Below are 71,408 nucleotides of genomic sequence, written 5' to 3' on the forward strand. Positions count from 1 at the left end.
CCAGTACCGTACTGTTTCAATTACCATGGGTTTGTAGTACGTTTTGAACTCCTGAGTGTGAGGCTTTGGCTTTGTTCTCTTTCAAGATTATTTTGGCTATGCAGGGTCCTTTGTGGTTCCATGTCAATTTTAGAATTGTTTTTCTATTTCTTCAAAAAATGCCATTGGGATTTTGATAGAGATTGCATTGAATTTGTAGATGGCTTTGGTTATACTGAACATCTTGATACTAAGTCTTCTAATCTATGGACATGAGATGCCTTTATATTTATTTGTATCTTATTTAGCTTCCTGCATCAGTGTTTTGTAGTTTTTAGTGTACAAGCATTTAGCATCCTTGTTTAATTTATTCTTAGTATTTTGTTCTTTTTGATGATACTGTCAATGGGATTGTTTTCTTTCTTTTTTTAGTAATGCAAATAATAACAGCACTTAACTATGTGCCAAGGCATTGTTCTAAGAACTTTACATACATTAATCAATTCACTTAATTTTTTTCAAGTGTAATGAACACTGTTATATTAATTTCAGGTGTACAATATAATGATTCAACAATTCTATACATTTCTCAGTGCTCATTACTCTTTTATTTATTTATTTATTTATTTATTTATTTGACAGACACAGATCACAAGTAGGCAGAGAAGCAGGCAGAGAGAGGGGGGAAAGCAGGCTTCCTGCGGAGCAGAGAGCCGGATGTGGGGCTCAATCCCAAGACCCTGAGATCATGACCCGAGCCAAAGGCAGAGGCTTAACCCCCTGAGCCACCCAGGTGCATCAGTGCTCATTACTCTTAATCCACTTTATCTATTTCACTCATCCCCCCACCAGTCTCTTCTCTAAAAACAACCATTTTGTTCTCTGTATTTGAAAGTCTGGTTTTTTTGTTTCTTTTTCTCTTTGTTTACTCACTTGTCTTGTTTCTTAACTTCCACATATGAGTGAAATCATATGTGATTTGTCTTTCTCCAGCTGACTTATTTTACTTAGCATTATATTGAATAGGATTGTTTTCTTAATTTCCTTTTTGCATTACTCATTGTTAGTCAGAAACACAACTGATTTTTGTGTGTTGATTTCATATCCTGCAAACTTGATGAATTTTTTTATTAGTTCCAACTGGGCTTTTTAATTTTTTTTAAGAATCATTAAGGTTTTCTAGATATAAGGTATAAGGTATGAGATAATTTTACCTCTTTTTTCTGATTTAGAAAACTTTTCTTTCTTTCTTGTCTAAATGCTATAGCTAAGACTTCCAGTAAATATGTTGAATAAAAGTGGCAAAAGTGGGCATCATTATTTTGTTCCTGATCTTAGAGGAAAGACTTAGATCTTTCAGTTTTTCACTGTTGAGTATGTTAGCTCTGGGCTTTTCATATATGGCCTGTCCTATATTGAGGTAATTTCCTTCTATTCCTATTTTTTGAGTGTTTTTATCATAAAAGGATGTTGAATTTTGTTAATTGCTTTTCTGCATCCGTTGAAATCATCACGTGATTTGATCCCTCATTCTGTTACCGTGGCGTATCACACTGATTGATTTTTGTATGTTGAACCATCTTTGTGTCACAGGGATTTAACACCACTTGGCTAAAGTGTATGATTCTATGTGCTGTTGAATTGGGTTTGTTAGTATTTGTTGAGGATTTTGCACCTGTGTTCATTAGGAATATTGGCCTGTGGTCTTTTCTTGCAGTGTCTTTGGCTTTGGTATCAGGGTAATGCCAGCCTCATGAAATAACTTCCAAAGTGTTTCCCATTCTTCAGTTTTTTGGAAGAGTTTGAGAAAGATTAGCATTAATATTTTAATTTTTGGTAGAATTCTCCAATGGGCCATCTGGTCCTGGGCTTTTGTTTATTGGGAAGATTTGATTACTTATTTGATCTCCTTACTCGTTATAGGTATGTTCAGATTTTCAGTTTCTGGTTTGTTGTATGTTTCTAGGAATTTAGTTCTTCTGGGTTTTTCAATTTGTCAGTATGTAACTGTTTATTGTAGTCTTTTAGAATCCTTTTTTACTTTTGTGGCTGCAGTAGTACTCATTTTTCATTTCTGATTTTATTTGAATCTTTTTTTTTTTTTAGTCTAGCTGAAGGTTTGCCAATTTTATCTTTTCAAAAACCAACTTTTAGTTTTAATGATTTTTCCCCATTTTTGTTTCATGTATTTCTGCTTTAATCTTTATTTTAAAAAATATTTATTTATTTATTAGTTTGTTCATTCATTCATTCAGAGCCAGTGGAGAGGGGTAGAGGGAGAGTAAGAGAGAATCCCAAGCAGGTTCCATGCCCAGTGTGGAGTCTGACTTGGAGCTCAATCCCACAACCCTGAGATCATGAGCCAAACTGAAATCAAGAGTCAGACACTCATAAGACTAAGCCATGCAAGCGCCGAACTAATCTTTATTATTTCCTTTATTTTTCTGATTCTGGGCTGAGTTTGTTCTTCTTTTTCTAGATCCTTGAGGTGTAGAGATAGATTGAGATTTTTCTTCTTTTTTAAATATAGGCATTGGCTGCTATAAACTTCCCTCTTAGTACTGCTTTACCTGCATACCATAAGTTCCGATTATGTTGTGTTTTCATTTTGTTTGGCTCAAGATATTTTCTAATTTCTCTTTTGATTTCTTCTTTGACCCATTGGTTATACAAGAGAGTGTTGTTCAATTTCCACATATTTGTGAATTTTCCAGTTTTTCCTTCTGCTGTTGATTTCCAGTTTCATTCCATTGTGGTCAGAAGAGATACTTGGTATGATTTCAATCTTCTTAAATTTGTTAAGAACTTGTTTTATGACTTTACATGACCTGTGCTGGAAAATGTTCCCCATGTGCTTGAGAAGAATGTATATTCTGCTGCTGTTGGATGGACTGTTCTGGGTATGTCTGTCTATGTGTCTGATGGTTCCATTTGGTTTATATTTTTGTTCAAGCACTTCTGTTTCCTTGTTGATTTTCTGTCTGGATATTCTATCCATTATTGAAATAGGATATTAAAATCTCCTAATATTACTGCATTGATGTCTATTACTCCCTTCAGTTCTGACATTTGCTTCATATATTTGGGGGCTCTGATATTGGATGTATGTATATATATATATATATATATATATTTATAATTATTATATTTCCTGGTGAATTGACCCTTCATCATTATATGTCTTTTTTTTTTACAGTTTTTGGCTTAAAGTCTGTTTTGTATGACATAAGTATGGACACTCCTGCTCTCTTTCAGTTACCATTTGCACAGAATATCTTTTTCCATTCTTTCACTTTCAGCCTATGTCCAACATCTAAAGTGAGTATCTTGTAAACAGCGTATATTTGCATCTTTAAAAAATGTGTATCTATTCAGCCACTCTAGGGAGTTTAATCAATTTACATTTAAAGTAATTATTTATAGGGAAGAACATGCTATAGCCATTTTGGTAATTGTTTTATGTATGTCTTATAGCTTTTTTTGCCCCTCTTCCTTTCTTGCTGCCTTATTTTACATTTTGTTGACTGGTTTTAGTGACAAAACTTGATTTCTTTCGTATTTTCATTTGTGAACCTGGATGTCCATTTCCTTCCTCAGACTTGGGGGAGTGTTTGGCATTATTTCTTCAAATATACTTTCTGTCACTGGAAATCTCATACTGCATATATTGATTCACTTAATGATTTCCCACGTGTCCCTTAGGCTTTCTTAACTTTCTTCTTTTTCTTCTTTTTTTTAATGTGTATCTCTGCCTGGGTAATTTCAGATGAGCTGTCTTTGAATTTGCTGGTTCATTCTTCTCTAAATTAAGTTTGTCATTGAACTCCTGCAGTGAATTTCTCAATTCAGTTATATTCTTTAGCTCCAAAATTTGTTTGGTTCTTTTAAAATATTTTCTCTCTCTGCTGCTGTTAGTCTTATTTTATTCATGTATCATTTTCCTGAGCTCATTAAGCATCTCAGGAAGGCTTTTTTTTTTTTTTTTTTTTTTTTTTTCAGGAAGGCTTTTTAAGATCTGGATTCTCAGACCCTACTGGCAGAGAGTCTAATTCAGTAGTCTGTAGTGGAGCCTAGAAATCTGTCTTTCTGAAAGTTTCCCTAGGTGATTCAGATGTACATCTAGAGTTGGAAAACACTTGCAGTGAAAAGACTACCTTCAATCCCTCCCACCTCCCACTTCTCTCCAAGGTGCCACCATCTGTCTGCCAGTGTTCTGCCTCTGCATTATCTAAGGGATCTTGAAACCCTTCTTCCTCCAGGCAGCTTTTCTGTATTGAGTCCTGTCTGACCATGAATTTCTTAGCATTCTCCCTAGCCCTTGCCAGCCCAAAATGGGCCTATACTTCCCATTTATGTATTAATTTGGCATTTCATCCCTTCAGTTTGCCATATGAGTCTTAAGCCATCATTGTCTAAAAAAACCTCTGGACTAAGTCTACCCTAATCTTTTTATTATTTAATGATGAAAAAGTGGTGAATATAGTAGAGATAGAAGTCTGCAAACCCAGGTTCATGTCTCTGTTCTTACAGGGTATGACCTGGGATAGGTTGCTTTTCCCTTCTCAGCCTTAGTTTCCTCATTTGTGAAATGAGCAGTGACTAGATGTTCTCCATGATCCTTCCTTTTAGACTCTGACTCTCTCCTTCCTTCTCTCCTGCACTCCATAGCCAAGGAAGTGGAATTCTGAAGTTATTCCTGAAACTCTGCTCTAAATCAAAGGAGCCAGAGGGCCTGCAAGCTCCCCCTCTACTTCCCTTTCCAGAAGCAACCATGGCCTTGAGTGATGTCGATGTGCAGAAGCAGATTAAGCACATGATGGCTTTCATTGAGCAGGAAGCCAATGAGAAGGCTGAAGAAATAGATGCCAAGTCTGAGGAAGAGTTCAACATCGAGAAAGGACGCCTTGTGCAAACGCAACGGCTGAAGATTATGGAGTATTACGAGAAGAAGGAGAAGCAGATAGAACAGCAGAAGAAGATCCAGATGTCCACCATGAGGAATCAGGCAAGGCTGAAAGTCCTGAGAGCCCGAGATGACCTCATCTCGGAGTTGCTGAATGATGCAAAGCTGAGACTGAGCAGGATTGTGGCAGACCCAGAAATCTACCAGGGGCTGCTGGATAAGCTAGTGCTTCAGGGTCTGCTCCGGCTGCTTGAGCCTGTGGTAATTGTCCGCTGCAGGCCACAGGACATCCTCCTGGTGGAGGCTGCGGTGCAAAAAGCCATCCCCGAGTACATGATAGTCTCTCAAAAATGTGTGGAAGTCCAAATTGATCAAGAGGTGCACCTGGCTATGAATGCAGCTGGAGGTGTGGAGGTCTACAGTGGCAATCAGAGAATAAAGGTGTCCAATACCCTAGAAAGTCGACTGGATCTCTTAGCCCAACAAAAGATGCCTGAAATACGAGAGGCCTTGTTTGGAGCCAATGCCAACAGAAAGTTTTTCATATAAGCCTCTGCCAAGTGAAACTCAGGTTGAACTGCTAAGCCATTGAAAGCATATGTTATTAGGGCAAAGGAAACTATCAGGTTTCCTCTTCTTTGTTGCTTTGATAGGATTCTGTCTTCTTTCATGAAATACCCTTGGAATAGCTAAAGGCATATTTTGGAATAAAACCTGAAAATGCTTAGAAATCTAATTCTGGTTTATCCATACATACTGAATCTTCTGGTCAGTTCAATAGTCTCAGTTGAAGGGAGTAAAGACATTTGCTCTTTAGCTTGTCCTTTGGTTGAGATGTGAATGATGTTAATGGTTTGTGGGTCTGAGTGCTCTAAAATTCTTTAATATTATCTGAAGTGTGTTTTATTTCTTTTGCTTCTGCTTTCTGTACTTATTTAGTGAAGTTTAGCGATCGTTTTTTGGACAAGGCCAACTTCATGGGCGTGACTGGAATAGTCACAGAGGATTCTATGCATGAAAAAGCCCAGTCCTTCTGTAGCCAGTGACTTGAAATTCTTAGTTTTATCTTTGAAACTGTATTTTTTTTTAAAGATTTTATTTATTTGACAGATATCACAAGTAGGCAGAGAGGCAGACAGAGAGAGAGAGAGGGAAGCAGGCTCCCTACTGAGCAGAGAGCCCGATGTGGGACTCGATCCCAGGACCCTGAGATCATGACCTGAGCCGAAGGCAGCGGCTTAACCCACTGAGCCACCCAGGCGCCCTGAAACTGTGTTTTGTAAGTGACTTTGGAGCATGGGCTAGGGGCTTGGAGCCTTGGCTCATGCGTGGTACCAACTACCAAAGCCTACCCTTCTTCCTGGGATGGGTTCCTGGCCACTCACTTCCCAGCTTGCTGGTGCCTGAGACCCACTTTCCCCCTCTCATCTGGTCCACATTGCTGCTTCTGCCTTTGGTGAGGGCTGGGTGTCCCTGCAGGGAGTCTCAGGGATGTGCGCAGGCTCTGCCGAGTCACAGTGCTGAACATAATGGTGGCCATCTCTGCCCCAGGATGGCAGCTCTGCGGCACATTCAGCAAGTGACTTGGTGAGGTTGGGTCTCTTGCCCGCTCCATACTGAGCACATCCTGGTGTGGAGGTTTACCTGGGACTCACCTGTCTGCTATGGGTGGGGTCCACTGGAATGGGAGCGGCTTGGCTTGACCCTTAACCCCAGCGGGGGCATAGCACATAGATCTGGGGGCTGGTGGGAAGGAGGACTCAGCAGTTGTCAAGCTTGCTAGGCCTGAGACTCAGGTTGGGAACTTTAGGACCTTATGAGGGTCTGTACTTGCCCTGGAAACTATCCCAGTCCATCAGACAGCTCAGTGCTTAGGGGGACTTAGGCTCATTTCTTTGGCCAGTTTGAAACATCTTCCAGGAGAAGCCAAGAAATACAGATTGTATAATTTTGGTGATTCTCCATATAGGTATTGCACTATATAAAGAAAAATGATAAAATTCATGTTAATGGTTGAAAATTCTAATTTTTATTTACTTAGCCATTAAAGAGCAAATAAATACCATAAGTCAAAAGAGAGACCCCAAAAGAAAGGAAAAAACTTTATCTTTTAGGACTCTCACTGTACTTCTTGAACAAAGGATTCTCACATTTTCCTTTTGCATTGGGTCTGTAAATTAGGTTGCTAGTTCTGTATGTTTATGTTGATTTACAGTCTAATCTATGCCCAAGTGTGATTTATGTATTAAAACAAAGGTTTTTTTGAAGAAAAGAAACCCCAAGCCACTCTGTCAAGGACAAAGTCTGGCTTACATGGTCAGGAACAGAATGCTGTGAAGTCCAAACATGAAATAGGGGACAGGTTATTAGAAATCGGGGTGTCTCACAAAGCCTGGGAATAGGAAACTCTTACGGTCTCAGGAGAGGGCTAGACCTGGGAATCAGAAAGCCATCTGAAATCCTCTATCAGGCTGTTTCATCTTTCTTTTAAGAGTGACTTTCTCTACTGCACAGTTTCAACAGTAGGATATACATGCCTCAGAAAGTTTACATTCTAAAGTTTACACGGTATAGTTCCAGAAACAAACTTCTCTTACAATTCTACTTTCCTGAGAAGGAATCCATGTAGCCCAGCTCGGATTAGATGTCCCCCCCTTTGGTCCAGCTAACATCTTGGGGGCACTTCTCAGAGAAAAGGGGGTCTTTGTCAGCTAGACTGTCTCTGCAGAGGGTGTCTACTGGGTAGGTCTTTTTGACTTGTGAGTTCAGTCATGTACTGAACATTTTCTGAATGCCAGCAATGAGCTATTTGCTAGCTGCTGGGCTACAAAGGATACAATGGGGTCCTGTCCTTTAGTTATTGACACATCAAGAGATAAGGGTCATGGTAATGATACAAGGTCTCACGCTCACCTAGAGCTATGTAAGAGGTAATATGAGAATGCGGTGTAGGGAGAGAAGGTCACAGAAGGCTTCTGGGGTGCTGGCAGTTGAGCCAAAGAAAGCACTTCAAGCAAAGGAAGGAGGGAAGCATATGTAAAGGTCCTGAGGTGTGAAAAAGCAGGTGGTGTTAGAGGAACTACAGATAGTTCAGTGTGATGGAATATGAGGGATGCAGGGGGATGGGACAACGGATGAGGTTGGAAAGATGGACAGAACCTGACTATGAGATGCAGTGGGCCTTGCTCCTGAATTAGGCTAATTCTGCTGGGTGGGTGATGAGGGTTCATTGAAGGACTTTAAACAGGAGGGGAACCATGAGAGCTGGACTTTTAAAAGATTATGCTAGTGTCACTGTGTGTGGAAAACACATTGAGGGGTGGAGAGGCTGGAGGCAGGAGCCCTGTTGGGAATCCCAGTGAGAGATGATAAATAATCGATGCAGCCCTTTTGTGAAATAGGTCAAATTCCTTGATGCACAGGCTGGAAGAGACGATAAGGAGTGACTTCTGTCTTATCCCCCTCCCCCTCCCTGTCCCCCAGGAAATCCTTTCCCTCATCCAGGCGTGAGGCTTTCTGTCAGTGTTGCCTCATCTTACAGTTTTTCCTTATAAGAGTGTTCTTCCTGGGCACCTGGGTGGCTCAGTGGGTTAAGCCTCTGCCTTCGGCTCAGGTCGTGATCTCAGGGTCCTGGGATCGAGCCCCACATCGGGCTCTCTGCTCGGTGGGGAGCCTGCTTCCCCCTCTCTCTCTGCCTGCCTCTCTGCCTACTTGTGATCTCTCTGTGTTAAATAAATAAAATATTAAAAAAAAAAAAAAAAGAGTGTTCTTCCCCTCAGAGCCTTCCCCCTTCGCTTCCCCTCTCTCTCATTCCAGGCCCAGGAAACCATTCCCTTCGCAGCTGCCTGAGCCCTCAGCCTCCTCCCTTCCTGGGAACCCAGACCCCACTTTCTGCTGTAGTCCAGGAGTATCTGAACCCCCTTGGCTTGCCCCAGTTCTGGCCTTCTGAGCTGCCTTCAGGTCATCATTGGGGCCCCTGACATAATTCACCTCCAAAACAACTGACAGGGAGATTTCATGACAGTTTGACAGGAAGTTGAGGAGAGCTCTACAGAGTGCCTGTGGGGCCCAATTACCCTCGGCCCCATTTATTTTATTTATTTATTTATTTTTTTGAGATCTTATTTATTTGAGAGAGGGAGCAGAAAATTGGAGGGAGAGGAGAAGGAGTGGGAGAAGCAGGCCTCCCCCGCAGCAGGGAGCCAGACAACGGGAGGCTCTGACGCCAGGGTCCTAGGATCATGACCTGAGCCAAAGGCAGATACTTGGCCCACTGAGCCACCCAGGCGCCCCTCCCTAAGTTCCATTTAAACATCTCTCTGTTTCTCCAAACTTTTTCTTTCACCCAGGGCTGCTGGATACTTTCTCTTTTTCCTCAGACTTCTACCCCTTAGCCTCTCAACACCTGGGCTCCAGTCTCCTCCATCATAATGTTCCCTCAGCAAAACAAAAGCTGGTGGCTAAGGAAGCCAGCCCTCCCACAGCCCCTGGCTGCAAGGCAGAGACAGACTGTGACCACTTCTCATGCCCCACCTTGATTTACTGTCAGCTGCTTTTTCTACTCGGCCTGTTTTTAGACAATGCTCCTTGTGGGCAGGGACAGTGTTTCGATTCTTCCTTCTTACATTTCCTGCTGCCCTGTTATTTTAGTGCTGACCTGGGGCGTGACCACCTAGTATGTTCTGAGCAGACATCTACGGTTGCGACGGTCTTTCCCGGCCTGCCTCTGGTTTCTAGACGGAGGCCTCCAGAGTCTCTCTTCTCTTTGACCCATAGATGCCATAGCAAGACCCAAGTATGTGAGATGGGCGCCAAGGGAAGGGTACCAGGACTGGAATCCAGGGATGGTGTTTGACAAGAAAATCCTGCAAGGTGGGAGGAGCCTGAGGTCAAGCAGGACTGTCCTCCCTGCCTCACTAGGAATCTGTGGGTTTACTGCTTCACTTCCCTCGCTGGGAAACGAATGGAAAGGGCTTTGCTTTGAACCTGGGTGCAAACGTAGGGGCTGTGGAGGGGCTGGGTCCTCCTTAGTGGCCTCAGCCATGGGAGATGCAAACCTTATCCTTCAGCACCAGCCCTGACCTGTGGGGCAGGCTGCTTGTCACCTTCCCGACAGCTGCACTCTTGCAGGGGTCTTTGCTTTAGAAGTGCTTGCCCGGGGCACTTCCGGTCAGTTGACTGGTACAAACGGGTGCTTGGCTGGCTTGGTCAGCGGAGCCTGCGACTCTCAATCTCGGGGTTGTGAGTTCGAGCCCTACATTGAATACTGAGATTATTTTTAAAATGAAATAAAATCTTAAAAAAAAAAAAAAAAACAAAAACCCAACCCGCAAACCCAAAGTACACACATTCTTTATTAGCATTAACTGTCCTACCCTCACGTAGGCATGTACCTCCCATAAGCTCCTTGGGCCCCTGAGAGCCAAAAGGAGCAAAGTGTTACAACCGCAGGCAGGCGCAACCCTTCCCTACCACTCTCCTCCTCAACACTTCCTCCCGAGGTGCCAGGGAAGCTGTTTGCAGCCGAGGTGCTATGGGGGGAGGCTGCTTCTGCACAATCGCTCCTTCCCCGCTGGGGGAGGGCTGGGGGAAGGGCAATCTGAACGCCCGCCAGAGCCAGACCATGCCCCTCACTGAAGCCTCTGCCCCAGGAACCCAGGAATCCTGTCGCCAGGGGTCACTTGGTGAAGGGAGAGCCTACATTTCATTCCAATCCTGAGTTGCCTGAAGAGGCAGAAATGGAGGGCATGTCTGAGCATTTGCTGGAAACTCAGAGGAGGCAGGGAAAGTAGACCAGCAGATTACAAAATGTTGCAGGGCTTCCTCTTGGTTTCTAGGGTCCCAGGACCCCGGAAGTGGGTCAGCAGATCTATTCTGGGCCAACCACAACTCCCCACACCTCTGGGGAGCAAGTGCAGCCCTTTGCTGAGCTCCCTTGGGAAATGCTCAAGATTTTGCCCCCTTCCTCTGTGCTCCTCTGTGTCCTTCCCTGTACCCTCCCTGTCTATTACCTCATCTCTGAAATCATGCCTGCTACTGATAGCACTGGGAAAGGATTGAGTCCCACCTCCTGCCCCAACCTCCCTAAACTCGATTCCGAAGCATGATGGACCCTCGATGTCAGAGCACCGCACATGCTCCTAGACAATCCCACAGCTCACCCAATGACCTTTTCTGCAGGACAGCATCCTGTCAGGGAAAAGGGCTGCGGGCTACTTACTGCACTTCTCCCTACAGACACAGCAAGAGGGATCCTAGCTGACCGACCCTTGGCCCAGCTCACCACACCCTCCCACATAGCCTGGAATGATGGAACTGAGCCCATTCTTCTGTCACTGGGAGATAAGCCCATAGACGGTGATGTTTGATTCATGGATTTATGTCCTGGTGCTTACAGAAGGTTTAGAACGGGAAGGGATCAGGAAAGCCAGATGCACATTTGCATCTGAAGCTCAGGGAAGCAAGGAGCAGGCCAGGGTCATAATCAGCTAACAAGACTCCTGGGACTGCAAAGAAAACACCTGAAAAGATAGGGTCGTTGTTACTCATTTTATGAAAAACTTGCTGTATGGCCGCTCCAGAAATTTGACTTCCACTAGGACAAAAATGTTAGCAAATGAAGGGCCAGAGCTGCATGTTTGGAGAATGCCTCCTTTCTCCTCCCTGGGGTGTTCTGACCCTAGGGCTCAGTCACAGTGAAGGCCCACAGAGAAGAGGTACCAGTGGGTTACTGCACAAAGCATGTAACTTGAGGGGGCCCAGGGAAAGAATGGGGGTCTGAGGGTTATGCTGGGGATCAGAGTGGGGATGGGGGGAAGGTGGGTCCATCGCAAAGCACCTAGCCCAGAACTGGCACAGAGCAGTTGTTAATGAACTTGTATGGAAGAAAGGAGCGGGGAGAGAGGGAGGAGAGAGGAGAGGAAAAAGTAGAAGCGAGATGCACTGGCACTCAACTAGAAAAGGGGGAACCACAGGGAATATTTGAAGATTCTTGTCTTTCCTCTTTCAGAATTTGAGTCCTGAGTTTTCTTTCAGTCAAATTCAAATCAGCAGACCTCTTATTCATTCATTTATTCATTCATTCATTCCACAGATATTTACTGGATGGTTACCAAATGTCAGGCGCTCTGCCAGGCACTGCAGCCCTTACAGTTACTGCCCCAGCTTTCACAAAGGAGCATTCTAGAACATTCTAATGTGGCTGGTAGAGCCGCAAGTGGGAGGGGTCAGGATTTGGGAAGGGACACCAAATGAGCAGACAACTGGTGATTTCCGGGTGATCTAAGTGCCATAAAGAAGTCAAGAGTTTTGGACAGTGAAGCCTTCTGTGACCTCTGCTCAGGTAGGGCCCTGGGCACCTAAAGCATGAGAAGAAGCCAGCCCTGCTTACATCAGAGAGGAACGGTGAGCAGAAGGAAAGGAAATGCTGTGCAGAGGGAGCCACAAGTATAAGGCACCAGGCAGAAAAAGCTCTCCTGCTTTGAGGAGTAGAGAGGAGGCCAGTGGGACTTTACTGAGTGAAGGAGAGAGAGAAGGGTCAATGTCATATCATACTGGGTCTCATGGGTGGCATTTGAGGAATTTGGATTTATTCTAAGTACAATGGGAGGTCATTCAGAGCTTGCAACACAAAAGGCACAGGACCTCATTTTTTTTTAAACAAGTTTATTTAAACATCAAGAGTCTTGACTTGAAACTATCTAGGATTTATTTCTTTTAGAATAATTTGTCCCGGGGCGCCTGGGTGGCTCAGTGGGTTAAAGCCTCTGCCTTCAGCTCAGGTCAGGATCCCGGGGTTCTGGGATCGAGCCCTGCATTGCATAGGGCTCTCTGCTCAGCGGGGAACCTGCTTCCCCCTCTCTCTCTCTGCCTGCCCCGGGATCGAGCCCTGCATTGCATAGGGCTCTCTGCTCAGCGGGGAACCTGCTTCCCCCTCTCTCTCTCTGCCTGCCTCTCTGCCTACTTGTGATCTCTGCCTGTCAAATAAATAAATGAAATCTTTAAAAATAATAATAATAATTTGTCCCTACTTAAAGACAGGTTGCCCCACAGCTAACAGTGACATGCAAAAAATCATTTAAAATTATAATTTATAAAATTATAAAATTGTCCTTGGTTGTACAATGATAAATGAAAAACATTAAATTCTCCAGTCGAAGAAAGTTATGTAAGAATTTCCATGTTGTTCTTTCTTTGTCCAATAATGAGAACAAACTAACTTAACCAGGATATAAAGGTAAGAGCTGAGGGAGCATGCCACTAATGGAAAAGGGGGCTATTTTCATAGAATCGGTACTTTTCCTCATTTCATCTCCATTTGCTGTAGATCAAAACATACCACTGGCCATTTAGTTAAAAAAAAAAAAACGCAATATGCTCGTGTCCATACACACTTGATGTACAGTAAAGGAATGGGGAGGGGGAATAGAAGGCTAGAGAAAGCTGTACTGTAGGAGTCAGGATGTGATGGACCCAGATCTTAGCTTTTCACTGTGAACATCTTCTTGGCCTGGAGACTCAGAGTTCTGGAGTAAAGCAGCAGGTTCCCTTTTTAGCCGCTAAACACCTCCCGTCTGTTGCTGGGACACAGCCAATGTATCTTCAGCCTCCGTATCCAATCCAACCGCTCAGGCTTGTCTGTTTCATTAATTGGCTGCCCGTCAATTCAGAATCTGATCGGCCTCATTGACAAACCCTGTCGTTCACTATAGGCTTTCATTAGTTGACTAAGTGCTCTATGCCTCAGTCTTCCAGTGTGCCGCGAAACCTTCTTGCTGGCCACCTTCCAGCTAATGCGGTTCTCAGTCTTAATGCTTCCTGGGGCCTTTCCTAGGCCGTGGGGAGCGTGGAGTCTCCTCGGCTGCCACTTCCCAAAAGGGGTACTGGGTTTGCAGTGAAAGAGCCCACAGGCAGCACCAGGAGCGGCAGAAGTGGGACACGAGCTCATTTTACTGTGTAAAATGTATGTGCTTTTCCATTAGGTCCCCAGGACAGCATTTGCCCGTCACCTTCTTTGTTCCAAAGAAACTGCGCAGACCCCACAGAAATAGGGAAGCAAGTACCCGGTCATCAGTCAGCTCAGACAGCTGGACAGGTCTCTTTCTAGGCAAGACTTTTTATTTTTATTTTTTCCTGAAAAGCCCCTGTAGCATTCTGGGCCAATGACATCCCCTTTCCTTACAGAAAGTACCGTTAAGGTCATCTTTGTCTCCAGTAGCCAGAACTTAAATGGACTATTGGCACAAGTAGGCCTATCCGAACTCCTGCCTCCCTTTCTCCTTATCAGGGATACTTTCCTGCCACGGGACCACGAACCCTGGGCTTAGCCCTACTTCTTAGCACTTTGTGCTGTTTCCATACTTACCCAATCTTAAGATTGTCTCTTTGCTCTTTACAGCATGTCCTTCTTTCTAGACCACTCAAACCCTGCCTTCCTGACTCCTCCTGCCTTCTGGAAACTTTGCCCACTGGGCTCTGGAATCCTTGGACTTGAACACACCCTTGGACTCCTAACCCTTTGGTTTGTTTCATGTATTTGGAGATAGGGTTTGTTTTCCTGGAAAGGGAATTGGGTCTCAGTTTGGGGTCTTAATAATAGTGGTTTCTGTTCTCTATGCAGCACTGTGCAGTTCTTCCATAAGGGAATCTGTGTTGTTTATAGGCCAGAGCCCTGGGGTAGGAGATTGAAAGCCTGGGTTCTGTTACCAGGGCTGCCATTCATTGGCTAGGTTATTAGCAAAGTAACTCACCTTTTCTATGCCTTAATTTTCCAATCAGTAAAGTGGGAGAGAAAATGCTTCTTTTCATAGGGGTGTTTTGGCAATGAATTGAAATAAAACAGAAAGGCAAAAGAGATGCCCATGTGTCCATGCTAATTCTGATGACTGATCCTTAACTCAGTGAAAAATTTTTATTATACAAGAAATAGGAAAACATTGTAGTGCTTAAAAATTTTTATAAATCACATATAATTTTACCATCCTGATAGTTATCTTCTTTTTTTCATATTTCACAGTGATATTCAAATAACTTTGCATGATATGCCTACCATTTTACTCCTCATATGGAACTGCTTAGTCTTTATAAACTTCATTTTCAATGCCTATAAATCATTGCACCTAATATGTTTTATAATTTATTTTAACCATTCAGACAGTAATTGACATTTGAGTTATTCTCAAGTTTTTATTCTGATAAACTGTGCTGCAGTTAGCACATGGCTTTTTAGTGGAATCAATCTGTATAAAGCATTTTATTTATTTGTTACATTAATACACATACATTGTTGAAAAATTTAAAGACCCAGAGTAGTATAAAGCAAATTTAAATCACAGGTAATTGTTCCACTGAGAGATGCCATTGTGAAACTGTAGAGTCTGTCCTTCCATTATTTTTCTGCGCATATATTGTGGTGGGGGGTATGCATACACATTACTGGCCTATTGGTACACGCACAGAGCTGTGTCCTGATTCCTTTCCACTGTGGCAGGTAGTTAAGACCATGGGAGTTAAGAGGCTGGAGGCTGGGTTCAGAGTCCCTGAGTTTAAATCCTGTTTCTGCCGCTTACTAGGTTAAGCCCTATGGATAAACTAGATGCCTCAATTTTCATGCTTTATTTGCTAGTCAACCTTAGGCAAGTTCCTCCTTCAGGCCACAGCTTTTAGAAGAAGGATAAAAATAGAATTTGTCTCCTATGGGTGTAAGAATCAACCTATATAAACTTTTTGGCAGAACATCTGGCACATAGTAAGTACTCAACAAATATTCCCTATGGTTATTTTTTTCCCATTTATTTTCCATGCCATGACAAAATCTTGAAAATCACCATTTTAAACACCTGATTATTGTTCTTTTATACCCTAATCTATTCATGTTCATCATATATATTGTTTAGTTTCTGTAACAAGGCTGTGGTTTTTGCGCACCTAAACCTTTGCCCCAGTTTAGATTATTTCCATAGGCAAGCATCCTAGAACTGGAATGGATGGGTTGAGAGTATGACAATTTTTAAACGACTCTGTAATAGCTATGCCAAATTGCTTTGGCAGAAGAAATTTTAAAGAACGGGGCTTAAGCATGGTTTTCAATCTCGGATTCTTTTTTCCGCACTCCTTCCTTCCTTTCTTCCCCAACCCCTAAATCGTAGCATTTGAAGCCATACCCTTCAGGGTCTTAGACTTTTGACACGGTCCCTTGGTGTGAAAGGGGCCGGCGTGCTCGAGAGGGAGGAGGGAGAGAAAACTGGTTTGAAAGTCACACTCCCGGACTGTCTTAGTGAGTGTACCAAAGTGACAGATGCGGTGGCGGTCACGTGACCTGAGCATGACCTCATAGCTCCCAGCTCCCGGTTCCCCGCCCCCGCCCGGAGCGACCAGCGGTGGCAGGAGGCGGAGGGCGTCGTCATCGCCCCTACGTGGCGGGTTACCTAAAGGAACCCTGGGAATTTGGGAATGCTCCTTGGTTCCCTGGGCGCCGAGAATGGGGACGCTAGGAAGCCCAAACTTCATCGCAGGTTTAGCTAGCATTTGCGGAATGCTATAGGGTGCCGGGTTCTGGCTGCAGGCCAGGCTCGGCACCAGGCGCTGCACACATTCATCTGGCTTACTTACTATCCCCATCTTACTGGAGACCCAATTGAGGTAACTCATGGCCGGTGCTGGGAGTGAGGACCGACCTGTAGGAAACCGGGAGGGCGGGGGGTCGGGGTGCGGGGAGAAAGTTGAGTGTGTGCATGCGCGCAAAGGCTGCCCAGCCAGAGTGGGCGTGAGGGCCGGGGTGGCGCGGGCGCCCGGGTCTCGGGGAGGAAACCAGCGGCGGAGGCAGCAGGGGCAAACCAGGGCTCACGGGGACCTGACAGGGTATCTGGAGTGGAGAGTATTGATTGGATGAAGGGAGATCTCCTTGGCCCATTTCCCACCAACCCAGGGCGGGAAGAGCCGCGCAACGTGGACAATGCCCTCAAGTCTCCCAAGATGTAGGAACATATTCAAAGTTTGGTTGGTTTCGCATTTATTCTAAGTAGGTTCCTTTCACGCAAGAGCCAGACTTGGGGGCCTTTGTGTTTGGGGGGGGGTGTCTAAAATTTTTCTTGCAGACTCCTAAAAGAATGATGGAAATCTAGGTACCCCTCTTGCACATTTGTAGGAGCAAACATTCCATTTTTTTTCATAGTATAGTGACATAGGGTGTGCTCTCTAGTGTGTGTAAATATTGACATTGAAAAATAAAACTGTTTCAGAACTCTGAAAAATATTTCCAAATGAAGTACTATAGCAATTGATACCCACTGCCATCTTTTTTTTTTTTTAACGTGAAGTTTGTAACAGTAGGAACAAGGTCATCTTTCTTTTTTCCCCTCTAGTTTATATTTTCATCCTACTTTTCCTACAGAAATTTATCCTCATCTATTTTTATGACTGAGTGAGTTTTATATATCACCTTATCATTACTTCCCTCCAAAAGCTATGTCTATAAAATGAATTACTTTTTTAAAATTTCCTGTGACCACAGATTCTGTTAGAGAGTATTTTGTCTGGATTTGTGCCGTGACGACTAGTATACAATTAATCAAAACAAATGCTATTAGGAATTGTAATAGATACTAAGGAAGCAAAAAATAAAGCTTAATTAGAAATACATTTCTTAATGAGATGAAGATATTTTCCTGCCCCAGTTGGTTCCTATATCAATGGATGAATGTTACTGCTAGATGAGGTCAGGCCAGCATTAATTTGTTCGTGTGTATGTGTGTGTGTGTTTTAATAGATGCAAGAGCTGAGCTCAGAAGCCTTTTCACATAAGTACAAAGGAATATAAGGAGTTTGTCAGTCGATTTTATAAATTCCTTTTGAGTTACGTGCCTAGGATCCTATGGGTGGGTCATTAAAAATCTATCTGCTGACAATAGAAGAGACCCTTCAACTTGAATGAAAGCAGAGAATTGGAAGCTGGTGAATTTGCCCAGTCAGTAGTCGTTCCTTTCCTCTACACAGATACAAGGATTTAGATTGTAGGTTCGTTGCACCATACATTTTTCCCCCTCAAGTCAATGTACCATGGTAAGATTTGGGATGGGTGAGGGGTGTGCCTTTCCCTTGAGAGGTGGTAGATTGTAAAATGGGAAGTAGGAGGGGAACCAACCACATCCCTGGACCGAGACCTCGGACCTCCATGAGCTCAGGCAGGACACTTACAGGGGAGAGCCCAGGTGGAAGTTGAGGGCTCGTCCTGTGAGGCTCTTAAAATGACCCGCACCCAAATCATGCCCCGTGATGATCCTCCAGTATCCCCAAGATCTCCTGCACCCTGGTTTGTACTAGCCCAAGGCTGAATGGATGATGGGCCAAGGAAGGGAAACAATGGGGCAAGGGAGAACCGAGAGGTTCTGAAAGTCTCTTTGCAGGAAGGGGCAGGGCTCTGGTGGAGGGTCCTCCCTGAGAGGTGGCAGCCTGTCCGCATGGTCTTTCTGTGGAGGGGTAGCAGCAGCAGTGACCGGAACCCATGCACATTGGCTGCAGTCCATCTCCAGGTCCAGGCTCTTCTCTCAGAGCTTGCCTTCTTCTTTTGGTTCAGCCTACTTTGAGCTCTTGAAAGAACTTCCTTCTCATTCTTCTGTGCAGGGCCTCTGCAGGCCAGCGGCGGGTGGGGGGGCGGTTCCCAACAGACCAGTCAGAGTGGAGAGGAACGCCATGGGGCCAACCAGGATGGCCGGAGAAAGCTAGAGCCACTGACAGAGTGTGGCTACTTGGCTGGCTTGCCTCTCCTTCCCGTTCCAGGGTGTGCTCGTTTGTGGGGCCTTGGCTGACCTCTGTGGCACCTGTGTATCGGAGGAGGAAGGCCCCCTCTGGACAGATATGGTACCATGAGCCCATGAGGTGGGGGACACACGAGATACCTTTGTACTAAGGAAAAGGTTCCCCTTCTTCTGGACTGACACAGCCCAGGGCCTGGGGGTGTGGCTTGGCCACGGGAAGGTGGGCTGTATTCCAGCTCCCACTTTCTCCTCAGCTGGGCACTTGGGCACACATACTGCATGACCACGTGGGGCGCACCCTTGCCTTTGAACACAGTTTGCTCTCCCTGGAGCGTTGTCCTTCGAGCTAGATTAGCCAAATCCTATCCATCCTCTGTGGCCTGGTTCAGATGCCACCTTCTCCAAGAACCAGGCTCCTCCGGCCCACCATCATCTCTTCCACTTCTCTCATCTCTCTGGCTTCCTGTCATGCCTTCAGTCTGTAGATGTTAATCACACTGGATGTGATGGGACCGGGTTAACACTAGAGCAGTGGTTCTCAACTGGGGGCAATTTTGACCCCCAGCGGACATTTGGCCATGTCTGGAGACATTTATTATTATCACAACTAAAACAGGGAGCCTGTTACTGGCATCTAGTGGGTAGAGGCCAGTGATGCTGTGAAATATCCTACATCGTCCAGGACAACCCCCTACCCCCCACTCCCTATCTGGCTCAAAATGTCCACAGTGCCAAGAGCAACTCTGGACGAGATAATCCAACCCCTCGTGGTGCTAGAGCAGGGCTGTTTTCCCTCAAGAAGTGGAGAGATGACTCTCTTTCCTGCTGAGGTTGTGCACGTGAGAACTCCACCTCTCGTCGTGTCTCCCCAACTCCCTGGTTTAGGTCCATCTCCACATCTTTCTCCACAGACAGGCTGAGGGCAGACGCCATGATACTTCCTCCATTAACGCTTGCCAGTCCCAGGTTCCAACTCATTTAATCCTCTTTTCTTTCGCCAAATGGGAAAGCCCTGGTGTGACTCAGAACACTTGGCTCCAAGTGACAGATACCCAATTCAAATCGACGTTAACAGCAACTGAAAAGCTTTAGGGATGTCTCTTATTTCCGGTAGATCCTGGGGCTGGAATCATGCCAAAAAGGACTCACTTCTCTTTCCATCTCCTTCCCACCTGTCTCTCCCTGTCAGTGTCTTATCTCTTCTTGGCTTTGCTTTTCTATTTGTAGGCTTTTCTCTCAAGCAAACTTTCCCCTAGCGGAAAAAGATGGCTACCAGCCACAATGGATATACAGTCCACTCGATCAGAGCTTATCTTTCAGGAGCTCTAGCACAAGTCCCAGGTTTGAGACTCATTGGTCAGGCTTGCGTCACCACGTGTCCACACAGAAACTAATCATTCGGGCCAGGAGACGGAATGCTCTGAGTGGCTGGTCTGGGTCTTGGGCCCACCCTTGATTGGAAATCAGTCCCTTTGAACTTCATGGACCAAGATAAGGGAACACAGAGCTCCCCCAAAAGAAAATCAAGGGGAAATGAATGCTGAACACACACAGTGCGTATCACTGGAACCAGCCTGTGACCTGGCCCGTCTGGGGTCTGCCCCACTAGTTTATGGTACGTCTGCAGATTATGTCTGAACCCTACTGGTGGACATGCTGACTCCTCCATGTGATAAATTCATGCCTTAGGAGAGTCTAGAAATTAGTAACCAGAATGTTAGCCTTCCTAATGAGGGTTTGTAATGGAACATAAGCACATCCTTATCCAAGAAATGTTCTGCTGATGGTGGGATGATAGGCTTTAGGGCAGGACAGTGGACAACATATTTTCAATTCAAGAGGCCTTTTGGAAGCCCAGAAGCAGAGTAAGTAGGTACCCATCCAGCCTCCCCATGTTTGGGATCTAAATATCCTCGAGGTAATTTCATAGTAATTTATCTGTGCCAGGGATGAGCAGAATCAGGTGGGGGAGGTATCAGAGGGGAGCCGTAGATGAGGAATCACAGTCAAGGTGCCTGGGTAGAGAGGAGAGAGCTGGTTGTAGGCAGCAGCCCAATGTAGCTCTTCTCAGAGCTACTTTTTCTCCCCCTCACTTTTCCTCCCCTTTCCTGATTCCTCAGTTGCCATGACAATTAATGATGCTCCCTCCCGCTCTTCCCCTCTCCTGCTGGCTCTGGTCCCCAGGCCCAACCTCTCTGTCTGACCAACTTCCCAGAGCTGTTGCCTGCCTCCCTCCACCTCACCCAGCCTGGGCACCCAGCCTCACCCTCCACCCCTAACCCACTCTCCTGCCTCATTTCCCTGCTTCCAGGCCCCTGCATTACCCCTGCTTTAATCCTGATCCAGGCTTGAGCCACATTCTCATCTTCCTTCAAGAAGTTGTATGGAAATTAGATTTTTGCCACTCTAACTGGATTTGAAATGCATTAAGAGATCTGTCTCTTGAAACACCTCAAGGCAAGACAGTTGTGGAGGGCAGAAGGATCCCTCACTGCGGCTTCCGTGCTTAAACAGTGCTGGAGTGAATCCCATTCTATTTTTGTACTAGGAGAGCTTTCTGTTTAAAGAAATCCCCTAGCCAGTCTCTGAGTGAAACAGAGACTATCATAAAGGAAATCACATCTCAAGTTCAGAGACTGTGAGCCAATGGGTCCACAGGATGGCTAAAACAATTTAAAAACTAAAAAAAAAAAAAAAAAGAAAGAAAGGAAGGAAGGAAGAAAGAAAGAAAGAAAGAAAGAAAGAAAGAAAGAAAGAAAGAAAGAAAGAAACCAACTCCATTCACTATCAGCAAGTATCACATAAAAAGCCTGGATTTCCTGGCTGGCCTTGAATGGACATGGGGCCAGCATCCTGACTTAGTGAAAATGGGAGGGAGAGAGGGGAGTAGAGGCTGCCTCCTTCCCACTGGCCCATCATTTCCCGTTAGCCACACCTGGGCAGCTTCCCTGTTTTACCTGCTTCACATGGGCCCTCCTGATATCCCAGTTTTTGACTCCGGCCCTAGCTGATCTGTTTGGAGCATCAGGATTGTCCCACGCTGTGTGGTTCACTTAGGGGAATTATCTGAAAGCAGGTGAGCTTTCCTTACTTTGCCACGCTTCCAGGGTCTTCCAGTCAAAGTTCATCATTTTTTAGGAACCCACACAGTCATGTTCTGAAGTGGGCTGGGTGGGAGAGTGGGTAGGGTGATTTGGGTTTGTGAGGATACAGAAATCACCAAAAGTGAACGTCAGTGAGAGTGAACTCTTAGGATTCTCTCTGGGTCTGACCACCTCCCTCTGCTTTCATACACCTGCCATTGTATCCTGGTCTGCACAGAGCCCAGCATGGCTGATTGTAGAGAGGAGACCCCCCAGGCCAGCTGCAGACTCCCTCACCTGACTTGAGGGACCCAGTAGATGTTGGGTCGGGTCCAGAGGAAGTTCTCCAGGGCTTTGAGCATGCATCTCCCTCTCACCTCTCTCAGGAAAATGGTGGGATGCGTGGACCAGGTGGGCTAGTGAGAGAAGACTTAAATCCCTGTCCCCCCTCAGGGACATTTTCCTCCACAGCCTTTGGTGGGAGGAAATGAGAGACTGGGTAGAATTCAGAGGTAGCTTTTTAAGCCCATACCTTTGAGGCTGCTACCCCTCTGTAGACACAGTTGAAGAGACCCAGTGGGTCCACACCTTACCGTTTGAAATACAATCACAGCACTCTTCATGTGTGTTATCCAGGCGGCTCTGAATTTTCACCCACAAATCCAAGCCCATGAGACATAGATTTGGGTTTTTCTTTGAAATAAACTTTTGGCTCCTTCTCCTTGCCTCACGTGGTCTCTGCCACCTTCAGGCTGAGTTAGCTCAGGCAACTCCTAAACATCTCTGAGTGGGTTTTCCCAGATGCAAAGTGGAGATCGTCAAAGGGCTCCCTGGGGAGGGGCTAAAATGTGATGACACTCACGAAGTGCCCCGGACAGGGCAGAATCCCCAGGGGGTACTGAGTGAGCCAGCACCCCTCTCCCGGAAGCCTTCGCAGAATGCTTTAGCTCAAGGAGCCTCTCTCAGGTTGCCCACTGCATCCTTTCCTTTATTGGCTTGTTCATTTATTTGTTAAGCACTGGTACGTCTCCAGCAGCCACACGAACAGCCAGCGCCCGCATCTTGGGCAGGGTACCGTGGAGAGAAGAGCGGCTTCATGCCCAGCCCTTCCTGGGCTGGAGAAGAGCTTCTGAAACACCCCCTCCCAGCAAACCAGCCCCCGGCCTGCCCCCTGGCAAATCCAGGGTTGCCTTGCTCAGCACTTTCTGGAGGGCTTCCTGGTGGCTGTCTTCCAAGGCCGGCTCTGCCCCAGGACCCTACAAAGGCTCCTTTGATGAGAAGTTTGAGGGAAAGTGACTGTCATTTGATACAAGAGAGGCTCAGAGGGGTAAAAAGTGTAACTTTATTCTCTTACTTTGGGATTTTTCTAGCCCAGAGAAAAATGATCAGCTGAATGGGGCTGGGGGTGGAGGCTGGAGGGGGTAAGCCCTAGAGTCAGAGTTGGAAAGCCTGAGGTTTCTCTTATCCCTGTGATTGGCATCTGTGAGCCTGGAGCAGAGCCTGAGGGCCTGGAGCTGCCTGCTGCTCAGACTCCGCTTCTAGAGCTGGCAGGTGGGCACCGGCACCCTTGGCCCAGAGAAGGCCTGTCCTCCCCACAGATCACCAGACGCAGGCTCCTCCACCCCTCGGTCTGCTCCAGGGGTCCCCACACCTTTTCAAAGGGCACAGAGCCCACTGCCCTCTCTCTGGCTGCTAGGGTAGCTGGGGACATGTTCTCTCTTAGGCTGGGATTGAGAGGCAGGCATCACAAAATCCCAAACCCCAAGGGTCTCCTCCATCTCCCTCCAGCCCCGGCTGGGGCACTGGCTGTGCTCAGGGGGACCCCGGCCATCGTGGGGGTGGAGGGCACATTTGGTTTGAGTTCTGCTGTCACAGCCTTGAAATTCTTAATAGGTTTTGAACACAGGACCTGGCATTGTCCTTTTGCCCTGGGCTCCACAAATTGGGAGCCTGTCCCCTCCACTTCCCGTGGCTCTTCAGGTCAGGTGTGTTTACTAGGGCCTCTCACTTGAATGGCTCTGCATTTTCTTACCTGTCACTACAGCCCCATGAGGGGGCTCACCCCACCCAACTCAGGGCTGAGGAGAAGGCTTCTGTGAGCATCTGTCCTGTGACTGCGCAGGCCCCTTGAGGCCACCCCTTTGTTCTCCTTGAGGAACAAAAATGCTACCTGCTGCCAGGATCCGTAACCCCTCCTGCTTCAGTGTGGGAAGTGCACAAGTCCAAAGCCGATCCTGCTTTTTTGCTCTGAAGAGCTCCCAAACCCTTTGAGGGTGCTTAATAAATACTGACTAGTGAACCTCAGCTGCAGCTCCTTTGGCTAATTAAATCCAAATAAGTCACAGACTTTAAATTATGCAACGAGGCTTGGCCAAAACAGCTTAAAATGCGGGAGCCCTAGCTTTTCTGCTGTGCCCTATGGAAAAATCCCATCTTTTAATCATGCTTAACCTTCCTGAAGGAACAGTGGCAACCTTTAAATAATGAATGAATGCATATTAGCAAGATTCTCTCAAGCTACACACACAGGAGCTAGATCAAAAAAGGGACAGAGGCAGAGACAAGCCTGGGGGCATTCTGGAAGTTTCTGGTAAATCCCTGTGTGCCGGGAGAAATCATTTGGTTCCTCAGAAGCCCAGAGCATGGGCTCCTGAAGGCACAGAGGGAGGAGGGGCAGCCTGGCCACCTGGGCTATGCTAGATGTTGGGGGAGGCTCCTAGAACCTTCCAGGGGCTCCAGACTCAGTTGTCCTCTCTCTCCTGCCCATCTGGCCTCCACACGCCCGGCTGGAAGATCCTCCAGGCCAAGAGCAGTAACTTCACCACAGACGACAGGTTGAATTGAAACCCATCCCCCAGAGTAGTGCTTCTCATAAGAGTCATTGGGAATATTGTCACATGTGGCTGTAACAGTGGGTGGGAGCTGGCAGGGCCCGGGATGCGCCATTTCTAAGATGCCCCAGGCAATGCTGAAGGGGCTGGATCACTAGTAGCAAGGATTTAGGTTTTGTAATGCATGCAGCTGCCCTTTGCAATCAGCTCAGGGATTTTTGAAGCTACTGAACCACAGATCAGATCAATTAAATTAGAATTTCTGAAGTCAGTCCCTAGGCTTTTGTCCCTCCTTCACCCCGCAACTGAGTTAGAGTTTAGATAATTTACAGGTCATCCAAATGAAGCCTGGAAACCTTAACTTGTTGGCAGCCACCTGCTAAGGTGGAATTAGAAACCGACAAGGCTGGGAAGTGACCTTTGGAACCAAGCCTGTCCCCTCTTCCCACCTGCAGATCCCAGCAGTCTCTAGGACTCCAGTAGTATCCTCGGGCTTGGGGTTACAACCTGCACGATTCCATCTGGGGAACAAGAAAGAAAGATCCTTCCATCCTTTCCTCCCAGAGCCTGCCTGACACTTCACTGCTAGTGTTGCTTGTTGGGCCTAAAAATCTGAATGGATCTGTGTAACGGGTTATACCCTCAATCTTTAGCAGCTTGGTGCGTGAGCTGACCAGAGAGATGGTGATGGGGTGGGGGGGCACTGGGCTCCCTTCTTTGGACTCTGGGACTCAGGATGGGGAGGGACTCTAGGAGCAAACTTGCCCCTTGCAGCTTTGCTGAGGGCACTGGGCACAGAGGGGCGTACCCTTCTAGTCCCCAGGTCCCAGGCTGGGCTGCTGCCCAGATGTGTAAGATCCTGGGGCCTCAGGCCGAGGTCAGGATGAAGGCAGAGCTGTTCCAGCCACGTGTCCAGAGAAAACCATGGCCTTCCTGCTGTGGTAAATGAAGCCTAAGGGCAGTAGTGCCGTAGGGGGCGAGGCCTGGATTGGCTACACCCGTGCCCCACCCCATGTCTTACCCCCACCAAGACTGGTGCAGGGCTGGGGGAATGCAAGCTAGGTCTAAGTCTACCCATGGTAGACATAGTTATTTGCTTATTCAATATCCATACCTCCCTCTCCCCACACTGTCAGAATCCTAATTTTGTTCAAGGCTGCAACAGCGCCCAGGTGAAAAACTTACCACCTCAGATGCCCTGCAGCTAGGAGCCCAATTTGACCAATGAGATGTTTCTAGAACGCTTTTATTTTGTTTTTTTTTTAAGATTTTTTTTAGATTTATTTATTTGACAGACAGATCACAAGTAGGCAGAGAGGCAGGCAGAGAGAGAGAGAGGGGGGGAGCAGGCTCCCCGCTGAGTAGAGAGCCCGATGCGGGGCTCGATCCCAGCACCCTGGGATCAGGACCTGAGCCGAAAGCAGAGGCTTTAACCCACTGAGCCACCCAGGCATCCCTAGAAAGCTTTTAAAAGCAGCCCCTTCTTTTCCCTCTCTTTTCTGACCTGGAGTTGTGGATTTGATACTTGGAGCTACAGCAGCCAATTTAAGACCATGAGGCTGAAGACCGTGTGTGAGGAGAATAAAAGCTGAGTGCTAAGAAGGTGGAGCAAAAAGCAGCCCGGGTCTTCTCTGATTTCCTAGAGCTGTTTCACCAGCTGTTTCACGGACTGCCTTAATTTGGTCTTCTCAGTATATGAGAAGCATAAGCCTCTATCTGGTTAAGCCACTGAGGTTGGGTTTCTTTTATCACTGAATGCAATCCTCACACTCAGGACCTTAGAATGTTCCCAGATTGAAAATGGAAAGAGGAGATTAAGGCAAGAACAAGGTTACCATAAAGGAGGTACTTTTTCCCTTTTTTGGGAGGGACTTACTCACTCTGTGATCTTCAGGGATTCCATTTCCCAAGGGATTAATTTCATACTCCTCAGACCAACATTCAAGACTATAAAATTTGTTCCCATATCAATTTTCCAGGCACAGTACCCTTTACACCATTTATCGGAGCAGGGACGATCTTTCTGGTTTTCCTCCATCCTCTGTACATACTGCCACCCTGATCTCAAGTTTGTGTGAGTTTCCTCTCCTCTCCACTTGTCCCAGGCTTACCTGCTCTTGTGGGTTGCTCTTTTGAAAAGTCTTCCTCTCACTCTGAGCTCCAGGGACCTCTTCTTCTTTGATTTCCTTTATCACTGAGGTCTGTATGCTGACAGTGTCTTTACATTTTCATGTATGTTAACCTCATCCCACCAGCAAGGCTGCGAAATCCTTCAAGGAGGGTCTTGGGAGCCTGGTTGTGTAGCAATGTCGTGTGTTCGGGAGTCAGACTTAAGATCCAAGATGGTCTTGGGTAAGTCATTTAACCTCTCTGAGCTTCAGTAGCCTCATCTGTGACCTGGAGATCATATGCATGTCTTCCTCCTAGGATTTTGGCGAAGGTTGTCTCCATAAATATTTAGCAAAGTACCTGGCATGTTGAAGGTGCTAAAGGAGTTAGATGTTGACTTGTTATCTGCTTGGTAATCCTCGGCTGTGCCTTCTTCCTATCCTGTGCAATTCTCCCCACCGTGGTCTCTCCCTTCTGATTCTCTGCTCTGAATTTGAACCAGGAGAATTCTGCCGAGTTTGGGGGAGTGACCATGAGCTGTCCTCATTTTCCCAGAGGGCGTACCTTAGGCTGCTGGCGTCAGTCTTTGGTCACAGGAGGAGGACTAGGAGGGAGATTTCATGCCCATTGTTAAGGATGTGATGCTGCTTAACTGTTCAAGGGAGTTAAGTCTTTCTTCGAAGATTTATAAGGAAAATGCACCGATCTTAGTCCAGTTAAACAGGGCGGTGAACTAAATGGTTCATTGCCCTGGTATTTTTCACAAACTCCCAGATCCATCTGCTATAACAAGTCAAATTCTTAGGCCTTAATCTTTTCGATATCCTGATTTCCTCCTCCTTTTACCTCAATCCCACCCCAGGATCCTGGGTCAAATACAATGACTATAAGAAATGACCTGTAACAAAAACTATCATTCCAAGTTTCATGAGAAAGGACAGCTTTGTTGCTTTCAGGTAAATATCAGTCATGTGCAGCTATAAATGGAGGTGGACATGTTGAATTGGGTGGAAAATGAGAAGTCACCGTAACTTCCACGGCACGCTAGTGTGTACTGACCCTGAATCTCAGGCCAATCTTCTTTTCATGTGTTTTCACAGTCTCCCTCGCAGAGCCCAATGAGAAGCTTATTCTTTCATCCCTCTTAAGACCCACCTCTATGCCCCAGAAAAGGAGGGGTCATTACAGACTTTTCTGATTATACTACTGCCTCCACCCTCATTCTGTTTGCTGCCTTATCCCCAGGGCATCCTATGCAAGCGGCAGGTTCCAATCCTCCTTCCTGGACGGGCAGGGTCAGAGCGGCTGAGGACCTGCTAGCGGGGGTGTGCGTGTGAGAGGAGGGGTCGGGACATGGGTGATGGGGCAGTTGAACTCCTCGTTACATACCTATCAGACACTTCATTTTGTGCCTGCTCTGAACCCTCTGGGGTTCAAAGTCTGTTCCTTTTCATTGCTGCTGCCTGTTTCTTTGGGGCTGGAGGGTTGTGTCCATCTCTGCTCTGGACAACTGTTTATTTGCTGTGCGTCTGTGTGTGTGTGTGTGTGTGTGTGTGTGTGTACACGTGTGCATGTATGTGCATGCATTTGGGATTTGAGGGTTGGACTGTGTGGCCCATTTTCGCGCTTCCCCCCCCCCCTTCCTACTTTCCATTAATGCAGCCCTGCTGTCTTGCTCTGTTCCCAGTCAGGCATTTGAGCTGTCCTTCCCCAACCCCCCTGGGAGCAGGTGTGCTCTGCTCCATGGTAGGGATAGCCTTTGCCCATCAGACTCTGAAAGGCCTTTCCTGGGCTCCCTGGAGCTTCAGCAGCTCTCTTTGAACTGTCTTGAGGGCAGGCTCCCAGCTGCTCAGGCCCAGTGCTAAGTGGACTCTTGTCCATGGCCTGGTGCTGCGATCCTGACATGTTTGCAGAGCTGGGAAGAGCCTGGGGAGGCTTGGCTCCTGCATGAGTCTCCGGTTACTGCTGTAACACAGTACTTCACACTTAGTGGCTTAAAGCAGCTCAGATTTATTCTCTTACAGTTCTGGTGGTCACATGTCTAAAATGGCTTGGCTGGAGCTACATTCTTTCTGGAGGCTCTAGGAGAACATTCATTTCTGTGCCTTCCCTAAAGGCTACCTGCTCTATTTGGCTCATCCCAGCTTCCGCTTCCGTGGCCACATCCCCTTCCTTCTCCTACTGTCGCCCTCCTGCCTCCCTCTTGTGAAAAGCTTTGTGATGACCACTGGGCCTGTAGAATAATCCAGGCTCATCTCCCCTGTAAGGTCTTTAACTTAATCACCTCTCCACCTCCCTTTTGCTATGTAAAGTAACATATTCACAGGTTCTGGGCTTTTGGGACATGCACTTCTTTGGGGGGCTTACCCCCAAGCCTACCACAGCACCCCACACCTCAGAGAAGATCTGTGCAAGTGAGGAGATGTGGTAGATCCCAAACCAACCTGGCCATAGTATGATTGCTGTGATTCTAGAAACCCCAAGCTCCTTCTCCTGCTAGATATCTCCCTAGATTGGTCACTTCTGAGATCCTCCCCTCAGGGCCCAAAGCATCTTCATCCACACTGAGAACTCAGGCTTTGTATAAGGCCTAAACAGGGTTCTTCACACTAAAGTGTCAGTGGTTGATAGCAGAACCTTTCCTAACAGCAAGCTCTGACTGGAGGGAGGCTTGTGTGAGGGAAGGAGGGAGGGAGGCAGGCCAGGGGCTAACTTGGATCGTGTCCTAGTAACCCACTAGCATGGGGGTTCCCAGTGATGGAGGGAGCAAAAGCACCTAGAAGTAGGACCATAAAGTTTTAATCAAACAGAGCAAAATGGCCGCAATGCAGAACAGGTAGTGCTTGGAGAAGAGAAAGAAGATCATCTCCTTGGTGACATAGATTATGTGTATAAAGATGAAGCAGTACAGGAACATGGCAGACTGGTTCTGGGGGAGCAGGAGGTCCTGGAGGCCTCCCGAGAACTGTGGGGGAAAGAAGAGAGCGCCGCTGGCCAAACCACGCTGCTTGGCAACCAGGCAGGTCTGGTGTCAGTCCTGCTCCTGTCCCTTCCAGAATATGACCTCGGGCAGGCTGTCTTCTTCACCTGAGGGAAGGGTCACCATGTCCCCTTCACAGACTACAGGAGGAAGAGTGGGCCAAGAATGAAAGCATTCCTAGCAAGGTCACGGGCATGTAGAGGGACCTCCTAGGTCTTCACTTCTTCAGTCTGCCCTCACCCCTCCTGAGTCAGGCACCAGGTGACGGCTGCCTCCAGTCACACGAGTGGCAGACTGTCTCTGACTCTGAGATCCCCAGATCTCTGGTACTGGGTCTCGGGAATGTTCTCTGGAAGACTTGCCCTGACACTCAGCCTTGTTCTCTGCGCAGTGGCTCAATGAGAGGGCACAAGTGCCTGTTTCTGACTCTTCTTGTCCTGGCACGTGTCTCAGGGCTTAGTCTGTGGCTTATTGGCCTGAGGCTGGGTCTCCCTGGTGGACAGGTGGTCAGAGACAGGTGATAGGACTTCCGATATTCCACAGTACCGAGCCTAGGGAAAGCAGCTGGAGTTGTCTGGCTGATTCTGCCTGCGTACTGCTCATTTCTGAAATCTATGCAATTGAGGTCCAACAAGCCCGCATTTTAACTGTAGAAAGCATCAACATATAAGTACAGCGAAAGCTGACAAAACTATTTTGATCTGTCGTTAAGAAGGCATCACCCATGGTTTATTCTGTAAAATATATTTTAAAATCATGCCATGCCTTTTGTAAGCAGGCAGATGGCTGGGACCGGGTTACCCTAACCTAGCGAGAAACATACTCACAGAGGTAGTTTCCAATACAATGAAATCTACCCACCCATTCATCTAGAAAAAGAGAAAGTGGGGAGGGGGCTTAAACACCACCTGCCAGTAAATGCACAAAACATTAAACAGCTTTGTAAAAGATTACCAAAGACCAGGGTTGTGGACACACCGTTGTTTGGACAACTATAGAAAATGTGAGGGCAAATCAATAAACCCAAGAGGGCAGAAAATGACTCCGGTGATGCCATTTCTAAAGTGAATAACAAGGCAAGTTGAAGACCAGAGGAAGAAGCCCAGGATTCTAGCGGGAGGGGGTGCTGCGTGGGTGGTCTGCCCACCCGCTGCGGCTCCTGGCTCCGGGTCCATGGGCTTCTGTCCCCAAAAGCAGCCAGCATGCATTTTCAGCCTGAAATGCTCATGGGTGAGAATTATGATTTTGACAACCAAACATGCATTTGTGTGACCTTTTAGACTTTTCACAACATTTTCAGCAGTCTATCTTTTGAGCAGAAGACAGACAGCAGATAAGACTATACACCAAGGGTTTCCAGCTCATCCAGCAAGAGTAAGATTTTCAAACTAAAAAAGGGAAAACAAATATGGTTAGAAGGAGGCAGAGAGCAAAGGCACTGTATCTTAACCTCAGGTGCTTTAAGTATTTTAGGCTCCGACTCCTGACACGTTTTACCCCATGATACTGAGAACAAAACCCCAAGCTTGGAAATGGAACTTACTAGAGAAAAAAAAAATCTCAGGAAATGTGTCAGAAGCTTAGAGACAAGCAAATATTTTCTAGATTTTTAAAAGGAGGGGGAAAACGGGTGGATTCTGGAGATCCCAGTTCAGTAAGCTTGACCTGGCTCAGGAAAACCATTCAGTGTATAATTAAGCAGGTATTGTGTGAGCAAGAAAAAAAAAATAATTGTTAAAACCCAGCATGTGTTCATTGAAAACAAATCATGCAAAAATCAATCTCCTTTTCTAAAAAAAAAAAAAAAAAAAAAAAGGACCAGTCAATTAGGGAAATGCTATAGGTAGTGTAATATCTTAATTCTGGGAAACCATCTGCCAGTGTGTCTCAAGATAGTTTTTTGGACAAGGTAGAGAAATGTGAGCTGGATAAAATGTAACCCAAGGGTGCTGATTAATGGAACATTGCTAACCTGTAGGGAGATCTTTTAGTGGTATTTACTTTAGGTCATATCCTCCCAACAATTATAGCAATGACTTGGATAAAGACAGAAGGCAAGTTTCTCAGAAGTGAGGATGACTCAGAGCTGGGAAGCATAGCTAATACATTACATCCCAATAAAATTGAAAAGTGATGAATGTAAGTTGTTGCATTTGGGTCAAGAAGTGAATTGCATGAGTACATAAAAATGGTAATAGCTAACATTTATTGAGTGCTTACCTAATGTGCCAGGCTCAGCGCAAAGTGCATCACATGTATGCTTTCCTTCACTCCTCGCTGGGACCCTATGAGGTGGGGACTACTTTCTAGATGCGCAAATCTAGGCTCAAGGAGGATTCATCTCTTGCGCAACATCACGCAGTTTATACACAGTACAGCCAGAGTTTTAACCCAGGGCTGATTTTAAAGCTCAGGCAACATGCTCTCAACAATGGCATCCTTTGGCTATTTAGGACTTAGAGTGGCCCTGGGCTCACAGTGCTAATAAGCCCTTCCCATCCCATGTGACCAAAAGTAGGCTTTCTTATCCCCTCGCTTAATACACATTAGGGGAGAGGGGTCCACTCCTGGCTGGAGATGCCTCCGTTTTAGTTGGCAACGAGGCAGAGCAATCCCACGGAACAAATGCGGCTCTGAACCCGAGAGGTGATGGTTTTATCCAAATCCCTGGGTGGACTGCTGTCCGTCTCCCATCTCTTAAACGAGATGAAGAGAGAACTAGAGAATGCTGGAAAGCCAGTCACAGAGGAAGCGGTGAAGACTTTTCCCGGAGAAGGAAAGCTGTGGGCAGGCGGGTGGACGGGGGTTCCGAGGCCCCTCCCAAGGTCAGCTCGCCTTCAAGAGTTGATGTAGCTTAGCCGGGACGCTAAGCTAGATCAGGGTTGGATGCAGGGGGGAAGCAGCTCAGTGCGCTCCCCCTGCAGGGCAGGGAGGGGTTCCCCCAGCCCTCGGGGCGGGGCCTGCGGGCCTCTCGCCAGCGCCCCCTACTTTTCCGTCACCTACCAGGCGGGGCGTCACCTGCTGCTGCAGCTGCTCCATCACCTCCTCGTGCTGTCGCTGGCGCTCGTTCTCCTCGTGCACGTACTTGAGCCGCGTGAGCTCGAACTCCATGCGCACCTTCTCCAGCTCCATCTCGGTGTTGCGCTCGGTCCCCGGGGTCTCCGGTGCGGCCGGAGCGGGGGGCAGCTCCCCGAGTTCAGGCCCGTCGCCCGCCTGGCCCTTGGTGGTGGAGCCAGCCTTGGAGGACCCTGACTTGGGTGGCCCTGGGCAGCCTCCGTCCTCGCAAGCTTCCATCTCCTCCAGGTGGTCGTGGGAAGAGTCTGGCTTCGGGGACTCTGCCTCCTGGACCAGTGAAGGGGAGATTCAGGGGACACTGAGGAGTGCGCCTGGGGCTGCCCTTGCCCCACTCTGGGCACCTCCGCAGCCTGCCGGCCACCACGGACTGGACGGTCATGTGGAAGAGGGCTGTGACCTGTAAGGATTTGGCTGAGTTCTAGCCAGAGGTGCACTCACCCGGAGTTAGCAGGCCCTGAGCGTCACAGGGAAGGGGAGGGCACCCTGACATGAGGGAAGGGTGCCCTCAAGTTGCAAGGGGAGGCTTGAGGAGTTGAGGCAGAAGTCTGTCTTCCTGGTAAATTTCCCACCCCCGCTCTAACTTTGAGATAGTCAGAAACCTAGTGTCGGGACCAACACAAGGGCTATGAGGGAGCCAGGTCGTATTCACAGAGGGAGGACAGGACCCTGAATGGGGATGTAGGTGGGAGAGACCAAAGCCAGCCTCAGATGACTTCACAATCTTATTAAGGGCTACCTGGTCCCTGGTGGCAGCTGGGGGCCAGTTGTGGGGACGGGGTACATGTGACTTGCTCTTCTTAGTAGCTCTCTGGGATCTCTCAGCACTCAGTTCCTATCGTGTGTCCCCATGACACCCTCCTCCCCACGTAGGGACAGGCGGGGGCAGTGAAACAAGGTATTACCTACCCCCACCCCCTGCCCCTTACCAAAGAAGCCCTTGATTTCCCTTCAGACATGGGGTCATCAGGCACCGCCTTGGGGAAGGTTGGGCAGCTTTCTCCTGCTCCCCGGGCTTCCATCATTTCTCTGTCCTCTGCTGCCATCCAGAAAACCACAATCCTGGCAATTGGGGCCAAAGGACTTCTTTGAAGGTACTAACATTTGGTTTCACCAGATTCCACAGTCGGGCCACCATCACAATCCCCTGTCCTCATAATAACCCACATTCTACTAGTTGCTAGGGCCCCTTTGGTGGAGGCTGTGGCACACCTTTGAGGCCCATTATTAGGAACTGCACGATGGGCCTTTGCCACCGTAGGGACTCCTTTAGACACTAGAATTCCACCACTTGAAATCCAGAGTTCCAGCATCTGAAATCTCCATTGGGTCCCTCTTTTAAAGGCAGACTGCATCGGGATGAATTCAGTTAGCTCCACAAACCCTGTTGGAGGCTAAATCATGTCTCCCCCCAAATTCCTATGTGGAAGCCCTAATCCCCAGTGCCTTAGAATGGAACCTTATTTAGAGCGAGGGCCTTTCTAGAAGTGATTCAGTTAAAATGAGGTCATTAGGGTAGGTTCTAACCCAGTATGACTGATATGCTTGTAAGAAGAGGAAATTTGGGCACGGACCTGCACAGAAGGAAGATGGACTGAATGTAAGGGGGAAGACGACCATCTACAAGGAGAGAGGCATGTATCAGTGTTCTCCAGAGAAACTATATATATATATACACATATATAGTTTTGAATATATATTTGGATATATATTGAATATATTTGAAATATAAATATGTTTAAATATTTATAAATATCTTAAAAATACAAATATATTTGAATATAGAAACAATAACTAAATATATATATTTATATTTTTATATACGATTTATTATAAGGAATTGGCTCCTGTGATTGTAGAGGCTGAGCAGAAGTGGCATGATCTGCTGTCTGTGAGTGGGAGCCCAGGAAAGGTCATGGTGTAAATTGCAGTCCTAATCCAAAGGTCTAATAAGGGGGAGAGCTGCAGGTTTAAGTCCCAGTCCATGGCCAGGAGAAGACTGATAGCACATCTCAAGCAGTTAGGCAGAGAGAACCAAGTGGGAGTGAAAGGGGCAGAGGGGGAAGGAGAGGAGAAGGAGAAAGAATCTGAAGCAGACTCCACACTGAGTGCTGAGCCAGACTCAGGCTCGATCCCGTGCCTGCGAGATCATGACCTGAGCTGGAAATCAAGAATCGGATGTTCAACCGGCTGAACCACTCAGGTGCCCCATTTAAAAATTTTAAAAAAAGATTTATTTATTCGAGAGAGAGTGAACGGCGAGGGGGGGTGGCGCAGGGGGGCGCAGGGGGGCAGAGGGAGAGAGAATCCTCAAGCAGACTCCCCACTGAGTGCAGAACCCAATGGGGGGCTCCATGCCAGGACCCTGAGATCATGACCTGAGCTGAAATCAAGAGTCTGATGCTTAACTGATTGAGCCACCCAGGAGCCCCTCTCCCATGGTTTTATTCTATTCAGGCCCTCAAAGGACTAGATACACCCATCCACAATGGGTGGGGCCACCTGCTTTACTCAGCCCACCAATTCGAATGCTCATCCCTCCAGAAACACCCTCACACACACACCGAGAAGTAATTTGGGCGCCCCATGAGCCCAGTCAGATTGAGACAAAATTACCACGGCAGGGCTGGAAGGGACCCTTCCCTCAGCACCTTTAGAAGAAACACTCCCTCCACCGACACCTTGATGTTAGACATCCAGCCTCCAGAACTGTGCGAAGACACATTTCTGTTGTTTAAGACCCCATTCTTCGGTGCTTTGTACTTTGTTGTAGAAACCCTCGCACGCTAATACAAGTCCCCTTATTCACAGAATGGTCTGAGAGGGACCAACACAGAAACTGGGAGGCTGGGGTATATATATGTTGCCATCTTCACTTTCATGAAAATGACAGAACACCTTTTCAGGAGTTGGAGACAAAACTGCATTCTGGAAAGAGAGAGGGTTGCATGTGAATTTTAGCTTTACTACTTTCACTGGCTGTGTGGCCAAGGGAAAGTGATTTTACCTGCCTGGGTCTCAGTGTCCTCATTGATACATGGGGGTAAGATTTACCATTTGGCTGCACTATGTAGCCTGGATATGAAAACCAGTTAGTGTATTTGCCCGATACCTGCTTAGACAGAGGCTAAGTAAATCATCACCATCGTCACCATCATCTTAAGGGGTGGGTCTGTCACTGGAGAAGAGAAAGTGCTTACGATCTATCTACCATCTTACAAATCTTACAATTTGACAACCATGGCTTTTGTCTCCCAGCATTATGATGATGACCAGGGGAACTGGCTCATAGTTACTGGGTAAGATGCTGAGACAGTCTCAAGCACTGGAAGTAGGATTGCTAGATAAACACAGGATGCCCCCTTAAATTTGGATGCCAAGTAGATAATTTTTTGTATAAATGTGCTCTAAAAATTGCATGGGAGGCACTTATAGTAAAAAATTATTCCTTGTTTTCCAGAAATTCAAATTTAAGTGGAGATCCTGTATTTATTTATTTATTGCTAAGTCTGATGTTAACTAGGAAGGACCTACCCAAGGAAACAATGATGTATGACCAAATAATGCACGGTCATTAAAAATCACAAAGTACTAAAACGCATAATATGTGCTCTGGGTGGTTGTATCAGTTATCTGTCAACCAACCATAGAATGTCAGTGGTATAAAAAATTAACATTTATTTAGTTCAGGCATCTGAGAGTTGGCTGATCTAGGCTGGGCTCAACTAGGAGGGTTGTCCAAAGCAACTTCATTCCACATGTGCCTCATCCTCTTCTTGGGAACAGTGGGTTAACCCAGGCGTGCTCTCTTCATGGTAACGGAAAAAGCACAAGAGTCCTTGGAATTGGTATACCATCACTTCCGTCTTATACTATTGGCTTTGGCCAATAATATAAGGTGACCATAGAGCCAAACCCAAAGTCAGAGGAAAGGGAGAAATGTATTCTGCTTTTTTAGTGGAAAGAACTAGAAAGCCATAGGATGAATGGTATGGCTACAGGGCAGGATGATGAAGTATTGGGACCCATAAGGCAATGTAGTCAGTCACTGTAGTTAAGAAGACCCATGCCGAGATGGCTGAAGCAGCTGGGCAGGGTTTGGTGGAAGAGGTACCATGGAGGGTAGGTGGAATTTGGGTGAGAGGGAAGCATCTGCATGAGCGTCATCTCAACTGCTCGTTCTTAGCCATTTTCCTCTCCACTTCTGCTCTTGGCCCCTCTCCCCGCCTACCTTTTCTCAGGAGGCTGACCTCCACGAAACTGCCTTCATTCATTTAGCAGAGCCGCATATTCCAAAGCAAAATGGAGTCTAGGACTCTCACTTCTCCTGCCCCAAGGTAAGATTCTCACACACACACCCTTTAGGGAACTCTGCAGGAAGCCGCCGACGTGCCTTGGGTTGGTTTGGGACTCCTGGCAGCATGAAGAGGGTCTCCCCTCTGCCACCAGGCCCAGGCAAAGGCAGGTTATAGTAAAGCCACATGAGGGAGCAGAGGAGATAGGGCTACGTGGGAGCCCAACAGGGACTTGGAGGCCTGGGTCTCCCCAGGGCCGTTCCATGCTGGGCTCAGCCACTGAGCTGTGGAGCTGTGCCTGCTCCGTCCCTGCTGTAACGTGCAGGTGCTGGTGGTTCTGCGTCTCTGTGTCCTTTCACTTCTCACCAGCATCCGCCACTTTTTCCCTACGTCATAGCTTTGGTGTATTTGGGGTTTCCACTTCCTCTCAATTTCAGCTTCCTGATAACTGCAGCTTGGAATGGCCTGTCGGGACCCTGGCTGCATGGCCTCTGTCCGCGTCTCCTGTCCTGTGCTTGTCCTATCTTAGTCACTTGTGACTTCCCAGTAGACTTTTCCAAGGGCAAGGGTCAGAATGACTCGGTTTATCTCTCTTTGGGCAGAACTCCTCGTTCTAGCCACTGGGAAGTCTACGGCGCTCCCAGCACGCTCAGCCAGGTTCAGCCCCAAGGTGGAGAAGTGGAAGGTAAGGGAAGGCAGGGAGGGACATGGCAGCCTCGGGTCGTCCTCAAGCAGGAGCAGTGGGGCGGGAGAGCGGGGCAGAGGTTTCCTTTAGAAGGGGTACTGGGTGCGGCAGGCACCGTGTTATTTATGGGTGCTTTCACAGAGCAACAAATCAATTTGAGATTTGTCTGATAACCAGATGAGAGATTTGGATATTAGCACAGCACTCACAAGCTCTCACGTCCGTTGTCTCATTTGATTCTCAGAATGCCCTGGTGAGGCCATTTTAAAGCAGGTACAATTATTGCCTGACAAGCAAGGAACCCGAGTTACACAGGGAGGGGAAGAGATTATTGGCTGCGACAGGACTGGAATGCAGGTTTCCCATCTCCTTCCCCGACGTTTTTATATTAGATCATAGGGACAGTTGTTGGGGCTCCAGCTCTAAGAGGTGAGATTATTTTTTTTGTCGTGAAAATAAAGAAGTCAGTATGTACAACAGATATTTATGATGACATTGTTTATGATAGGAAAAGACTGGGAAAATGTTAAATTTCCACCAGAAGAGCTCTGCTTAAATAATTAGTGCTAAACCTATGGCAAGAATACTATGCACGTTTGAGGGTGCCTGCATGGTTCAGTCAGTTAAGCATCTGCCTTTGGCTCAGGTTATGATCCCAGGGTCGTGGGATCAAGCCCCACATCGGGCTCCCTGCTTCTCCCCTGCAGTCATGCTCTCTCTCTCTCAAATAAATAAAATCTTAAAAAAGAATACTATACATATTTTAAAAGAGTAAGACTTGAGAAAAAAATGGATAAGGGGGGAGGCATCAGTGCAAATACGGAATGCTCTCCAAGATATATTATTCAGTGGAAAAGCAAAAACAGGGCTCCCATATGTATTAAAAGATGAAAACACATTATACTTGTATATGCCTACAATATGCCTGGAAATATACACAGTAAATTGGTTCATGGTGGCTGTCTCTGAGCCGGGAGAGCTGAGTGATTGGGGCTTTGGGGTGGGAGGGAGACATTCTGAACTGCATAGCATTTTGTGCTGTGATGTTTTGAAAAAAATCGTGTGCCTACACATTTTCAATTAAAATTTTTAAAATGAACCTGGATGAGAAAGCTTTGCTCAGTCTAGGTGAGGGACATGTTGGGTATACAACTCGTCGTAATTGAGAACAGGCAGGGACCTGGAGCCACTGCGTTGTTGTCATCCTACACATCACCCACCCTTCTCTGACTCCCTCCCCAGTCTGCAGTAGACTTTACTTCAGTCTGGGAAGGAAGTCTCACTGCTGAAATGTCTTCTTCCCTTCCTGGTTGCCCCAGAGCCAGTGTCGTGGCTTTCCAACCCTTGAGCGCAGGTGTGCTGGCCCATTTAGAGAGTCATTGTCATAACTCCGATAAGAGCTTACATTTCTCGAGCACTAAGCTTGTACTGGGCACGGAGAATCTTTCATGGACTCTTCTACGTAATTTTTCAGAGGCGCCCCATGAGTTAGGTGCCATTATGATCTCCATCTTTCTAGAGGTGGTAACGGAGTTTCAGAGAGGTCAAGTCACCTCCCCACAGCGACAGGAACAGGGGAAGCCTGTTAAGTGCCAAAGTCCCTGTATCAAATTCCTTCCTGCTCGAAAGAAATATTTGGAATCATTCCCGTTTTCCTGACTGAACCCTGGTTGATACAAGGGGTGTTCAAGAGGAGGAAGTCCCTCGAGGTGCTCACAGGGTTTGGGGGGGTGCGAATCCACCTGGGGAAGGAGCAAGGAGCTGTGGAAGAGGGCGCCTTCAAAGACGGTGCGGAGATGTGTGTGAAGGCATGTGCAGGAGTGTTTTATCAGTCAGAGCCTAATCAGGACACAGAAACCACATGGTAATTCCAACAGGGAAGGCGGATGGTAAAGAATCATTTATGAACTAGTGGCAGGAGAATGCCTACTGAGGGGTAAAGAAAACTCTAAAAACTACAGGAAGGAATAAAGTGGGGGAGCGATGCCCCTCGGAAGCTGAGGTTCAGGTCTCACTGAAGAGGGTCTGGCGGGAGCCACTGAGCAGTGTAAAACTTTACTAAGGCCAAGGTCAAGCAGATCAAGGCTGGCAAACAGGGAACTACCCAATGGGATGTCAACAGAATTCACCAGGCAGCTGCTTAGGGTTTGGTGTTGAACTTAGCAGGAAGTCACTGGAGAGGACCTCAGCTTGTTGTGAAGCTGCCCCTGAGGTGTCCCTGAGACTCTCAGAAGCATTGAGTCACCGGATGTCGCCACCAAGCGTTGCGGTCTGGAGTAAGCAAAGAGGAGGACCTACCTTCCTCCTGCGATGTCTCTCCGGCGCCCTCTCCTGACAAAGCATCACATTGCGCAGCGGCGTTTCTAGGCTCTGGCTTCCCGCACAGGGACCAGGGCAATGAAGGCTAGGTTTGCGGCTGAGAGCCAGTAACTTAATAAGGGGCACAGTGTGAGTATACCAGGAATTCAGTTCCCTTTCAACATACCTGCCCAAGTGCCCTGGAGAATGTCCTGTCTTTTGAGAAGTTTTCACAAAACAGTAACGCACCCCGTTCCTGACCCTGTGTTAGGTACAGATGAGAACATCACGAATCATTAGAGGCAACTCTTCTCCTTGTGGAACACGTCATCAGGATGGAGAGAGAAGGAATGCTACATACACCCTAGCCTGCCTGTGTTCCGGGCTTTTTGTTGGCGGTGTCCTTAGCCCACAAAACCTTCTCTCCTTTATCTCCAACTATGAAAGTCCCCTCCAACCTCTAGGGTCCATCCTGGCTACTGCCACCTGTGAAACTATGTGCTTTGTGTCTTTAGCTGCTTGGTGTTAAAGTGATATGGTGTTTGTCCCATCTGTCCCGCTAGGTGAGAGGCTGGGTGGGGCAGGGCCCACTGCCTTGCTCACGGTGGGTGCCAGCAAGGGGCAGGCAGTGGCTCCCTTCCGGCTAGTGTCACATAGACGGGCAGGCCAGAGGGCCGAGGAGCTATGCCTTCTCCTGTTTGTCTTTACACACCCAGCAGAACCAGAGGCCTCACTTCCTACCCACGTTCCTTGTTTGATCCCTCTACTTTGGTGTGGGTGAATTAGCAGCCGATGAATTTCCATACAGCTGCGTGTAAAGTAAACTCTTGTATGTGTGACTCTATTTTAAATGCTCGGGAAGTAGGGTGATGGGTGTGGAAAGTCTGCCATTTAAAGGAATTTTGTGCATAATTTCACAAAGCTGCTTTCCTCCCATCTATTAGGAATGCACATCCAATGGCCGTTCACATCTGGGGTTTGTTCAAGCAGAGCCCACCTGTGGCAACCTCGGAGAAGCCAGAATATAGGCGTGTTTATGCTCTCACCAGGCTGGAGCCGCCGATGGGAGGAAGTTTCCCACGAAGAGCATCCTGAAGGCCGAGATTCTGGATTTCTGTCATTCAGAGCAGGAAGGGGCTGTGGAGACTACAGCCTGGGCCACAGAGGCTCTCCGTAACCACTTCTGATTCATTCATTTGCGGCCAGCGAAGGGGACGAGTGGAGTGCGGCGGAGAATGTTCTGCGCTGGTAATGGAGGTCCTGGGGCTCGGGCTCAAACGGGGCTGCTAGCAAAGCCAAGACCTTGGCAAGTGATCGAAACCCCTCCAAGGTGCAGCTTCTGTGTGTAAAGCTGGGGCAGTTAAGCCTGCCCTGCGTCGCACACGCCTGCCGCGGTTGTTTCCTTCTACAGGCCGAGGGGCACCGGCTCTTCGCGCTGCCCGCAGCTGGCCTTCCGGACTGTGCAGGGGGAGGCGATGGAAGGTCTCCCCGGACATCGTCGATGGTGCTCTCAAAAAAAGCCTCCTTGAATGTTTCACCTGACCCTCTTCCTTCATTTCATGGGAGTTACCATCAAATAAATGTGTTCCAGGAAGGAGCTTCCCTCTCTTCACCTTTGTGCGGGGCACCCTCCGCCTCCTCCCCTGCAACCCTAGGAGGGGAGCCAACTCTGTGAAGCAGCTGTTGGCCAATACTGCCCCCTGGTGGCCGAGCGGGGCCTCCCCGGGAGGCTTTCGGCCTGGAGTTTTTCAGATTCCTAATTCTGACCATTTGCAGAATTATCAGAAGGGCACCCAGAAGAGCGGGCCCACAAGACCCTTGGAAGGGGTCCCAGATCCGGAGCATGCCCGGTGTTAACCCACATCGGATAGCACTGGCTGTATGGACGCCTGTGTTCCAGAGAGGAGATTAAGGGTGGGGGGTGGGAAGGGAAGGAAAACCTCATAAGCAAAGACCCGGGAGGTGTTTGGGGGAGCCTGTGCGAACGCGTGAGCACAGAGCCGCACAGGTCCTTGGCACCAGGCGCTGACACCGGCTCGGACAGCCATTTACGAAGGCCTGCGTTTCATTTCCTGCAGAGGGATGCCCATCACCCCAGGTGCACGGCAAGAAAGGGTGGCTCGCAGAAGTTAAGTGATTTGCCCACGTCACAGCTGTGAAGAGTCAAATTGAGATCCAAACCCAGTCTGGCGTTTTACTCGCTCTTGGTCACAGCACTCGCTGTCGTCCCACACCTGCCGACTGAGAGCCAGGGGCCCCGCAGCCCCCGCAAGACGTCTTCAACCAGATCCCACAACCCTGCTTCTCTCCCCTGCTCTAGACACCCGGCCAGGTTCCCTGTTAGGTGTTGCTGAACCATGATGGGGAACAAGGGCAGTGGTGGGACTCAGCGAGACTTTCTTGAGCCTTCTAGGCCCTCCCTTTTTGCTGCTACCCCCCAAATGTCACTTTCTCAGTTCCCCAGGGAGATCATTTCCTCTCTCTGCCCCAAGCAGATTCCTTTTGGGGGTCTTGCGGCATGCGGTACATCTCCCTCATGACACTAATCACCTTGAAATGTTACTAATGGCTCTCAGGTGTTTCTGGACTTTTTTTTCTTGCGACATTTTAGGTTCATAGAAAAAAATTTCTTTCTTTTCTCTTCTGTTTCTTTCTTTCTCTCCCTCCCTCCCTCCCTTCCTTCCTTCCTTCCTTCCTTTCCCCCTTTCTCCCTCCCTCCCCCGCCCCCCAGCACCTAGCCCAGCACACAGTTGCTGCTCAACCACCTGTTTATTGAGTGATGAGGAAGGCAAGACACATTGGAGAGGGTTAAAACACAACAACATCGTATATCGTTCAGTGCGGTTTTGCTGTAGCACGTGAAATCAATTAGTGCGTTCTCGGCCCTTAAAGGTGGTTTTTTTTTTTCATGGCCCTCCGCTCGCGGATTTTCAAGCTCGCTCCAGAAACCTCTGCCCATGGAAGAGGCCTCTCCCTGGAGGGAGGCAGTACCACTTTTTTCCAGAAGATGGCGGCCGAGGCCAGCAGAACAGCCTTGCGGCCCTCAGAGCCAGGCCCGTGTAGTTGACCCCTGTTTGTAAAAGACGCTAGAACCTGAAACCTATTTGCTGACCCTATAAATGCGCATGGCTGATTAAAAACTGGCTTTTGGCCGATCCCTGTGAAGAGGAGCTTTTAGGAAAATGTCTTTGAAGGGAAAATATGACAGCAGGTCGTCAGGGGGTTGCTCCTCATAAACCCTGTTTGAGTAGTTTTTCGAACGCCACGGAAAATGAACTTAATATAAAGCAGAGTCCTCAAACTCTGAAGGACTCAGGACAACATTTGTTTTTGCCTCGTGAAGCTCGTTTCTTTGGAAATCCTTCCCAGCCCTGCGGCCGCCTCTCTGGTTGACTGGAAGCTTCTCTTTGGTCACACCTCTGCACCTCTGCACGAGTCTGCACACTCCAAAGAGGTAAGTGACAGTTTCTGACTTGAGCTGACTGGAAGAGGAGACAGTCCCACAAAATAGCCTGGGGACTTGCTAGCACAGTAGGCATTTGCCAAACAGCTTCCCCCCCACCCCCAGCATTAATCAGGCCTACCAATATTTTCTCCCCAGAGTCCATCGTATTACTAAGTTAAGGCCAGGTCTCCCCTGCTCCCTGCTTCAGGGGACGTGGGTATGACTGTGGGAAGAGGGAAACAGCTCCCTAATCTTGGGCTAAACCAGATTTTAAGGCTGCAGCCCCCCCCACCCCCATTTTCCTTCTGACCTAAATCCTCCCCTGAAGCCGAGCTGGGCTCCGGGCCAGGGTGTCCGCTGTGGACAAAGGCGCCCTGTTCTGTAGGCCTGGCTACTGTACATGGTCTGACAAACGGTGCGAAACTCCCCCAAGTCAACGTGATAACCCAGAAATCGGCAAAGATGGCCTTTGCCTGAGTCCGAGCTACCTCCCAGGAAACCAGAAACACTGCCCCCTCGTGTTTCTCTCCCAGAGCACTGGGGCTGTTTACATGGAGTCACCTCTGGCCTAGGTGTGGCTGCTCCCACAGAGGGCGCTGGGCAGGAGGCCTCCTCCCGCAGAGCGTGCCCTATTTTTTTCTGGCTGACTGGGGAGCCAACCATTACTCACTGCATCTCCTCAGGGTCTTTGGAGCGTGAGTGCCACCTCCCCCCTTCTTTCTCCTCCTCTCAGCACCCTGGCTCCTCTGCCTCTGGCATTGTAGGGGTAGCCGGAGAGGGCTGGGCTGGAGACCGGGACTAGTTCTGCTGAAATGACCTGACCTGAGGGGACAGATCTCTTACCTCTTGAGGCACAGGTTCCACTCTGCAAAATGGGCTTAACAACACTTGTCCTAACTTGCCGGTTGGCGGGAGGCCATTTTCCAACAGGTGGTGCCAATGACGAATGGGGTATGCATTCAGGACAGACAGGGCTCTCCACGGGCCTGGAAGAGGGACCAAGGTGGAAGAAGGAGGGAGGGGCAGAAGGGTGACAGGGATGTAGGCCATGCACGTTATGGGGGAGGGTATGGCAGGTGGGGAAATGGTGAGAACAATGGCACAGTGGCAAGAACCCATGGGACATTTCCTGGGAACAATCCCAGGAAATACATCATTCTGGCTTAATCAGAAGTGTGTGTGTGTGTACATTCATGCAATATGCCTATAATGGGGAGGCAGTCTGGAAGCTTGGTATAAGATCTAATTATGGAAGGCCTTGATGTCCTGGCTCATTACTTTGGGGGAATATTACAAGTTTATGAGCAAGGATCACATGCCAAGTTGTGTGAGGAAGATTGATGTGGCCATTTGTGTGTAAGAGAGGGTTGGAGAGACCAAGGGTAGCCATTTAGGAGGCTGTTGTAAGTTCTGGGACAGAGAGGAGGATGTGTGAGGGTAAGATGGTGCCCAAGGGACCGCTAGAAAAGCTATTATGCATGAAGGTCAATGGCACTTGGCCGAATTCAGGCCTGAGACAAGGGGATGGTGGTACCATGGCAGAAACTGGCAAGGCCTGAGGGAAAGCCTGGTGTGGGGAGAAAATCAGCCTTAAGGTCTTCCACTTGGGGACTGGGTTCATTTGGTCAGATATAAGCTGTAACTGGTGAGAAGGAGAGCCGAAGCTCCTGATCGACGGGTCTCCTCCAGCAGGCTCTCTCCACCACTTTGGGCTCCTTGTCCTTTCAGAAGATGCTCTCCACCCTGACCCTGTGTCGGGACTCAGCCTCTAGCTACCAAACAGTTTGAGAAACTGGGCTGACTGGCCTGGCTTTCTGCTGAGATCTGACCTTGGCCTAGGTGGAAAGATCCTAGCAATGTCTGGGCTTAGCCTCACTAGGAGCTGGTGTTCCTCTCCCTGCAAAGCCAAGCCTCAGCGGTTTTTGCTGGGTTGGTAGGAAGTCTGGCTGCATTTGGCAGGCCTCTGTGGGAAGCAGGGGCCAGGAGTTCTGCCGAAGAAGGAGGAGAGAGACAGCAAGAATGGTAGATCATTTTGTTGGGGAAAAAAAAAAAAGCAAAAGGCAGCAGGGGGCATTTTGTGTCTGTGGTTCAGGCCCTTTCAGACAGCTGCTCATATGATGGATGGAGACATTTATTTGCGGCAGTTTTCTTGGAATCCCTAATCTTTCGTCAGTGCACAGCAGCCTGCAGGAGAACACTGCTACCATTGTGAGGTGTGCATTTCAATTCTAAGAGAGTCGCAGATGCAGGCAGGACACTAATGAAATGAAGAGGTGGCCAGAGGTGTGAGCACCCACAAGGAGGAGTCTGGTGGGGGAGGGAGGGCCCAGCTCTGCGGTTGACCAGTGCCTCCCTCCCTCCAGATGTCAGTCTTCTCATCGGTCAAGTGACGGTACCGGGCTGGAGGATCTCCAAGCCCCTTTCATATCCTGACATTTTTGTCACATTTTGTGTCACGGTCCCAGCCTGGACCTGGGCTCTGGGGGCGATGTTGGAGAAAAACACACAGACTTTGCTATCTGGAAAGACCACATCAATATTGGCCATCTCCTGCCCCTCAAAAGCTTTTGAATCGGCCTTGATCAGCTGAACAGAGCTCCGGTCTTGTGAGCCACTATCAACCCTCACATTGCCCATCGTTTGGTTCCTACCGCGAGCTGGTTGTAAGAAATAATTTTGATGAGACATGGTCAAAGACTCATTTTCAAACATTTAAAAAAGCAATTCAATGCTTTTTTTTTTTTCCCCCAAAGGGAATTTTATGTGGACTTATGATAAAAACGGACTGTTCTGGTAGAAGGGGCTTCGAGTGCCCAGGCTCCTCTGTAAATCCACGGGCCGATCTAAGGGCTGGACCATTTAATGACAGATACAGGGACTGGTGAGGTCCTAATTCATGTCCTTTAAAAGCTAGCCATGAATACTCCCCCGTATCTGCTCTCAAGCTTCTATTGAGGACACAGCCCGTAATATCCCAACATCCGCTGAGGAGCGCCTCCACAGGAGAAAGGTGTGTCAGCAGTTCGTAATAGGAAAATCTTTATCTCTTCCCCAGGAACTAAAATGCCCTTTAGTTCTTTGTCCTAAAACAAACAACCAACAAGCAAACAATCACGCTGTCTCCCCCAAGAGGAACTTTGCGGTAGTAAGATGTGTATCATTTCATGCATTTCCCTCTCTGTGCTGTGTGGTGGATTGGCACTTGGCATCCATTTCAGACCCCTTCTGTGCACCTTCCCGTACCTGAGAGGCTGGAAAAGCTAAAAATGGCATTTCCCAGATTCCCCTGCTCCTAGGATTCTAGATTGAAAGTAGTTTCTGCATGAGATGTGTGGAGGTGGAGTGGAAGGCGAGGCGGTCTTCACACTGTGTCGGTTCTTGCTTGTGGCCAGCATGCTTTGGGGGTGTGGATGTTTTCGCGGTTGTGACCTGATGTCCAGCCATGAGCCCCACGGGTGTCTTAGCACATTGGTGGTTGGCGGGGTCTCCCCCACCCTGGGATTGGGCGTTTGGTGGGGTGCTCTTGATTTCAAGGATTCTGTGTGATGGGCTTCCATTCTCTGTCATCCTGCCCACAGTAGAGGTGGCAGCTCCCTTGGCGGGCAAGTTACGTGGCAGGCTTCTGCTCATCCTTCCCTACAGCCCAGCGTAGCACCCTTTCCTCCTGCTCTTTCCACATAAGCACAGATTCCTTATGTTACACTGCTTTTGTTTAACCAACGCACAAGACGGGATCATTTCCCATTCTTGATTTCTGACGGAAACTCCTCAGTCACCAGGATATGCTGGGATCTTGCTCCTTGCTCCTCAGTGGAGCTCCAAGGGTCTCTGAGCCTCAGTTTCCACATCTACAGCTCTATGATAGCACTAATCTCACTGTATGGTAATCATATCCTTGTATCCCTCCCTCCTGGGCACCTGTCTCCTTCCGTGACCAACATCTGTTTGAGGTATTATAGCTTATCAGACCTTTCCCCTGTTATCACTAGATGCTCACAACCACCGTGGGAGGTTGGTAGGGAATGTTTTAGGATTACAAAACCACAAGGTAATTGCCTCCGCAGAGGCATGGACAGAATGTGGCTGGAGAATGTGTGGAGTGTTTCAGGTTGCTTGGGGCAAGGCTTGAGGAGGTTGTGGTGCCGGAGTGAACAGTGAAGAGTGAGATGTCATTGGATCAGATAGGCAGGGGTAGGACTACCAGCAGAGCAAAGAGCATGTGCAAAAGCTGGGGGGCACATTCAGGGGAGTCAGTGAATGTGAGTTCAGGACTGCTGGAGTGGAGAATGGGAGGGACAGGAGATGAGGTAGGTGTGGATGGCCTGTGTGAACGGCCTGGCATTCTTGTCTGAAAAGGGTTTTGATTTACCCTGTAGATAACTGAGAAGCAGGGGAACCATCTCATGGAGTGACCATGCTGGCATGACATGGAGGATGGGCTGGAGGGGCGAGACTAGTGGGGGTGGAATCAAAGGGACCGAATGATCTGATGTGGGGCATGAGAGAGGGAGAGAGTGATGTGCATTCATCTCACTTTCTGTCTTGGGCAGACAGTGCTCATGGAGAAAGGGAACTCTGAAAGAGCAGCAGATTTGGACTTGTCAAATTTGAGATTATCTGGGAACCACTTAGTACCTAGGTCTGAAACTTGGGGGAGAGAGGTCTGTCTGAAGGTAAAATTTTCGATAAGTGAGCGTTCAGGTGGTGGTTAAAACTTTGAGTGGATGATCTTGTTTAAGAACAATGAGAGGACTAAGGGGGAGGGAGGATTGAAGATAGAGCTGGGAGGACCACTGATACTTCATGGAAAAGAAGAGGAGAAACAAAGGAATGGTTCCAGGAAGATGCAGTGGTTAACGGGGTTACAACTGCAGAGAGATCCAAAAACCTGAGGACTGGAAAGTTCTCTTTGGGTCTGGTAGAAGTTCACTGGTAACCTTGATAATTCTATTCATTTTTAACCAATACTTACTGAATGCTTACAAGATGGCAGGTGTTCTTAGATATTGAGGTGTATCAGTGAATAATCTCATTCCAGTGAGGGGAGACCCTACATAACAACTAAGTATTTTTATAGCGTGCTAGAAGGTGTAACTGCTATAAAGGGAGAAAGTTCAACATATACAAGGCAAATCAGGAATGCTGGACAGAGGTTGCAATTTTAAATATGGTGGTCAGAAAGTTACATGGGAGCAAAGGTTTGAAAGTGGTGAGAAGTTGACCATGTGACTTTCTGGGGCAAAAGTATTTCAGATAAAAGGCCTAGCTAGTGAACAGGGCTTAAGGTGGATGTGCCTGGCATGTTCCAGGAACAGCAAGGAAGCCAGTGTGGCTGGAGGGGAGTGGGTGAGGGGAAGAGAGTAGAAGATCCCATCAAGGAGGTAAGGTAGAGAGTGGGGGCTTGGTAGAAAATGGGAAGGACTTTGACTCTGGGACCCGCTGGAGACTTTTGAGCCAAGGAATGGCATGGTCTAACTTATGCTTTAAAAAAAGATTATTCTGGCTGCTGCATTGATAATAGACTGTAGGGAGGGGAGGGGAGCAAGAGGGAGACCTGTTGCAGTGATCCAGGCAAGAGATGATGGTGTTTTGAGTCAGGATGGTGACACAGGCAATGGTCAAAAGGGTCAAATTCTGGATATATTTTGAAGGTAGAGCCACCAGTATTCCAGATGGGTTGGGCTGTGGAGTATGAGACAAAGAAAAGGACCACTTAAAATTTCTTATCTTTCCAGTTACTCATGCCATTTCCCTCAACTGAGATGGTGAGAATCGTGGGTGAAGGAGGTTTGGGTTCAAAGATTAGAAGTTTAGTTTGGGGCACATTGAGTTTGTGCTGCCCATTAGACATCCAAATATTGATGTTGAGTGGGTATTTTCAGTGGTGTGGGAGAGGGGAAATCCAGAGTGTCCCCACTGGGGAGTGGATTGGAGGTGAGAGAATGGAGGTTGAAATGTAGACCATATGTTCTAGAAGTCCAGCTGTGGGAGAGAAGGGTACTGTATGTGAAAGTCGGGAGAGGGTTGAGTTGAAGAATCTTTTGAAAGAAGACCTGTAAATGTGTCTGTAGAAGACGAGAAGAACCCAGTGAGAATCCCTAGGCTGACAATTCTAGAAGGGAAATTGTTCCTGATGGCACCATGTCCTTAAATAAGCCAGTGATAACAGACACATCTGAACATCCAGAATGCCTTTTCTCCTGAGGAGGGGTAATGTGGAGCAGAGATGTAGACAGGTTTCTAAGGAGTGGCAATGGAGGGGCAGGAAGTTGAGAGGCTTTAATTTATGTTTCTGCAAAAGAGGAATTAGGCTCAATCAAGAGAGAAGAGAATTGAGCTGGGAACTTGGGGAGAAACATGAAAGTCAGAAAGGACCCTGAGGGGAATGGGAGAAGTTGTGGAGGGATTGCTGAGAGCCATGGGGATATAGCTGATGCTATAATTTGGTGGGGTACCATTCTTCCTTGTGGTGAGCTTTTCTCCAGAAGTCCTAAAGGTAACCTAGGTATAGAAGGTGGATAATCTTGGTTTAGGATTTTATGGAGTACAAGTGCTAGAAGGATAAGCAGATGATTGAGCTGAGGAGGCTGTCAAGTTAACAACTGAAGTCAAACCCTGTAGGATCTTGGCTAGATGGAGGAGGAAGTGAAGTCAAGAGATACTGATAGATACAGAGCGAAGCAGGTAGAGTCAGGAGTTCAGAGGTCAAGGTAGGTCATAGAGTAGGTGTGGTGGAAGGACCCGAGTGAGAGCTAGAGGAATCAGATTGCGACCTGGGAGTGAGTGTTGAGGTTAGGACTTCGAAGATGAAGTGGTTCTCAGTGGTTGCAATCTAGAAGGTGGATCCTCCAGGGGGATGGGCAGCCCAACAGAGGCAGGAGGTGAAGGTCAATGGAGCTGAGAATGTTAAGGACCTAGAGATGGGGACGTTAGATGTCACTCACACAGATTCAAAATTTTCCTGAGATGATGCTGGGAATTGGAGTGAAAAGGAAATCAGTGGGTCCAGATGATAAACTTCTCAATCTAAACTGGGGAGAGTTCAGGTGTTCCCTAAAGAATCATGATAATGGGGAGTTGGGGTCAGTACAATGCTTGGCTTAGTACCAAGGGAGGGGGGTGCCCAAAAGCTGAAGAAGAATGGCCTGGTAAGTTTGTTCCTCTTTTTGAAATTCCTCTGCACATTTTTTGCCCTTCTGTGCTAGGCTATGTTTCATGTAGCCTCCTGATATTGGTGACTTCTCTCAGTGTCTTTGTTTCACAATATCGTTAGGTCCGTGGGAATAGGTATAAGGTACTCTCACAATAAATGTTGGTTTAAACATGGAGAGTTGGCCAGAAGGGGACTTGGGCTGGGTACATTACCTAGAACAAATTGGTGAGAGCTGTACTTTTTCTCCAACAATTTGTGTTTTCTTTTTTCTTCTTTAAGATTTATTTACTTATTGGATTTTTTAAAAGAAGATTTATTTATTTATTAGAGAGAGTGAATGCAAGGGGAGCGGGGCGGGATGTCGAGGGGAGAGTGGCAGAGAGTGAGAATCTCAGGGAGACTCCGCCGAGCATAGAGTCTCACACCAGCTCAACACGGGGCTCGATCTCAGGACCCTGAGGTCATGATCTGAGCCAAAACCAAGACTTGGACACCCAACTGACTGAGCCACCCATGTGCCCCCAACTTATGTTTTCAGTGAGAATACTCTATCCCCTAAATTCAAGGTCTGAGGATGACTGCCTCGCCTGGAAAATACCAGAAATGTTCCATTCCCATGTATGTCACCTTCTGGGACCTTGGGGTCTGGAAACGTCCCTGAAACCTGAGTGTGCTCGGGCTCTGATGACCTGACACCTGCTGGGAAACACGAGGAAGTGGAAAAGAAGCCAAATGGAGAAGTGGCTGCTGGAAACCAGAGACTCCAGCAGAAGGGGAGCTGTACAATGAACAGCAAACTACACAAAAGCAAATATTTAATTTGAGGTGGCGCTTTATTTTCTTTATATCAGAATAATGCAGACCTTGGATCAAAGCCTCTGGGGCTAATGACAAAAAAATTAAATTAAGTGTAATTATAGACCACTCAAAGACTCCTGGGAAGCCATGCAAATATGCAAGAGTCCTTTGTGCAAGGTGGTGTTAGTTCTTCCTGACTGAGAAGCACGCACTGAAGAAGAGGTTGGTTGAGTAGAGGTAATTACGTTTGGTAAACCCAATTATCACTTCTCAGCAGCTGTAATGGGTTCTGCTCAAACAATGGAAAAATGATTATGTATCCTAGCCCTTTGATGATCCAAGTGAATAAAAGAAGACATAACAGAGTTTCTAGAACCTTGCAACTTCAAGACAAGACCAGATTTTGTGTTGTGAAAGATACTTCAGGACTCATTAGGAAACATTGGACTGACCCATTTAGCCCACGGGTCCGTAGCTAGGTTTTGATGCCAGGGATGGAGGGATGTTGGTGGCGCCTGAAGGCAGGTACCACGTTGAGCACTCTGGTGTTCTCCTGCACATGCCACAGGCATTGGCAGTACCTGGTTTGGGAATGCTCTGTTTTCCTCCCCTGAGTGAGGAGGACTTGCTCTCTGGTGTTTTGATACAATTGGCTACATAGGTTTCCCTTTGGTGGTCCTTGTAAAAGGCAGGGTTGGCTCTCCCCTTGATTCTACCTTAGCCCTTAGAGATTTAGGTCTGTAAAAATCAACAAAACAGAAGCTAGCTTTAGCCATAAACCAGTTAAGAGTTGAACTGGGTTAACGGTATTCTTTTCATCTCACTGTGAGTGCACCCAAATGGGCTTTCCAATTTTTTCACCGCATCTTTGCTTTACTCTTCTGACCCACGTGTCCGGTGGTTTAGGGACAGGTTCAAATGGTACTTCATAGTCAGTCCTTCCCTCCTCTTCCACCTTCCCCTTCTCCACCCTTCCGAGCTGTCCTCCCCCAGTCCCCACCCCCTGAAGTCCTCACTTAGACCTAGTGTCCCCTTTCTCTCTCAGCCTCTCCAATGGTGACTTTCCAAGTTGTCCTCTGCCAACTTCCTTTAACATCTATCCTCTTTTTGTTTTTGTTTTTTTTGTCTATCCTCTTTTCTTCAACTCCCTTGACCTAGTCCTAGCTGCTGCCCTTGGTACCTGTCACATCGGTGGGGGCAGCATTTCCCAGGGGCCTCCAGACTGTCTCCCTGCAGACCTGTCCTCCATGAGGTTGCTGGAGTACTCTTCGGAAACCAAAGCAGACAAAACACAGAGGGAGCACTCTGCCCAGGGCCTCCCAGGGGGAGGACGGAGACTGGATTGAGAGGCCCAGCTCTACCGTGTCCTAGCTGTGAAACCAACTCTCAAAACCAGGACTAATAAGGACCCCTGTTTCAGGGGGCTATTGTGACCATTCTGTGAGCAAACCTTTCCTGGCAAAGAAAAGGAAGCTGGAGGCTTGCTGCCATTTTGTGAAGCTTCTTAACCACATGCACCCCTCAGAGTGAACAGGCTGCGGCAACTTCAAATAAAAATCAGATTAACTAGATCAGTCCCACTTTATACATGATTTAAAATACAGGCCGATGACAGGAGAGGGTAAAAGGAGAACCTGCCCTTCAAATAAGTCTCAGCCGAGATCATTTTAGCTATTCATCCTAAAGAGCTTTTACATCATTGCGCCCGCACATTCCTCTTTGCTAGGGTTGGAAGCCGACAAAATGTGTAGTGTTTCCCACCTCGCTGTGGCATCCTTACGTGACGCTTCGCGGATTTGATTTGATTTTACTATTTTTTTTTATAAAAAATTTTTTTCTTTAGATTTTATTTATTTATTTGACAGACAGAGATCACAAGTAGGCAGAGAGGCAGGCAGAGAGAGAGGGGAAGCAGGCTCCCTGCCGAGCAGAGAGCCCGATGCGGGGCTCGATCCCAGGACCCTGAGATCATGACCTGAGCCAAAGGCAGAGGCTTACCCCACTGAGCCACCCAGGCGCCCCACTTTGTGGATTTTAAAGATTTTATTTATTTATTTGATAGAGATTGCAACTAGTCAGAGAGGCAGGCAGGGAGAGAGAGGAGGAAGCAGCTCCCCGCTGAGCAGAGAGCCCGATCGGGGCTCGATCCCAGGACCCTGAGACCATGACCTGAGCCGAAGGCAGAGGCTTTAATCCACTGAGCCACCCAGGCGTCCCAGCTTCGTGGATTTTAAATGATTCTTGCTCAGGGCAAGAATATTGTCATGTGCGGGCAGTTCATAGTTGAACAAATTGCCCTCTCTCTCTCTTTCAATGTGACATGGCGACACTGGTGATAACGATTTCTTGAAGAGGAATGTCTTGGGTGCAAATTAGGGGACAGGTTACAGAAGGAAGACTAAACTAAGGACCCCAGGGGAGGGCAGGGAAACTTCAAACCGGCCCAGGAGTGGGCCCTGGCCACTCCGCCTCCCCAGTGGTGCTTGAGGTTTTCTGTTCTCCTGGATGTGGTGGAGTTTGTGCCGCATACCAGCCCCTGCCTGGTGTGAGGGCCTCTGAGCTGCTGTGTAAGAGGGACTGTGTTTTATTCCTCTCTGTACAGCAGGGAAAGGGTGGGTCTCTCTTTAACAGTCTGATCTGAAAAATCCAAACTTACCATTTTTCACTTTGCGCAGGGGTGATTGATGTTACAAAACGTAACCAATGATCCCTACTACATCTAAAATGTTTTATTCCTGATCACGTTGGTGGGAGTTCCAATTGGGGAAAGGAAGTGGAAATTAAGGGGGCTTTAAACCAAATCCTTCTTCCCTTAAAAACTGATGGAAGAGTAGTAAGTACAACCCTATTGCACAGAATTCTGTGCGGAAGAATTCGGACACGTTGGGGAAAAAAAAAAAAGCAGCTAGAAAGTAAGGTGAACATCATTTGCTAAACTTCAGAGTCTACTCTGGTAGAATCCTAGGATCTCTGGCTTGGAACGGACACTTGACCCCTTGCCCTGCTGAATGTATGCTCTCCAAGGTCTGTCTCTCTCTCTCTCTTTTAAAGATTTTATTTGTCAGAGGGAACACAAGCAGGGGGAGCGGCATGCAGAGGGAGAAGCAGGCTCTCCCCTAAGCAGGGAGCCCCAGTGCGGGGCTCGATCCCAGAACCCTGGGATCATGACTCGAGCCAAAGGCAGGTGCTCCACCAACTGAACCCCCCAGGCGTCCCTCTCTGAGGTCTCTTGACAGATGGGCATAGAGACTTCGGGGCTAGACCATCTGCTGGGGCAGGGAGGTCCCCACCCCTATAAGCCAGTCTTGGATGCTCTGATTGCAGGCGAGCTCTTCCTCCTGTGGCGAAGTTTCCCGCCTTCCCTGGAGCTGCCTGTGGTGGCCCTTGGATTCCGCACTGTGGAGAAACACCAAACAACCTATCCTCCCTGTCCACCTTCCAGCTGCTTCTCTGGAGTCTGCTCCTGTCCAGTCTAAGTGCCCTCGGTCCTACGTGCTCCAGCAGACAAGGTCCTAGACCCTTGCCCTTCTGACCTGTCTTCCGGGCAAAGGCCAGCTTCCCGATGTCTAGCAAAGGTGTGGTACCCATATGAGGTTTCTGGGCTTTGGACTTGAATAATCCCACTTCAAGCCTTAATGGGTAGAGGAGACCATCCTGCGGTGATTCTCTTCTTTTTCTTTGCAGGACATTGAAAGTAACAAATGGGAAAAACCTGTTGATTCCACTCAAATTTAGTTATCTGTGGCTCTCTAATGATGGGTCCAGTTACTTCTCCGGGTTACCTAGAAGTCATGAGGGGGAGAATGGATAAAGGCGTATCAGAAAAGAAGAGGGGGTCTTGACCTTTTTCTTCCTAGAACATAAAATAGGATCCCTTTCATTTGTGGTCCTAGAATATAAGAACCGCAAGAGCCTTTGAGGTCATGTCCACCAGCCTTGATGTCCATATAACAAGACTGATGCCAGAGAGGTTAAGTGAACTGTCCAAGGCCACAGAGAGATTTAATGACAGGCCCCAGACTCGAGCCTGGATCTCTAGGATACTTTCCATCAATTTCTGCTGCTTCTAAGACTCTCCTCTACCTGGTTTCCCACTCTACTTTTGTGGGCAGTCCCCCAGCCCCAAAACCTCTTTGTCCCTCTGACCAGTATTCTTATCTGAAAAGTTCATTTTGAAAACACAAGCACCAAAGTCAGAAGATGCCTTGGCACCCTTTTTTTTTTTTTTTCCCATGAGAATCTTTTGCACTGTGGTTTGTGGAGGAAGCTGACTTTAGCAATCTAGGTGACGTGGTGGTTATCAAGAGAGAACAGTGGCCGTTGAGATAATGTATGTGCCTAAATATGTCAGCAGGTGCAAGAGCTGTCTTGTCCCACTGGGGCTACAGGAAATGTATACACCCAAATATTCGGGTCACAGATAGGTCAGAGAGATAGCATCGTACCAGGGGGTCAGACCAGCCGCAGTGCGGTTTCCATAGACGCATGGCTTCCCTACGGCTGGGGGAACAGAAATGCCCATCTCTAGAAAATGCCTGAATGTTTGGATGGGCACCCATAGGGAGAAAACTCGTTTAAACAAAATTTCTGCAGAGTCTGGGGCCATCATTAATATTAATCTCTCGTCTACTCGCTGCCTCTGGAAGATAACTTGCACCTTCTGATTTCTTTTGTTTTTCCATGCTTTTCATTCATTCGCTCAGCCAGTAGTTATTCCAAACAAATCCTTTTAAGATTCACCTGGAATCCCCTGCCCTTAGGGATGCCTCTGTTGTCCACTCCAGCCCTTGGGACTCTCTCTCTGCCTGGTTGACTCTGGTTGGTCTCTAGCATGAACTTGAGAAATGAGTTCCATGTTCTTAATTCAAAATTATGTTATCAATTTAGTAAGAACCCTTCCTATACCAGGTGCCAGAGTGATCTGTTTATATAGGCAGTTTTTGTGAACTGTGAAGATTGTTTTTTTCCCCCAATCTGTATATTGTTATTTCCTTTTCTTGTCTTACGGCAGTAGCTAGGACTTCCAATGTGATTGTGAAGGGGAATGATGAGCGTGAACACCTCTGCCTTGTTCCTGAACTTAGGGGAAAGTAACCCATTTTTCACCATTAAAGGGTGTTAGCTGTAGGTTTTTGCAGATGTTCTGTATCACACTGACGAAGCTCCCCCTCTGTTCCTGGTTTGTTGAGGGTTTTGTTGTTGTTTCCTTTCTCTTTTCTTTTTTTTTTTTTCCCCCACAGAGGGGCGTTGAATTCTGTTAAATACCTTTTCTGAATCAATTAATATGATTATATGATTTTTCTTCTTTAGCCTGGTGACTTTGTGAGTTACATCAATTTTTTTTAAGATTTTTTTTTTTTTTTTGACAGACAGAGATCACAAGTAGGCAGAGAGGCAGGCAGAGAGACAGAGGGGGAAGCAGGCTCCCTGAGCAGAGAGCCCGATGCGGGGCTCGATTCCAGGACCCAAGATCACGACCCGAGCCAAAGGCAGAGGCTTAACCCACTGAGCCACCCAGGTGCTCCTACATCAATTTTTGAATGTTGAACGAGCCTTGCATACCTGGGATAAATTCTGCTGGGTCATGGTGTATAGTTCTTGTTATATGTTATATGTTAATATTTGATTGAGAATTCAGCTTGATCTACCTAAGCCCCAGCTATGAATAAATCATTCCCTTGTTCAGAAACCTCAGTGGCTCTCTGGGTCAATCAACTAAAATCCAGATTCCTTACTCCTTCAAAGCCCTATAGAATTTGGCTTCATATTACCCATCTGTGCTTCTTCTCCCACTACTTTCTGTGATATACTCTCTATTTCCCCTGAACGTTTTCTATGCTTTCTAACTGTCCTGTGTTGAATATCCCGTGCCCTGCCTTTGGGACCAGGCATAACATTCAACTCTTTTCCACTCCCATTTCCTGGATCCCTATTTTTCTTCAATACCCTACTCAAATTAGGGTATTGAAAAAGACACATTGGGAATTGTGTCTTTTTATCTCCGTATCTCCTGAAAAACAGCATCTCCTACCTAAGATGCTTAGGAAAGGATCCTAGAACTCCACTCCGGTTTCATTTCTCAGAATCTGACTTTCAGTCTTTGTTTTTTTTTTTTTTTTTGATTTCTGATACTGAGGTCATCTCGGTCAGCATTTTAAGTGAAGTAGTGATCCCCATCTATATGAACTCAGAAAAGTCATTTCTGTGGTGAAGCATTCGCTACCTCATGGTCCGTTCTGTCGCTGGACTTTGTAACTGTTAGAAAGTTCACGTGATGTTGAGCCAAGTTTTTGCTGCCTGTGATTTCTGTCATTGGTTCAGCAGTCACTGGAGGAGTTTGTAGCTTTCATGAAGTGTTTTTCAGAAGATAGCTTCGGGGAGTGCGGAGATCTTAGGCTTTACCATTGGGTGGTCTTGGGATCCCAGCCCACTGTGCTGCTTACTAACTGTATTGTCTTGGATGAGTCAATGGACTTGCCAGAGCCTCTGTTTCCCCATCTTTAAAATGGGGATAGTATGTTTTAGCCTGAATGACAGAATGTCTGTGTGAAATAGATGATTATTATCAAGGACTGCACCTGGAATAAAGTATTCACCAGTTCAGCAATTATCGAGCTCCTACAGGATACACAGTATGAGGCGTCATGGAGAATCAAACATGCTTAAACTAATTCTCCCCACTTAAGGCTAATTTGAATGACATGAAAATCTGTCTCAAATAGGTCACTTCAGAGGAATAACAGGAGGACGTTAGTCCTTCACTTGCCCTTGGAATGAGGCCAGCTTGGTAGATGAGGGTTGTGATTTCTGATGGGGACAATGCCATCGTTTCTTGGTATTGGGACTAGCTTCCTAGAATTAATTGATAATTTGATCAGTTTAGTTGAAGTTGCCAGTGGCGGTTTGGAAAGGCCAGACTGTGGTGTGATGCTTGTGTGGGAAGGAAAAAGTGAAACAGACCCTCAGAGTGTTTTGGTGAGTTGAGTGAGCTGTGGACAGTTGGGCAAGGAAGGGGGGAGGGACAAATGAGAATTCCTTAGAACTTTCTTTTCACATCACCAGAAGACTTTGTGGTGACAAGTGTCTATTTTCATAGACCATAATTCATAGTGATGTCCAAGCCTTTTTTTCTTCTTAGCCTTGGTATACTCTTCCTCCTTTCTCACGCTAGCTTGCTCATTTTTTTTTTTTTTTTTACAACTTGTAAAGATAACCGTGTGTGTAGTTCATTTTGGTTAGATTCTGCAGTGTTTCTTTTTAATCCATGAACTGATACTAAGATTCTAAGTGTCCTGGGCACTTTTTAAGTGTTTTGTGGTCTTAATGGGCAATTGGTAATGGCCGCTTGGAACATTTCCTACGCTAACGTGGTCGTGGCTGATCTCTATGACCTACAGCTTTTGGGACCTTGCCCCACATTGGAATAGATGCAGAACTAATTCCTGTGGGAAACTTTGCTGCTCATCTTGGCCCTGTTCTGGGTGGAGATTCAGTGGATTTTCACGCTGGCTCCTATCCTGATTAGGCTCCTTAACTTGGCCAAAGAGGACATTGACTCCACCCTCCACTGGGCTGATGGCCAGCGCATGTCCAGCCTGCCTTTAATAGGAAAAAGAAAGCTTTTCCTGATTGTATAACTTCAAACTCTGCAGCTCTATTCTTATCAGAAGCTCATTTTTAAGAAATAATGTTTAGGGAGGATTGCTTGAGGGATAAGCCATTCATCTGTTTCTCTATATTCTTAAATATTATCTTTGGGGTCAAAGGTTATCATCAGGTGGCTGCAGACTCCGACTGTATTGTCTTGGTCTTTCAAATAATTCGTGTTGATGGGTTGAACTTTGACCTGTGCCACTAGTCTGTACTTAAGTGTTTGCCATTTGTCTGTACTGACCCTTGAATCCTGCCGTTGTTTTTACTGGTCCTTACTGAAGGTGGAAATCATTCCAGCCAACTCCCTTGGGGCAGGGAGAAGAATCCTTGCTGGTTTCAGGGCTAGTGTAAGCTGTGTGTCTTCCAAGCACCTATTTTTTTTTTTTTTTTTCCTGTTAGAAACCAGGAAACTGGAGGGGCACCTGAGTATCTCAGTTGTTAAGCATCTGCCTTCAGTTCAGGTCATGATCTCAGAGTCCTGGGATTAAGCCCCATTTTGGGCTCCCTGCTCAGTGGGGAGTCTGCCTCTGCCTCTCCCTTTCTACTCACGATCTCTCTCTCTCTCAAATAAGTAAATAAAACCTTCAAAAAAAACAAAAAACAAAAAACCCCAGGAAACTTGCAGTTTACGTTATCTTCTGTGTATTTGCTCTGGGGAGTGAACTGTCAAATTTGTGGTTCTCTCTCTACCTAGTGTTGTGTCTTACTCCTTTGCTTTATCTCTTTGGCCTACTCTTATTTTTCCTTCGGGCTAATTTTCTCACTGAAACGAAACTCTAATTGTGCTGTATGGAGATCTGTAACTGGCTCAGAGCCGTCTATGAGCAGGTCAGGGCAGATCGCAAATCTATGAAAGGCTACTGCCCTTTGATGAAGGTCAGCGCGGCGTATGGGAAGTTCCAGAGGCAAGAGCAAAGGGCGGTGTTCTCCATGGAGAACGGAGGTCGACGTCTGTCTGACTGTCCTCTCTCCTTTGTTCCCTTGTCGCCAGCCATACACTCGGGCCTCAAGGTTCAGCTTTCTCAGGAAATCCTGGAGATGAGGCAGAAATGAAAGTCTGGGCCCCTGACCGGAAATGCAGTCATCCTGGGTGGCTGATTGGGGTCACAACCAAAACCAAGCACACCCTTCGTCAGGACCCCGAAGCCGCAGTCGGCCTCTCCTCCGGGGTGACGAGCAGCTGCTGCGAACGGCCACCTACCCGCTGCGGGGCAGAGCCTCCAGAGCTCCCAGTGTCTGTGTGACTCCTTGCACCAGCAGGCCTCAGATTAGTCACCTTTCCTCTACCCACCGAGGAGACAGACGGGCCAGTGAGCTCTGTACAATCCCAGCTAAGAGGTAGAGGGACTTGGGATGACCCCCAGGGACTCCTTATGGCTGAGGAAGACATTCTCAGCTTAGCCTCTTCCTGTGAGATGCCCTCACAGCTGTGCTCTGTGCTCTTTGCTCAGGCTGCTCTAGGCCCTGCTCTGCACACGCGTGCTGTGGCCTCCTTCAGGCCCACTTGAGTCCCTCATGTTCTCTTCACACCTGGGATGACTCCAGCCTCAGGTCAGGAGCCTGCTGGGCCCTTACATTCTGCTGTCTCTGTGGCTAGGCCGTTGCATTTGTCCATGGCTCCTTTCCAACTCGTTCTTAAACTTCTGGAGGGCAGCATGCATACCTTTACCTGAGTCTTCTGTTTCTCACAGACCTTAACACGTTCTGAGGCAACAACAGGTACTCAAAAATTTTTCCTCCTTTCCTGCTGCTGTTCTGCACTGTCCTCTTCCTGTGTGCCTCCTGCTTCTCCTCCTGTCTGTGGGACTCTGGAGGAACGGTTCTGCTGTGGTAACAAGTAACGCCAGAACCTCAGTGGGACATAGGTTTGTTTCTGTGTCATGAAAGCCACTCTGGGTCAGCTGGGGCTCTGCTCCATGTGTCTTCTCTTCTGGGACGCCTGCTGAGGGCAAGTCCTCATTTGAGACAAGCCACGGCTGAAGGAAAGAGCAACAGAACTGGAAGAAATTCCCCTGGTTCTTAAGGCTTTTTCGGTCCTTCCTATTCACATTCCATTGGCTGAAGCCAAGTTATATGGCCAACCCTGATGCTGGTGGGGATTGGGAACAACGGGAAGGCAGTAGTGGGATATGTGACCATCTTTCAAGCAAGAGAGCCAAGAATTGGGAACAATGAAGCCTGTTACTGGAGACCCCTTGTAGGTGCCTGGCTTTGCTGGGGGCAGCACATAAATCATGTACAATTCTCTCCAGGTAGAGTAGTTTTAGGGCATGTGACAATTTTAGCCCTGTTTTATGACAATGAAACAGAGGCTCAGGTAATTTATTTAAGCAGCTTTCGAATGAATGAATGATGAATGAATGAATGAACGAATGAGTGATTATCTGCCTTTCTTTCAGCTTTTCTTGCCAACCCCTAATGCTTGGGCCTCATCACCACTTTCCTTCTCTAGATAAGGCTGCCACTGTCACTCTAAGAGCTTTCCGTGTGATCCTATGGAAGAGCGTCCAGTAGGCCTTAAGGTCTTTGTTAAATGCTCCAGATTAAGATACTTATATTTTATTTATTTAAAAAAATTTTAATTTATTTAATTTATTTTAAAGATTTTGTTTATTTATTTCCCAGAGAGAGAGAGGGGGAGCACAAGCAGGGGGAGCAGCAGGCAGAGGGAGAGGGAGAAGCAGATTCCCTGCTGAGCAGGGAGCCCAGTGCGGGACTCGATCCCAGGACCCTGGAATCATGACCTAAGCCAAAGGCAGATGCTTAATGACTGAGCCACCCAGGGTGTCCCGAGATACATTTTAGCGGAGACTTCTGAAGATGCCTCAGTCCCCAGTGGTGAGGCTAATGGTGCAAACTTCAAGCCACAGCCACATGTGGAACTAAGGGAACCTTGTTGACAGTACGTGTTAAACCTCTCTCTCTCGTTTTTAAAGTTCTCATTGAGATTCCAGTTAGTTAACATACAGTGTAATAATAGTTTCACGTGTACAATGTAATGATTCAGCACTTCCGTACATCGCCCTGTGCTCATCACAAGTGCCCTCCTTCATCCCATCACCTATTTCCCCCATCCTCCCACCCACCTCCCCTCTGATAACCATCAGTTTGTTCTCTAGAGTTCTAAAGAGTCAGTTTCTTAGTTTGCCTATTTTCCCCCTTTGCGCATTTGTTTCTTAAATACCACGTATAAGTGAAATCATATGGTATTTGTCTGTCTTTGACTGACTTAATTCACTTAGCATAATACTCTCCAGATCCACTCATGTTGTTGCAAATGGCAAGATTCCATTCTTTTTGATGGCTGAATAATACTCCATTGTATATATATACACCACCTCTTCTTTATCCCTCATCAGCTGATGGACTCTTGGGCTATTTCCATAATTTGGCTATTGTAGATAATGCTGTTGTAAACATCAGGGTGCATGTATCCCTTTGAATTAGTGTGTTTTTGTGTTCTTCGGGTGAGTTCCTAGTAGTGCAATTGCTGGATTGTGGAGTAGTTCTATTTTTGACTTTTTGAGGAATCCCCATACTGTTTTCCACAGTGGCTGCACCAGTTTGCATTCCCACCAACACTGCAAGAATGTCCCCCTTTCTCCACATCCTCACCAACACCTGCTGTTTCTTATGGTGTTGATTTTAACCATTCTGACGGGTGTGAGGTGATGTCTTACTGTGGTTTTGATTTGCATTTCCCTGCTGATGAGCGATGTTGACCATCTTTTCATGTGTCTATTGGCCGTCTGGATGTCTTCTTTGGAAAAATGTCTATTCCTGTCTTTTGCCCACTTTTCCTCTCTTAATAAATGTTCCAAACTGCTGGTCTCAAAGCATTAGTGGGTCTTGACTTGAAATCAGTTTCATGGGTCATCAAAGATGTATTTTAAAAAATGAAATACGGTGTCTAGGTGGTTCAGTCCATTAAGCATCTGCCTTCAGCTCAGGTCATTATCTCAGGGTCCTGGGATTGAGCACTGCCTCTGGGCTCCCGGTTTAGTGGGGAGTCTGCCTCTCTCTCTGCCCCTCCCCCCACTCATGCATGTGTGTGCGCACACACTCTCTCTGTCAAATAAATATGAAATATTTATTTGAAAATGAAATAAAATAGAATGGGGTAAAGAGTATTAGACTTCATCACACTCCTGTCAGTTACATGTGTATGTGTCGCATATATCCAGAATTGCAATGTAAAATGTGGGTTTTTTTGTTCTTTTTGTGGAGTTTCATCAAAAAAGCTTTGAAAGCCATCGCTCACCACAATATCTTTTTCAGTTAATCCACTGGGTCTATCCTTTCTGAGATCCAGTTCAATAAATACCTTCAAGGCCGAAGTCTGCCTTCCCTATTCCATCTCACCATGGAGGGCTGGTCTGGCTGACAAGCATGCCTTCTCCCTCTCTCCAAGGTATCCAGAACCTAATGTAGGACTAGGATGCTGGAGGGTTCCCCAAAAAGGTGTGTTTGTTATGTTACCTTATGTCTGCAAGAACAAAGTGGTTGATCGAGACACTCTTTTCAGCTTTATGATGCCATGATCTTACCTTTTTTGTTGCAGAAAAAAGCAAGTCGCCAAAATATTTCATCATGCTTTGAAAATGTGACACCCAGAACATTTTCTATCTTTTGGACTCTGTCCTCCTGCCTCATTCCTATGCCTGTGTCACCAGATGTTTTCAAGTACCCAAATGTTCGCCAGTTCATATGGATGGTGGACATTTGTTGTTTTTGTCTAACTCCACCCCCCCACCCCCACTTTCCTGCCAGTTCTGTGCCTGTGTTCTATTTTCAGCATTCAGCCATAGCCGTTAGACCAATGGATAAGTGTGTGACCCAAACAAAGCCAGCCAGAAACCTTTCTTGGGTTTTTCTCTGATGAAGTGAAGATAGTTTTCTCTTTTCCTGGACCCATAGATGGGTACTCAGAGTGTTGTTAAGCCCAGAGCCTTTTGTGCCTCTTCTGTCCTCCGTTGGCACGAGGAGGTTGTACACAGTAGGGGATGAGGGCCACATTTAGAGATTGGATATGTGGTACTAGTTTGAGAGTGAAAGACCGAGGAATCACAGGGCATGACGAGAACACGGTTTGAGCTCTTGGATCCATCTGACCTCATGCCAGATGTCTGCCTTTTTTTTTCTGGGTCCCATGTACCAATATGTTTGTGTGTATAAACTAGTTTCAGTTTGGTTCTGTCCCTTGCATCAGAAGGAGTCTGGATCAACACGGTTATTTATGACATTTGGATGATTTTCTAAAAATACCACTTCGGATCCAATCTGTTCACATAGCTTTTGTTAAAAATCCTTCTTTCCAAAAGTATTTAAGCATAAAAAATGTGCTGGGCACAATGTGAACTCTAGATGGTAACAGTTCTGTAGCAAGTTGCGCCTCAGTGTTTTTTCCAGTTTTTGCTTCTTGCAATAAATAACATGACATGGGGCACCTGGGTGGCTCAGTCAGTGAAGTGTCTGACTCTCAGCTCAAGTGTTGATCTCAGGGTCATGAGATCGAGTCCCATGTCCGGTGCCACAGAACCTGCTTAAGATTCTCCCACTCCCTATCTCCCTCTCCCCTCTCTAAAAAAAATAAATAACATGACCTGGTTCAAGAGAACCTTTCAGAGAGTCAGATTGATCGCTCTTTCCACTAAAGTATTTTTTCTGTTTTCCATCTTTTCATGTAGTATTCCCTCCTATGCAAGATAGTTTTCCATGGTGAAAATTATAGTGTAACCCAAATTTAGATTTCTATTTTTTCTCTTAAAGTAGCCTTCATATTAATGATTTCTACAAAACAGAGTTTCCCACCCTCTTCATCACTGACATTCAGGGGCCTGTCCTATGCACTGGGGTATGTGCAGCCCTCTAGCCTTTCTTGCTTAGATGCCCATAGAAGTCCTCCTCCTCCCTCTCCCCCATTGGGACAACCAAAAATGTCTTCAGACACTGCCAAATGTCTCTTGGCAGGGAAAAATTGTTTCTACTTGAGAACCACTGCTGTACAATATTCCTTTGACTCAATACCATAATCTTCTTAACTAGTGTCCTATATTTGGACATTGAGATGACTCCCTATTAATTACTACTATAAATAATGCAAAAATGTATCCCCTGGACATATACCTTTTTCTATAATAATACTGATTTCCTGAAAATAAATTCATCAGGTTCAAGTGGTAAGAACACTTTTAGGGGCTTGACACTTGTTGCCAAGTTGCTTTTCAAAATACTTCCACCAGTATGTACCTTCCTGCTATCTTGCCAGTGTATAGTCTAATATGTGGCAATTTCAGCTTCATGTGTTACAAGGAATCTAAAATTTGGAGTCGGACTGGTCTGGACTTGAACCCAATATTAGCCCTCTTAGCAAGTTGTCCTCAGGTAGTTTCTTAATCTTTTGGCCTCAATGTCTTCATTCATAAAATGGGCATATGGGTATATACCTTGCAGGGTCGTGCTCAAAAACAACTATTAACTGTCCTTCTCCTTTTTCCCCATGGATGCTCAAAATACCTCTGGCTAGAAGTAGGCACTGAAAAATATCACTTCTGTTTTGTAAAGGCTGTAGCGGGGGCTTCATGATCAAGAAGGAGATCTGTGCTACCCTGGGAGGCGAGGGTTTATTGTATCCGTTTGCAGTTTGTGTCAGCCATCTGAATGGGCTGCACCAGGGCCTGCCCTGTGGGGGCCAGCAGAGAAAAGGTTGATAGGCATCCCTGTCTGACGCCTGAAATTAGAAGAGCCGTAGGCAGAAACAGCAGAACTGAGGGCTGAATGGGGCAGAAGCCTGTAGTGAGGGCTTAGGGTGTACCCAGGAGGATGGCAGTACCAGGAGCTGTGGGGCAGAGGTAGAAAGCTTTATGGGGACCTGAGATCAGTGGCAGGTAAGCCCCATGCTATGGAGGAAGAGGAGAACACATGGAAGGTGGTGATGGTTGCACCAGCGGGGACAGGTAGAAGCCCAGAAGTGTGGGGAGCCCCAGCCAGCCCAGCAGGGGGAGCCTGCAGGAGGGGCAGTAAAGGAGGGCAGGTAGGGAGGGGGAGCTCAGGGAGAGTCAGGACAAGGTCACACTACTGGCCCGTCCCCCAGTCCTGCTGCTGCTGTTTGGGTGTGGCGGACCAGGTATTTTCAAAGGAATTGCTGAATGGACCAGAAAGCTGGTTTGAGCCGGTAACAGCAGGACTCTTGTTGATGAAACTAACAGAAATACGGTGCATACAACTTTAAGCAGAAAGAAAATACTATTGGTGGTTCCTTGAAAAGTTGAAAACAATTACTATATGAGGGGCATCTTGGTGGCTCAGTCAGTTAAGCGGCTGCCTTCAGCTCAGGCTCAAGTTGTGATCCTGGGGTCCCAGGATTAGCCCTGAGCATCACTGAGCTCCCTGCTCTCCGGGGGAGCCTGCTTCTTCCTCTTCCTCTGCTGCTCCCCCTGCTGTGCCTTCTCTCTCTCAAATAAATGAAATCTAAAAAAAAAAAAAAAAAAAAAATCACTATATGACCCAGTCATTCTACTCCTAAGTATATACCCTCCAAAATGAAAATAGAGACCAAAAACTTGGACATGCATGCTCCTAGCGGCACTATTCACGTAGCCGAAAGTTGGAAGCAACTCATGTCCGTCAGTGGGTGAGTGGATACACAAATTGTGTGTGCATATAATGGAATGTGATCCAGTCACAAAAAGAAATTGATACATGCTACAACATGGATAAAACTTGAAGACGTTCCACTAACTGAAGAAGCCAGAGACAAAGGTCAGGTGGTAGGTCTGTTTATAAGAAATGTCCAGAATAGGTTCACCCTGGAGACAAATTGTTTACTAGGGCTGCTAGGAGTGGCGGGAAGGATGGGGAGCAACTGCTTAATGGTATGGGGTTTTCTGTTGGGATGATGAAGGGTTTGTGGAATTAGCAGTATGCTTGCCCAACTTGGTGAATGTGCTCAATGCCATGAAATTGCACTTTAACGTGGTTACTTTCATGCCGTGTGAGTTTCACCTCATTAAGAGTCAACTCTCACAGCCTTAGGAAGGGCAGGTGCATAGCTGGTCCTCAGGAACAGCCAGAAGCAGGGGTTCCAAGCCTCTGGGAGGCTTCCCTCTGGCTTTCAGTGAGTCTGGGTTGTGCTCACTCATCACCGAGGGGACGTGGTAGCGGATAATTCCAAGGTACATGTGGCCTCCCAGATTCTCAGTCTTTATGACAGTGTTCCTTTATTGGCCCAGCACTGATCAACTGCCCATACCTGGGTCTTTCAAACGCAGCAGGGATAGGGTCAAAAAAGCCTTCAGGGAATGGGGGAACAGATGAAGCCGGCATGCTCACACAAGGTCAATTCTGGGGCCTGTGCACAGATTTCCAAGGGAGAATAAAAAAGATCTCACCAAACTAAGTCCACCTTGCAAATTTGATATATAAAAGGTCAAAGTAAATGCCACCTTTCTGAGGAGCACCCCCTCCTCCCTAAACCCTATGTCCAATATACATGCTGATTCCCTGTGTGCGCTCTCTGGTAGGTCCTAACTAGTGCCCTTGCTTCTGCTGTCACCTCTCTGCAGTCTCTTCTCTACAGATCATCAGCCAATCAGATCATGTCATACCTTTCCCTAAACCCGTCTGTGCCTTCCCACTGCATTTTAAAATAAATGCAAACTCTTGGGGGTATGCAGCTCCTTACTTAGGTGGCTCTTAACCCTGCCTGCACTTTTGAATCACCTGGAATGGTTTCTAAAAATACTGATGCTTGGCTTTCCACAGAGCAGTTGAATCTGAACTTGAGAATGAGGAGCTGGGGAGCTGGGCATGAGTATTTTCTTTCCTTCTTTCCATCTTCTTTCCTTCTTTCCTCCCTCCTCTCTCTCTCTCTCTCTCTCTGTTTTTAAAGATTTCTTTATTTTAGAGGTGCTTGCATGCATGCACGGGGTTGGGGGTGGGGGGAAGGCAGAGGGAGAGAATATTTGAGCAGACTTCCGCTGAGTGCAGAACAGACAACAGGGTTTGATCCTGCTCCTGCGACCCATTGAGCTCACGACCTGAGCCCAAACCAAGAGTTGGACGCTCAATTGACTGAGCCATCCAGGCACCCCATGGGCATGGATATTTTCTAGAAGTGGTAGAACTGGTTCTGTATTGCGGCCAGAATTGAGAGCTACTGCCTTACATGGTCTGGTAGCTAGCTGCCTGCCTCTCTGACTTCTCTCTTATCACTCTCCCCCCTCATTCCCACACTCTTACCACATCGGCCTTCTTTCTGCTGTGTAAGTCCAGACAAGCTTATCCTGACCCCAGGGCATTTGCACTGACTCTTCGGCTTGGAATGTCTAACCCTCAGGTCTTCTTCGCTCTACTGGCTGCTTCTTGCTTCTCAGATCTGGGCCCAAATTTCACCTTCTGACCCTTGGCCCGTTTTTTTTATCTGCAGTCGTTTCTACCTTTTCCTCTTCAATTGCTTTCTATCAAGTTGCCCTTTTTCCTGTTTTTCACAGTAACTGTCAGCATCTGAAGTAAACTTAAAAGGAAATCTGTTTGTGTCCTATGTCTTATGCAGGAATGTCAATTTTGTGTGAGAGGGATAAACTTAGTTTATAAACTAAGAGGGATAAACTTAGTACCTGGCATTTAATATATGACCGAACTCCTGCATCTTGAATTCCATGTCATATAGACATGGATTATCCACAAGGCTATTGAGCACTTGGTATGTGGCTAGTAGGAGAGAGTAAATGTAAAATACACACTAAATGTTAAAGACTTAGTATAAAAAATGTAAAGTACCTTGATAATAGTCTATCATTTCAACGTGTAACAACTCTTCAATATTTTTGATAAATTGACTTAACTAAATAATGAAAATTAATCTTTCCTGTTTCCTTTTCCTTTCTGTAATGTGCTTATTAGTAAATTTTAAATTACATGTGGGTCAGATTGAATTTCTGTTGGCTTGCTAGGGAGTTGAAAGGGCAGGTCATTCTGCCAGGGTTCATTCCTACCCGTCCCATAATTTCACAGCCCTATACTTGGAGTTCCGGTTCCAGGAAGGTTTGGTGGCCCTCACAGGTTTCTGGTTTCTGCATACAATGCCCATGGAGTTGCCAGGCTAAGGACTTTTATCACCTTGGTTTGATCCCCTCTCACCCCCTCCACCTCTGGTACTTCTTTCCTTGCTCACCATCGGTCCCTCATTGGATTCGTTTTGAGTTTTTCCTACAATCCCTTCCATCGACAATGGCTCCTATGCTGTTTGGCAATCCTGCTTTCTGTTTTTCATTATATCTTTGAAAGGGCCACAAAAACCAGTTGAAAAGAACCAGAGAGCTGTGAACTGAATGGGACCACAGAGAATGTTTTATAAATCATGAGATTCGTCCTCCGAGAAGCTTTACTGACGGTCACCCTGGAGGTAATCATGGAGTCCAAACTCAAGTGCAGAGGTTAATAAGGTGTGTAGTAGGAAGTGATGTACAAGCTGCAGCCTCTGGGCTCTGGAGACCTTTGGTCCTGGTGGGCAGACAATGTGAGCAGATAATGACATACATAATACGTCTGTTTCAGGACACGAGAAGAGGGGGCCATCCCAGGGAGCCAAGTGTGGGGCTGGGGCACAAGGGGCACTCATAACAGGAAGGAGCTCAAGGGGTGGAGGACATCTACTTAAAGCAATTAACTTGGCTCTTTCTGAAGTCCCATTGTGGCCCTGGCCACAGGACCATGGTTTGCCTGGATATACACAGCTCTCTGAGGAACTCCATCATGTTGGTGTCCAGGGGTTTCTGAGGATATGAACCAAGTCTGGTATTAAAATCCTGACTTGGTAAGGCTGATTGGACTTCTGAGTCTATGAAAAACCATGAAATGAACCTATTTATTCATTCCACAAGAACATTTGGAGAACCTACTGTGTGTTAGGCACCGTGAATACAGAAGTGACCAAGACGTGGTCTCTTGGAACCACAAGGGAGGTCATCTGAGAACAAGGTAATGGAGAGATGGAGAGAACCTGGGTCCTCAGCAGTCCTCTGGCTTACTCTGAGTAAGCCAGTGCTGCAATTTGCACCATGTCTGGAGCTCCTTATTTAAAGGCAAGGTTAGTCAAGCTTTCTTATTGCTTGTAGGTGAAGGTGTCCTATCTGATCGGACCAGTGTTCCTGAGGTGACCTTTCTCCCCCTGGCTGTGTCCCTGGGAGGCTTCATCATCTCTCCTCTAGATGCCCATTGCCTCCAAGGAAGATAGTGATGAAAGGGTACAGAATTAGATGATTTTCCTTGGGACATCCACTTTCCACTATCCCTTTCCTATCTCCCGGCTCACCAGCATGTTCACCCGTCCCTCATGTTCTGGTTATCCAGCTGGTTATCCAGCTTAGACACTGCCACCTGTTGCTTGGGGACCACTCTGGCCAGGATCCTAAAACCCCACCTGCGTGTTTCCGGCCCACTTTCACACTTTCCAGTCTCAAATAAACTCTTGAGACTGCTCAGCAGTTGTACTCTGCTTCTCTCATCTGCTCATTTTCTCACCTTCCACAAGGACTACTTTAAACCCCTTTATTTTTGACAAATTTGTTACACTCTTCAGTATCTCCTATATTGCTAAGAAAATTGGAGTTACCAGTTGGGAACTCGATCGACTCCCACACCAAACCTACAAGCCAAGCTGTGTTTACACCTACCTGTTCTTCCTGTCTTTCTGTTCTTATAAATTCCCTTTTCTTTCTAAAGTCACCCATTGCACTTCGCTTGGATCTCACCCCTCATGTAAATCATCAATCATGTCTTACTTTTGTAAGCACTTAAAATTTTCTCTCTCTCTCTCTTTTTTTTGAAGATTTTATTTATTTATTTGACAGAGAGATCACAAGTGGTCAGAGAGGGAGGGGGATTCAGGCTCCCCGTCTATCAGAGAGCCCGATGCGGGGCTCAATCCCAGGACCCTGAGATCATGACCTGAGCTGAAAACAGAGGCTTAACCCACTGAGCCACCCAGGCACCCCAAAATTTTCTCCTATCTTTTTTTTTTTTTAAAAGATTTTGTTTGTTTATTTGGTAGACAGAGATCACAAGTAGGCAGAGAAGCAGGCAGAGAGAGGAGGAAGCAGGCTCCCCGCTGAGCAGAGAGCCCGACTCAGGATTCGATCCCAGGACCCTGAGACCACGACCCGAGCTGAAGGCAGAGGCTTTAACCCACTGAGCCACCCAGGTGCCCCAAATTTTCTCCTATCTTAAAGAATGATCCTTCTTGGTCCCCTGACATATTCTACGTCCCTCCCCTCATACAACCAAACTTATAGAAATCGTTGTCTGCACTTGCTGCAGGACTGTGGGGATTTTGACTGGGATCACATTGAATCTGTAGATCAACATGGGG

The 71,408-nt window shown here is 47.2% G+C and overlaps 2 protein-coding genes across 2 annotated transcripts; one reads left to right on the top strand and one right to left on the bottom strand.

Annotated features, from left to right (window-relative positions):
* Positions 1-4,750: 4,750 nt before the first annotated feature.
* Positions 4,751-5,431, top strand: ATP6V1E2 (ATPase H+ transporting V1 subunit E2; the record flags this gene model as incomplete). The annotated part of the gene is made up of 1 exon (XM_080814418.1): positions 4,751-5,431. The coding sequence occupies one exon, from the start codon at positions 4,751-4,753 to the stop codon at positions 5,429-5,431; it is 681 nt and encodes a 226-aa protein (XP_080670544.1).
* Positions 5,432-29,435: 24,004 nt separating this feature from the next.
* Positions 29,436-33,757, bottom strand: TMEM247 (transmembrane protein 247; the record flags this gene model as incomplete). The annotated part of the gene is made up of 3 exons (XM_080813252.1): positions 29,436-29,624; positions 32,643-32,981; positions 33,641-33,757. 3 exons carry the CDS (start codon positions 33,755-33,757, stop codon positions 29,436-29,438), a joined length of 645 nt encoding a protein of 214 aa, XP_080669378.1.
* Positions 33,758-71,408: the final 37,651 nt, after the last annotated feature.

This window comes from Martes martes (genome assembly GCF_963455335.1).
Source record: "Martes martes genome assembly, chromosome: 9".
NCBI classification, from domain to species: domain Eukaryota; kingdom Metazoa; phylum Chordata; class Mammalia; order Carnivora; family Mustelidae; genus Martes; species Martes martes.